A 72,089-nucleotide genomic window follows, 5' to 3' on the forward strand; every position below is an offset into this window, starting at 1 on the left:
GATTGGTTATAATGCAGCTGCTTCAGAGGAATAAAGAAACTGTTTTTATTTCATGTATAACACCTTTCAATGATGTGTTGACTAAAGTCTATTGACCAGTATAAGTAAAGACATCACACACACACAAACACATGGAAACACTGAAACCTGTTTTTGGTGCAACAGCGGTCCCAGCAGCTCGCCTTTATCTAGACTGGGTCGGCTGCTGACCTCAATATAATCAATGTTTAAAGTTTTGTTCTCAGTGTTTCTGTGTTGCTTCGTATAGGATCTCCCAGCATCATCACTGTGCTGTCCAATCATTGTGTGCTAGGTTACCCTTATAGTGCAATGTGTGTTTGCACAAAGAGAAGCATGTGTGTCAAATATAAATAAGCACAGAGCAGAAAAAGCTGCTCGTTTCTTCTATTTAGAGTCAAGTTAGTGTTTTGTGTCTTTGTTTGAGGCCTAATGTCAAGCAGAGGTGTGTGTAACTGGACTAGTCTGTTATATGTGTGAAATGCTTCTCTTCAGCATCATCTTTGTCACTGCTGATTCCTTTGTGTCATCATTTGTCGAGAAGAGAGAACAGTTATAACGGAGGAGCAAAAGGAAGCCCTGAAATCTGCATCCAACAAGGAACTACAACGGAACGAGCGAGACAACAAACTAAATGGGGCCTAAGAGAATGCCGACCGCTGAGGAAATTGAGGACATCAAAAAGTCACTGGACTTTTTAACTGAAGAAACATCAGCTATCAAGCTACAGCAGAAATATATCCTGGACATTGTCGAGGAGATAAAGTCGCTTCGCAATCAGAATGCAGAGAAGGAGAAACGGATTGTCTATCTGGAGAGCAGGGTCGCGGACCTGGAGCAATACACCAGAATGAACGATGTGATCATCACAGGGCTACACATAAAACCCCGGTGATATGCTCGGGCTGTGACTGCTGACAGCAAAGAGGACCATAGAGAACTGGATGTTAGCTCTGCAGAGCAACAGGTAGCTGGTTTCTTGCAGTCAAAAGGGATCGACCTGGACTGTAATAACATCGAGGCATGCCACCCTTTGCCCAGGAGAAACGCTAGTGATAAACCAGCTGTCATCATAAGATTTGTAAACAGGAAACACAAGAATGCACTGCTGAAGCAGGGGAGAAAACTAAAGTTATCGAACGTCTACATGAATGACCATCTAACTAAATACAACGCTGACATGGCTAAGAAAGCACGACACCTAAAGAAACTGGGTAAAATTCAAAATACATGGACTGCAAACTGTAAAATATTTATTAAACTCAACAGCACCCCAGAGGAAGCCAAAGTGCTGGTCATCAAACGCATCCAGGATCTGGAAAAATATTAACATGACTACAAATGCAAGGAGCTGAACAAACAATCAACATTCATTAAAGCAGGTAACAGAAGATAACAACGGAAGCTAAAGCACAACATATTAAATCATGGAACAATCAACTAATTTAACATCTGGGAATTATACACTGCTATCACAGAGGATTGCTAATCATGAGAATCTGGAGTTAAATTCACCACAAAACACGGAATACAATACACACTTCACAGAGCAGGACATTGATCCAGAATTGAACTTTTTTAACATCAGAAACACCTGCTGCTATTATACTGAAGAACAATTCAATAAAACTGTCAAGGCTGACTGCAAAATGTCCATAATCCACTTTAATAGTAGAAGTTTATATGCCAATTTTCACAAAATAAGAGAATATTTAAGCAAATTTGCACATCCATTCAGTGTGATTGCAGTATCTGAGACGTGGATTAATATGGAGAAAGGAACGGACTTTGTTTGTGGAGTGATTTACTTAACCAAGAATGGGAGATGCTGTATAAGGAAAAAAATATTGATAAAGCTTATGAGATTTTTTTTAGGAAAATTTAAACTGTTATATGATAGCTGTTGCCCAGTAAAGAAATATAGTAAAAAACAAAAATATGCAGCGTGCCCATGGATCACAAAAGGATTACAAAATGCATGTAAAAAGAAAAATACCTTATATAGAGAATTTATGACAAACAGAACTACAGAAGCTGAAAATAAATACAAGAAATATAAAAATAAATTAACTAGTATTTTGAGGTCATGTAAAAAGGAATATTATGAGAAATTATTAAATATGAATAAAAATAATATTAAAGGGATTTGGAAAACATTAAATACCATCATTAAAAATGGTTCTAGGCAGTCAAATTATCCTTCGTATTCCGTTAATAATGATAGAAGTATTAGTAACATGAGTGATGTGGTTCAATAAATTCTTTGTAAGTGTTGGGCCAGATTTGGCTGATACAATTCCTGATATAACAGATTCTGCAGAGAAAGAAACTAAACTCATTGACTGTAATCCTCATTCAATGTTTTTAACAGTGGTAGAAGAAAAGGAAATCATTGATATTGTTGGGAAATCACAAACAAAAAATTCTACAGACTCTGATGACTTTTATTTTACTTTACTGTTCACTTATATTGCCATATTTAGAATACTGTGTGGAAATCTGGGGAAATACATACAAAACTTCACTTCAACCACTATGTAAAACTCAGAAAAAAGCAATCAGGATGATTACTAAAGGATTTAGAGACCGTACTAACATCATGTTCTTGAAATTAAAAATTCTGAAGTTTATGGATCTTATAAAATATAAAACTGCAAAAATTATGTACAAAGCCAGATACAATATGTTACCAGGAAATGTACAGAGGATGTTTTTTGACAGAGAAGGGGACTATGAATTGAGGGGAAAATTAAATCTGAAGACTCTTAAAGCACGGACAAAGGTTAAAACCTTTTGTGTTACTATTTATGGGGTAAAACTGTGGAACAGTTTTACTGTGGACCTACAGCAATGTTCAAGCATTAGTCAGTTTATAAAGATGTTTCGAAAAACTGATTTTGGAAGAATATGAAACTGATAAAGTTGATCACCCATTGTATATATAACTATGCTAAATTGTATCTAAATTATATCTATCACTGTAGCTATGTTTATACATGTTCTCCTTGTTTATTGTGTGGGGTAAGTGATGATGGGAATTAGGTGAATAGTGGGATTAAATAGAATGTTGAGCATGGGGTAGGGATTAATAAGTATGTTATACTTCTTCCTACTCCATTTCAGACCTAATAATTGTCATTTAATGTCATTTAGACTCTGTTTTATTTTATTTATTTTCTTTTTTTTGTTTTATCTGAGCACATACGTGTGTGTACTTACATATATATTCATATTTGTAAATGCAAGTATGTGTACTTGTGTATATATTGTTTTTTTTCTGTATATGTCTGAAATAAATAAAGATACAATACAAAAAAAGTGTTGGCTCACCAGTGATCCCAGCAGAGGCCACTGGTTTGGCTCCAGTTGTTATAGATTCAATGATGTTGTTCCTACAGAGACATGTTAGCATCTTTATTGTAGTCAAGTCTTGTAATCTGCAGATAGAAACAAGGCAGGAAACAGCTCCATGATCTGATCTTAATGATGTTGTTTTTATTTCTGTCTTTCAGAACTGGATTGGAAACTATCAAAGGTCTAAAAACAGCCTCAACCCTCCCAAAGAGCAAACTTTACACACGTCATCTTTCAGCTACAATCTTTGTTGCAGGGATCTTCTGCCAAACAAGGCTGAGAAAAGATTTCTTACAGCTGTCATGTTGATGCTGTTTCAATCTTTGGGCAAACACACTCATATATTAGGGCTGATATCAGGGCTGCACAAGTTCTTTGTGTTTGTGATCATGAATAATAGAAATGTGCCTGTTGAAGATCATGTTTTCTACATTATTATATGTCCTGTTATTGTTCTGTATTATATTCAGCTTTCAGCATCCTTTCCCAGCCCCCTGTTACACCATCCATACAAAGCCAATCTGACTGTGAGCCAATGTGTTTGATAGTTTGTGTTGGATCAATAGATTTGACAGACTTGGTTCTCATCCAGAGGGAAACAGTCCAAATTCAGATCTAATGAAATGATGGAGGCTGTTTCCTACCACGGTGCTAATGTGTGACTAACAAGGCTCATGGTCTCCAGCAGACAAGCGCCTGGAATGAGGTGAGCTGAGTGTTGCTTTGGTGGGTCTCTGCCCACGTCATGCCATCAGGCTTCATATTGGCAATAGTTCATATCTCTGGTCTTTAGCCTTCATCACAAAGCTGTGAAGGAAAAACAATCCAAACATCTAACAGGATTTGATGGATGCAAAGTCCACTGAGCTCTTTGTCATTTAGAAACTTGTCCAACCAACAAGAGCCCAGATGAAAAACACAGTGACAGTTAAAGGATTTTGCCATATATGAGCATACATTACTTTCATATAGATTTTCAATGCAGGCTTTTGGTGAGCCGCTGGGTTCTGTCTAATAATCATCTCAGCATTTTACAATAGAATAGCTCTTTATTAGCTCTTCATTTATTGTTATTGGACATGAAACAAGGAAGCTGTGTTTCTCATTGGATGTTAGTTTCATGTTCATCAGGATAATTTTCTAAAGAGCTGATATTTAGACCATTTACTGCACTGGCTGCACATTCTGTCTACATTTCTCTGTATGTGCTGTGTTTGTCTTTTCATATTTCTCCATATTGACAAAAACAGTGAACAGCAGTAGATCTACTCTTCATCTGTTTGTAGGCCCAGTGAAAGATATGAAGCAGAAATGGTGTCATTAGGAGAAGAAGAGAAGAACAAGGACGGCGAGGAGGCAGCAGCTCTTAAAGATGAAACACAGCAACTTAGCCCTGAGCTCAGAGAGCTTCACATGAAAAAGCTCCTCAAGCAGATCATGTCAGAGGTTTGTCATCAACAGGAGGAACTGTTAATATCATAGAATGAAGGATGCTTGTCAGCTGGATGAAGAAGTTCATTTAATGGCAAACGTTCACATTGAAGTCAAATTGTTGTCGTGTTGAACAGATTCATGTACTCATCGTCTCCAGAATGTTAGAAGAGCTTCAATGAATCATTAGAAACAACTTACAGCGGCACAGTTGTGTCAAACCAATCTTTGTGTCATTGTGGGATTTTTGTGTTTCTACATGTGACACACGTCTAAAACATGCACACAATCTAAACACAAAACAGGGACTCATTTGTTACCACAGCCAGATGCTGAGAGCCATTTACTTGTAGTGCTGTGTCTATATATATGTACCATTAGATGTTATTGGAATGATTGTCAGCTTTGATAGTTTCATATGTGTTTAGCTGGACGGCTGTTTGATGCTCGACATGTAGGTGTCCAGTCCTGAGACACTGGGGGTGGAAACAGCTGTGATGTCATTGGACTGTCACAAAGACAGAAGTGCATGAAGTGAGCAGCCAAGGAGCCGCTGATGTTTTGGATTCAACAGCATTTGAAAGATTGACACAGACACATTTGCACATAGAAAGCTGAATTTGTCATATGCCACAGTGAACTCACTGTTCAGTGTTTTTCAGGAAGCTTCTTAACTGCCTCTGCTGCCAAACAAGCAGCTGATGTCCTTGAGAAGAAGCTGAAGAAGTCTTCAACAACAAATACAGGAAGTGGACTTTCAAATACTAGATTCACTTTAGACTCACACAAGAAATGACTCAACTAGCTGTGTTTGATTGACTCCTTTGACTATATGAAAGGTCAGTGTGTGTCTGTACACAGACTGTTGTGTTGGACTATTATTCAGTTGTCTGCTGACTGTTTTCAAATGTCTGCATCTCAGTGTAAATGAGGCTGGGGGTCATGGGAGGCCACCATAGCAGTCTCTTCAAAATCATGACATCATCATAAATGCTGCTCGACTGTCTGATGGGCTGACGGTAAAAAAGCCGTCGGGAAGGAAACAGAAGACATTTCAGAGGCTGCAGGCAGATTTCTTTGATTTGGGGCCTTGTTCAGCTTTATTGGACAGAGCAGTGAAGATAAGTGACAGCAAAGCAGAGGGAGAGAGAAAGGGGACGTAGCCCGGGTCAGAATCAAACCCAGGCCAGCTGCTCTCCACCTCGTGGCACATGGTCACCTGCTCATCCTAGTGAGCTCCACCAGCAGCCCTTTCACACAGTTTACACTGTCAAACACTGTGTGTGGACCTCAGCTAACAATAGGCTACATTTAAGTCTGGACTACATGCTTTTATATTGAGGCAGATTTTTCACCGTTTTTATTCCATCAGAAGCTCAACATCATGAGCAGCTTTGACATAAAGAAATCAAACTCAAGCTGACTTTAAACTGGATCCACTTTTAATACAGGGGCTCAAAAACAACTAACATCTTTATTATATATCAGGACAGAAAGTCATTTCATCTCAAATGGAAAACAGCTTTATTTGGAACAATCAGCACTATCAACTGGTTTGGGATCTCCACCAGTTTCATGTCTTTACAGCTTCTCCAACAAAGTTACTGTAAAATCAGCATTTTTGTCTTTATTGGTTTGATAGTGATTGATTATTCAGTCCCAATCTGCTGTCATCTAAAGAACAAAATTATGTTTCTATGAGTCAAAAAGCTCCAGATGTTGTCGGCTTCACAAAGAAAACAAAGATTAGGAACTTAAACACAAAGTGTTTGGAGTCAAAATGTTAGCAAGCTGCTCTTTTTGAAATGGCAGAGGTACAGTGGTGTCTAACAGCACACTGTGGAAGGCAAGCATGTTATTGTTGGATGAAACTTCATGAATCCTTTGTAGATTTGAGCTTTTGGAGCCTTTCTTTTCTCTTCAGGTGTACAGATGCTGAGGAGGCAGGTGAAACAGGTGGAGCTGTTGTAATGCTGGCAGAGGGTGTGTCTTAGTAACTCTGTGAGGTAGAACTGGATCCAACATTGTGGATGTGTTAATGAATAATAATAATAATGGATTGGATTTATATAGCGCTTTTCAAGGCACCCAAAGCGCTTTACAATGCCATCATTCATTCACTCTCACATTCACACACTGGTGGAGGCAGCTACAGTTGTAGCTACAGCTGCCCTGGGGCAGGCTGACAGAAGCGAGGCTGCCATATCGCGCCATCGGCCCCTCTGGCCAACACCAGTAGGCGGTAGGGTAAAGTGTCTTGCCCAAGGACACAACGACCAGGGCAGAGCGTTCAGACAGAAACCATGGAAGAGATTTCAGAGGCCGTGTGTGGCAACAGGAAGTTTCTGTATGTTTGCTGATCTTACATTGGGGCAAAAAAGTATTTAGTCAGCCACCAATTGTGCAAGTTCCCCCACTTAAAATGATGACAGAGGTCAGTAATTTGCACCAGAGGTACACTTCAACTGTGAGAGACAGAATGTGAAAAAAAAATCCATGAATTCACATGGTAGGATTTGTAAAGAATTTATTCGTAAATCAGGGTGGAAAATAAGTATTTGGTCACCTCAAACAAGGAAAATCCCTGGCTCTCACAGACCTGTAACATCTTCTGTAAGAAGCTTTTCTGTCCCCCAATCGTTACCTGTATGAATGGCACCTGTTTGACCTCATCATCTGTATAAAAGACACCTGTCCACAGCCTCAACCAGTCAGACTCCAAACTCCGCCATGGCCAAGACCAAAGAGCTTTCGAAGGACACCAGGAAAAGAATTGTAGACCTGCACCAGACTGGGAAGAGTGAATCTACAATAGGCAAGCAGCTTGGTGTGAAAAAATCAACTGTGGGAGCAATCATCAGAAAATGGAAGACATACAAGACCACTGATAATCTCCCTCGATCTGGGGCTCCACGCAAGATCTCATCCCGTGGAGTCAAAATGATCATGAGAACGGTGAGCAAAGATCCCAGAACCACACGGGGGGACCTGGTGAATGACCTGCAGAGAGCTGGGACCAAAGTAACAAAGGTCACCATCAGTAACACACTACAACGGCAGGGAATCAAATCCCGCAGTGCCAGACGTGTTCCGCTGCTGAAGCCAGTGCATGTCCAGGCCCGTCTGAAGTTTGCCAGAGAGCACATGGATGATACAGCAGAGGATTGGGAGAATGTCATGTGGTCAGATGAAACCAAAGTAGAACTTTTTGGTATAAACTCAACTCGTCGTGTTTGGAGGAAGAAGAATACTGAGTTGTATCCCAAGAACACCATACCTACTGTGAAGCATGGGGGTGGAAACATCATGCTATGGGGCTGTTTTTCTGCCAAGGGGACAGGACGACTGATCCGTGTTAAGGACAGAATGAATGGGGCCAAGTATCGTGAGATTTTGAGCCAAAACCTCCTTCCATCAGTGAGAACTTTGAAGATGAAACGAGGCTGGGTCTTCCAACATGACAATGATCCAAAACACACCGCCCAGGCAACAAAGGAGTGGCTCCGTAAGAAGCATTTGAAAGTCCTGGAGTGGCCTAGCCAGTCTCCAGACCTCAACCCCATAGAAAATCTGTGGCGGGAGTTGAAAGTCCGTGTTGCTCGGCGACAGCCCCAAAACATCACTGCTCTTGAGAAGATCTGCATGGAGGAATGGGCCAAAATACCAGCTACTGTGTGTGCAAACCTGGTAAAGACCTATAGTAAACATTTGACCTCTGTTATTGCCAACAAAGGTTATGTTACAAAGTATTGAGTTGTATTTTTGTTATTGACCAAATACTTATTTTCCACCCTGATTTACGAATAAATTCTTTACAAATCCTACCATGTGAATTCATGGATTTTTTTTTCACATTCTGTCTCTCACAGTTGAAGTGTACCTCTGGTGCAAATTACTGACCTCTGTCATCATTTTAAGTGGGGGAACTTGCACAATCGGTGGCTGACTAAATACTTTTTTGCCCCACTGTATTGTGCTCCTGAGTTAATGTTGCTGATCAGTTTGAATTAATTTTTATTATTTGTTGAGTTTATTTAATTTTATTTTTCAGTATCAAACGGTTCAAATGTTTATAGTTTTAGTAAGGATTTAATTTCTTTTTGATTTAAGGCAAATTGTTGCACTTTACTTTGTTTGTTTCCATCTAAAAGTGTTACATTGTTTCTTATCCAAACTAAAAAGTGTTTCTGCTGCAGCTTCCATTCACTCTTTGTCATTTTCCAGTCAGTGAAAGTCTTTTTGTGTTCTCCTAAAATCCACTGTGCTCACAGTGAACACTCGTATGCTGTTGTGCTGTCACAGACTGTGTTATCAGCCGTGTAGCTCGCTCATACCTCAGTTGATTTATTCTTCTTGTTCTACCGTCAGACCCAGGCGGACAGCTTTGGTTGAAGTTCTTATGCTTGATTTCATAATAGCGCTTCAGATTTCCACTCTTTATAACTTTATAAGTACTTTTGACAAAGCCGTCTTCTTTTACTCACTCATCTACTCAGCAAGCTCCCAAGATAGTAACCTATCAACCCGCACACCCACATAGCTTGTTCTTCTTTGTCGTTTTATTGGCAGTTGGTGGTGCATTACCGCCAACAGCTGGCTGGGAGAGTGGACCAGCATGATGCTAACCTGCATAGCTGCATGTCACGCCAGTTCAAAGGTCAGCCACAGCACATCTTTTATGTCTTCTTTCTCTCAGCCAAACTGGTCACATGGCTGCCCCTCCCTGAGCCTTGGACGGCACATCCTGTGGCTTCAGAATAAGCAGCAGCTCAGGAAACAACACCTACAAAGTGTTTTCAGTTTGACCCACAGAGCTGCAGAGCATGATAGGACCCGGTGATAAACTGGAGCAAAGCTCATGCTAATATCACACACAGCAAAGAGCACATGTTTAACAGGGAGGACGGTAACAGAGGGAATGATCAGGACAGTGAGCTGCGGTCATCACAGAAACACTGTTTACACAGACTCCCCAACATTGTGTCAGTGTTGTGTAATCTGTGCATAACACAGAACAGAGACGTGATAAGAAAACCTCTGATCAAACATGATGAATCCTCAAGTGTCAGTGAGAATAAAAGAAAGGGAAAAGTGAGTCATTTGTCATGAGAAGTGGGGCTCAGGAGGTGGAGCAGGTCACCTGACAACAGAAAGGTCGGTGGTTTGATCCCTGGTGCTCCAGTCTGCATGCCAAACCATCTTTGGTGGTCATGTTACTATGGTAACCCAGAGGAGTTTAATATGATAAGTATTAATTTATTCATTTAATGAGACAATCAGTCAAAAGTCAATCAGTCATTTTAAATAAGCAGTGTTTTTGGAATCATCACATAAATTTAAAACCAAAAACGCTGAACAAGTTTGTAAAGTTTCTACAGCCGTGTTTCCACTTTTCTTCTCTCACTTCTTCTTCTTTTTGGTCTCCTCTCTGGGCAGACATGCTTTCACTTCAAGCAGCTGAAACATGAACGAGGCCACGAGCTACACTTTGCATGTTCACAGTGATGCACGCATTAGGGTTAGGGTTGGTAGATGTTCCAATTCCAATGAGTAGTCTTTTAGAGGTAGCCAGGAGCCAGTGGAAAGCCAAGAAAACCAGTCACTTGTATCACTTACGTAGTCCTGATTTCAGGCCTGCTGGATCTGTTTCAAGGCGTTCAGGGCATCAGTCATGTTTGATGAGTGTACATTGTCTGGTATGTAAGTGCAGCAGGTGTTGTTGAAGAGGACGCAAAGTCCCCCTTTCTCTGCTAGTATCAAGTCCAGAGCTACTCGATGTTGCATCACTGCGATCCGTAATGCCTCAATTTCCTAGTTCTGCTGTTCGTTGATTTTGCACGAAGCGCTCAAAAAGAGTCCGAAACGGTAATCCAGACTTTCAATCCTCAGCATGTTTTTTCCGGTTCCCACCCAGGGAAACAATGAATGGAGTACTTTCTGTCCGGTAGTCCATAATTTGAATTCCTTGGGTAGGTCGCTTCCCCATATTGGGTCATGTGGTTGAAGTCTAGGGAACGTTGATCTTCTTTTCTGGCGTGCTGTAGAAGTGGTGTTCACTGCGGTCATCCTGAAAGTGTGGTCTGACAGGAATATAGGAGCACATGTTCCTGTCCAGCCTGGGGGCAGTATGAAATATGCCCGTTGTCCACATAGCCAGGCCATTCCTTGCACCCAGTATGTGCCTTTAGATGGTCCAGTCGTTTACACAGGGGCACCCTCTCCTCCTCCAGCGGTCCGGTTGCAGTTGGTGGTGTTTCCAAGCGGCCTGTTACCTTTGTTTTGTTTATAGCACATGGAGTAGTTCTTCCCCTGGAGTCCAAGAACACTGGGAAATGGATGGATGTTTTCCGGTTTGTTACATTGAAGTTGGTCCAGAAAAGTTGATCACATTCAACAGTGATTTTCTTTTGTTGTAACCCTCCTAGAAGGTTGACGTGAAGGGTGTAAATAATAGATAAATAACTAAGGTCTCTAATCAGAAGTACCTGACCCCGTGGTATAATTCTCAAACACGTACCCTAAAGCAGATGACTCGTAATCTGGAGAGGAAATGGCGTGTCACAAATTTAGAGGATCATCATTTAGCCTGGAGAAATAGTTTGTTGCTTTATAAGAAAGCCCTCCGCAAAGCCAGAACAGCTTACTACTCATCACTGATTGAAGAAAATAAGAACAACCCCAGGTTTCTCTTCAGCACTGTAGCCAGGCTGACAAAAAGTCAGAGCTCTGTTGAGCCAACCATCCCTTTAACGTTAACTAGTGATGACTTCATGAACTTCTTCACAAATAAAATTTTTATCATTAGAGAAAAAATTACCAATAATCATCCCACAGATGTAATATTATCTACAGCTACTCTTAGTACCATTAATGTTAAGTTAGACTCTTTTTCTCCAATCGAACTTTCTGAGTTATCTTCAATAATTACTTCCTCCAAACCATCAACGTGTCTTTTAGACCCCATTCCTACAAAACTGCTCAAAGAAGTCCTGCCATTGATTAATTCTTCGATCTTATATATGATCAACCTATCTCTAATAATCGGCTATGTACCACAGGCCTTCAAGGTGGCTGCAGTTAAACCTTTACTCAAAAAGCCATCTCTAGACCCAGCAGTCTTAGCTAATTATAGGCCAATCTCCAACCTTCCTTTCATATCAAAAATCCTTGAAAGAGTAGTTGTCAAACAGCTAACAGATCATCTGCAGAGGAATGGTTTATTTGAAGAGTTTCAGTCAGGTTTCAGAGTTCATCACAGCACAGAAACAGCTTTATTGAAGGTTACAAATGATCTTCTTATGGCCTCTGACAGTGGACTCATCTCTGTGCTTGTCCTTCTTGACCTTAGTGCAGCATTCGATACTGTTGACCATAATATTCTATTAGAGCGATTAGAACATGCTGTAGGTATTACAGGTATTGCACTGCAGTGGTTTGTATCATATCTATCTAATAGACTCCAATTTGTGCATGTAAATGGAGAGTCCTCTTCACACACTGAGGTTAATTATGGAGTTCCACAGGGTTCGGTGCTAGGACCAATTCTGTTTACATTATACATGCTTCCCCTAGGCAGCATCATTAGAAGACATAGCATACATTTTCACTGCTATGCAGATGACACCCAGCTCTATCTGTCCATGAAGCCAGATAACACACACCAATTAGTTAAACTGCAGGAATGTCTTAAAGACATAAAGACTTGGATGGCCACTAACTTTCTGCTTCTTAACTCAGATAAAATTGAGGTCATTGTACTCGGCGCTGAAAAGCTTAGAAATATGGTATCTAACCAGATTCTTACTCTGGATGGCATTACCTTGGCCTCCAGTAACACTGTGAGGAACCTTGGAGTCATTTTTGACCAGGATATGTCCTTCAACGCACATATTAAACAAATATGTAAGACTGCGTTCTTCCATTTGCGCAACATCTCTAAAATTAGAAATATCCTGTCTCAGAGTGACGCTGAAAAACTAGTTATGCATTTATTACTTCCAGGCTAGACTACTGCAATTCATTATTATCAGGATGTCCAAAAAACTCACTGAAAAGCCTTCAGTTAATCCAAAATGCTGCAGCAAGAGTACTGACAGGGACTAGAAAGAGAGAGCATATTTCTCCTGTTTTGGCTTCCCTTCATTGGCTTCCTGTTAAATCCAGAATTGAATTCAAAATCCTGCTCCTCACATACAAGGTCTTAAATAATCAGGCCCCATCTTATCTTAATGACCTTGTAGTACCATATCACCCTATTAGAGCACTTCGCTCTCGCTCTGCAGGCCTACTTGTTGTTCCTAGAGTATTTAAAAGTAGAATGGGAGGGAGAGCCTTCAGTTTTCAGGCCCCTCTTCTGTGGAACCAGCTTCCAGTTTGGATTCAGGAGACAGACACTATCTCTACTTTTAAGATTAGGCTTAAAACCTTCCTTTTTGCTAAAGCATATAGTTAGGGCTGGACCAGGTGACCCTGAATCCTCCCTTAGTTATGCTGCAATAGATGTAGGCTGCCGGGGGATTCCCATGATGCATTGAGTTTTTCCTTTCCAGTCACCTTTCTCACTCACTATGTATTAACAGACCTCTCTGTATTGAATTGTATCTGTTATTAATCTCTGTCTCTCTTCCACAGCATGTCTTTATCCTGTCTTCCTTCTCTCACCCCAACCGGTCGCAGCAGATGGCCGCCCCTCCCTGAGCCTGGTTCTGCCGGAGGTTTCTTCCTGTTAAAAGGGAGTTTTTCCTTCCCACTGTCGCCAAAGTGCTTGCTCATAGGGGGTCATATGATTGTTGGGCTTTTCTCTGTATCTATGAAGCGCCTTGAGGCGACATTTGTTGTGATTTGGCGCTATATAAATAAAATTGAATTGAATTGAATTGAATAGATGGGTTTGTCTCGTCGATCTTTTCTGTCTGCGTCATGGTTCAGCTGTTGTTGGCATCAGCTGGGGTCCTGTAAGGGTGAGCATCGTAGTCAAGGTAACCAAGAGGGTCCACCTTCCCATGGCTGCGTACAGGTCCATCACACCCTATTGCTTGGTTGCCCTAGAGTTGGCCAATGGCTGGAGGTGGAAGTGCGAGCAATGCTCAATCAGCACTTCCCCCTCACCACTGAAGCAACCAAGTGAGGCTGAAACTTTCCTTTACTCGTTGACTTTCTGTAGAGGAAGTGGAATCCTCTGGGACCTCAACCTTTTTGCAGTGGCTCTGATGTATCCAGGAGGGTCTCTCCACTATTTTGCAGGCAGTTGGAGTGGTCAGAAGCACTTGGTCTGGACCCTCCCACCGTGGCGAGCTCCAATTTTTCTTTGGAGTACTCGGACACGGATCCAATCACCTGGCTTCAACCTGCAGGAAATAGAAAAAGAGTCTTGCGACAGTTTATTGTTCAAAACAACTTCTCTGTTTGTCAACAATTGAGTCATCCAATTTGCCAGAGTGGTTTCACAGATTGATTTATCTAGTGGCTCGCAAGTAACTGGCAAATGGGGACAGTTTGTTATTTCCTTGTGTTATTCTCATCCACATTTTGACTAGGCCTACACATTCTGGCCATGGTCTGCCAGTTTCTTCCACTGTTTTCCTGAGCCTTTGTTTTATAATGCCATTTGTTCTCTCCACTAATCCTGCACTCTGTGGATGGTAGGCACAATGATGTTTTAAACTGAAACCTAGTGTTTCAGATACTTTGCTGATCACGTCATTTACAAAATGGGTTCCATTATCTGATCTTATCAGAGTAGGAATTCCATATGTTGGAATGAAATGTGTTTTTGGCAGTTCATACATGTTCTCAAATATTCTTTTGCTGAAGTTTCAAAATTTAAAGTGTAGAATTGTTGGTTTATTATAAAGACCATCCCTCAGATCATCCCTCCCGATGAGCCATGGCTCAAAACCATGGCTCACTAGAGCGGCTGTTTTGTGTAATGATTTGGGAAGAATGGGCTTTCCTGCTATTTTCATTATGTCATCTGCTCTGTGTTTTAGCCATTGCTTTTGTTCTTTTGGCGGTGCTGCTTTTTTTTCATCTTGAAGTACAGATAGTGGAATGGTGTGGTTTTCATGAGTTGTTAATAAGATTGTGGTTGCTATGGCTGCTGCTTTTGCAGCTTTGTCAGCAAAATTGTTTCCCTTTGTAACTTCGGAGTCATCCTTCTGATGTGCTGGACATTTGCAAATTGCTAAATGTTGCATCAGATAAGGAGTTTCCTCCCATGTAAACATAAGTGTGCCATGATAAAACTTTCCTCCACACACTAGAAATAAGAAACTAATTTCATCCCTCTGTTACATCTTATTCACTTATTTTATAATCCAGTCATTTTTTCAAATCTAGTATCAACCTGCTAATTTGCATATCAGCTTATAATGGGCTAAGTTGACAGGTCAACAGAAATGCACGTTCAAAATATTATCACAAAAGAGAATTTCCTTCATACAGTAAATTACTTGTGCTGCATCAATCAAACAGAAACCATCTCACAATTTATTGTATTACCAACTAAATTTATTGTCTGATTACTGCTTGTTCATACCAGATTCTCTCTGTCTTTATTTTATCCTTCTCTTTTACTACAAACGTTTCACCTATTGTCAAGCTGAAGAGTTAAATGTCAACAGTGGATAAATTCAGCATTTGATAACAAAACTCTGTTAAGTTTTCCCTGCTTTAACACCAATGGGAGATATAGGCGCATGTATAGTGTGTGCTATAGTGTAAGCTGTTCTTCATTGCATGTATGTGTGTTGGTACGCTTGCATGCAGGGCCTGTGGGCCTGTCTCACCCAGAAGGGCATTTTCTTAACACCTGCCTGTCTTTCACGTGTATTAAGAAAGGCAAATGTGCTTGTAGCAGTTGTGAGATTATTATGCTGTTATATATTACATTATACCTGTAATCAAAATGAGTACTGATACTGCTGTAGGCCACATCATCCTTCTTGTGTAATCAGTATGTAGTTTTAGTTTGCGTCATACTTCTGAGTTAAAAGAATGTGAAAATCATTAGATTCATTAGATAAGTTTGTATTATCCTATACTGCTGGCTTACTGTGAGTGAGTTATACTGTTTCATGACATTTCATACTGCTAAGTCATGAAGAGAATATTGTGTTCAGAGAGTCAGGGCCTTTTTTTTCTGATAGTAGAGACAACAGAGCACATTCCACGGGAGCTTCACCCCCACCTTTTGTTGGATGCAGAAAAACAGGGAGCCAAGGTCATAACTCAGGCTCACTGAGAGTTAGAAAGAATGTGAATGCTTAGTTTGTGGCTGTGGCGCATTTTGTATGGCTTCTTTTCTTTTTTTTAGTAGCTTCCTGCCTTCAGGTGAAGGCTTTGTCCCTCAAAAGTGAAGCCAAACAGGTGTTGTGAGTCGGGGTGTAAAGGCACTGAGAAAAGAGCGTTTGATAAGTCTATCACTAAGAACCATTGTTCTTTTGGAGTGACTTGATTCAGTATAGAGTGGGGATTTGCTACTACTGGTGGCATCATTTCAGTGATTTCATTTATTGCTCGCAGATCATGCACTAGACGGTATTTTGCAGTATTAGCTTTCTTCACTACTTAAACAAAACATCACTCTTTGTTTATTTTATTATTATTATTATTTAAATTTTCCTTTCTCAAAAACAGAAAATTAAATTGTAATTGTTCTTGGCTGAGAAACACAAAACCTCCTTTTGTTTTTTTGTTTTTTTACTCAAGGTAAGAAACTAGGTTTTAACTTTTCTGATTTATCACCTAAAGCAAAGCAGACAACCCAGCTCTCAGCTGGCTCTGAACTTATCATCATCAAGGTTGCATGGTGAGAGCCACTTTAGAAGTCACAGTACTCCTCACTCAAGCAACACGTCAAAAAAAACAAAAAAACAAAAAAACAAAAACTCAGCACACTACACAGAGAACAACAGTCAAGACACAACTGAAGATGCTGTTCTTCTTTGTTCTCCTTGAACTTTAGAATAAACTTCATCTGCAATAGTAAATCATATGCCTAATCATTATGTGTCACTGTGATCCACGAGTGTGATCACAAATTTACTTATTTTTCAAACCAACAAAACAAAACAAACAAAAAAAAAAAAGCAAGTTTCTGACGGCATGAACGCTTTACACACGAGTCAGGATGAAAAAAAAGGCTGCTTTCAAAACCAAATCCGAAGTATGAGGGGAAAACCTGAGCTCACAGACAGCTGCATGTTTGAGCTCTCATGCAGCTCCTGCTCTAAAAAACGTGTTACTTGCTCATCAGCTTAGCAGTGACCACATATTTAATTCAGCTTCTCAATTATGTAGCTTTAGCTGTTGTATACAGGGTGTAGCTTATTAGTTGTTAGTATAGGTTTGCTCTATATCTCAGCAATGTCTCATCTAGGATGACAGGTTTTCAAGCAGGTCAAGTGCCTCTATGCACTTAATAAGTTGATGTATTTTCTTTATTTTCTTCATCTCTACGTCATTGTACTGAACTTGAGCAAACCTTAAGCTTAATGCAGACTACTTGTAACAGTTATCCACCTCACATCATAACTGACTAAGGTGCCTCTTCATATTAATATTATTTCATTATTAATGCTATTATCTTTTTATATAACAGCAATAGTATATTACAATATTTTATTTATATTTTATTTTGTATCCACCAAGGGCTGCGGGTGATCTGCAGTTTCACCCAAGCTGGAGACATTTTCCTTTTCACACACTTTCCTTGGCTGAACAATGACACAACCTTAATATACCTTATGCATCTCTCTATTTTATTTAATATGTGTTTGTGTGAATTATCTGCTTTCATTCATTCTATTCATTCTGGGCATGCTTCATTGTTAATACCAGTTTACAGGTTGTTATCCTTCCTATTATCAGTTTGAATACATTACAGTTAGGCTCTAATTTAATTTAGCCTTTTATTTTACCTTTTTTTCCCTTTTGTATTTATATGTATTCAGTCGGGTCTGTTTCCAACCCTTTTTAAACTCCTTTAAACTACTTTGATCTCTAATTTTCACTTGGTGAGGGATTATTATGTTCTTCCTAGTCTGAACTGCTCTCTTCACCTGAGCTGCTATCCTATTCTGAGTTACTGTCTTCTTTGTTTCTTACAGTCACATACAAAATGTCCCTCTTTTCCACACTTCCAGCATGTAGTGCTAAAGTCACTGTTTGGTGACTGTTTGGTTTCCTCTCCCTCTCTTTTGGCCTCTCAAACCTCCCCTGTAGCCTCCACTGAAAGCTGTGAGAACAGTGTCAGCATCGAGGGCAAAAACTGAGACCTTCTCTTTTTTTTGTCACCACTGTCTGTGCATGAGTTAGCATATTGAAACGCTTCATCTGCTGTGCCCGTATCTTGCGTTACCCGATGCTTTTCTACATGAGACCTAATGGGTGGTAGTAATCGTTCAATGAAAGTGCATTTAAATTGGTTTTTATTTTCCTCTTTCTTTTTCTTATTTTCAGTTCTCCTTTCAGCCTCGGTTTCCCATGCTTGGAAAAGTTTATATTCTTCTTCACGTTTAAATTTTTTCTTTGGGTCTTTTGTTAATGTAATTTCTTGTTTCAGTGCAGCTCTCAGCTGGGTAACAGCTGAGGGATTGCATTTCCCTTCCCAGCTGTGGTTTTTAGCTTTTCGTGGATTTCTCCACCTATTTGCACTTATTCTACCTGCTCCGGTTTGTGGTTTTTCTAACCATTCCTCATCAGGTGTTAATTTTGCTTGTTTAGTCCCCATTGTCAAAGATTTTGCTGGGCCGTCGCTGGCACGCTTGACTTCACAGTGGTTTACTGATACGGCCTTCGACTTCACCCTACAGGTGAAGCGGTATCAGTTTTATGAGATGAAACTCAACCATTCTCCTTTGTCAAAAGCAGAGATGGGCAGTAACACATTACTTGTAAGGAACGCTGCGTTACTGCGTTATTAAAACCGTGATTTTTTTTTGCGATAATGTCTCATGACAGTGACGTAAGCGAGTGCAACGTTCATGACCACTGCGGCACACCTGCACCAGGGTAAACCTCCGCCTACCCTATTCCTGCTTTACAGGTAAAAATAGAGCAAAAGGACCGCTAGTCTTTGACTTTATTTATTTTCTGCTGTGTTTTACTTGCATCTATTTGAAAGAGTGAGTGTAAACACCAAAAAAAAAAAAATTATGTGCTGGAATGTGCAGAAAATAGGTTTAAATGTTAAACAAATTTCTTCCAGTCAGAGAATGTTGCATATAATTACATTTTTGCTTGATGCATAAAGTTAAAAGATTAAAACTAATAAAACAAGTTTTAAAAAGAGACTTTTCCATTTGATTACATTTTGTATGATGGATTATGCAGAAAAAGTAGAATTGGGCTGAAAGATCTATCGCTTTATCACCTATTCAGGTTGTGAATCGTGTTTTTAAAAGTAACTAAGTAACTAAGCAATTAATTACATTTGAAAATGAGTAATCAGTAAAGTAACGGGATTACTTTTGGGGGGAAGTAATCGGTAATTAGTTACTGATTACTTTTTTCAAGTAACTTGACCAACACTGGTCACCAGTACGTGAGCCTCAGCAAAGGAAAAAAATAGAAAACATAAAATGGAAGTAGTTCAGCAGCGTATTGCGCTGTAAAATCAACTTATTTCCAGACACATACACACATAGACATTTACGTGCTAATTTGTCACAAAGTATTTTACGGCTACCTCTAAAACCAGTCTAAACACAGTTCCTTTTGGCAAACTTAAAACAATTTTATCTCAGTTCCTTTTGGCCTTTTGGCGAACTTAAACCTATTTTACTTTGTCAAAATATTTTAATTTGTTGAAACGTATTTTAATTTGTCACAAAGTAATTTTGGCTACTTCTAAAACCGGTCTAAACATATTTTACGTTTCTTTAAACAAAATAGTGTTTCTCACCCTCAGACGTCTCACTGGTGGTTCGGATTGCCAGACTGAATCCCACCGCCGTGGACCAGACTAAGGACACTGGCCTTATTTTTTATAGATGAAATAATTATTGTGGGTGATTTTAACATCCATGTAGATGCTAAAAATGACAGCCTCAACATGGCATTTAATCTGTTACTAGACTCAACTGGCTTCTGTCAAAATGTAAAAGAACCCACCCACCACTTTAATCACACTCTAGATCTTGTTTTAACATATGGCATAGATACTGAACATTTAACAGTGTTTCCTGAAAACCCTCTCCTATCTGATCATTTCCTGATAACATTTACATTTACAATAATTGATTACACAGCAGTGGAGAGTAGACTTCATAACAGTAGATGTCTTTCTGAAAGCACTGTAACTAAGTTTAAGAATATAATCCACCCACTGTTATCATCTTCAATGACCTGTACCAACATAGAGCAGAGCAGCTATCTTAACACTACCCCAACAGAGGTCGATTATCTTGTTAATAATTTTACCTCCTCACTACGTACGACTCTGGATACTGTAGCTCCTGTGAAAACTAAGGTCTCTAATCAGAAATACCTGACTCCGTGGTATGATTCTCAAACACATAGCCTAAAGCAGATGACTCGTAAGCTGGAGAGGAAATAGCGTGTCACAGAAGATCTAGAAGATCTTCTGTGACATTTAGAAGATCATTGTTTAGCCTGGAGAAATAGTTTGTTGCTTTATAAGAAAGCCCTCCGCAAAGCCAGAACATCTTACTATTCGACACTGATTGAAGAAAATAAGAACAACCCCAGGTTTCTCTTCAGCACTGTAGCCAGGCTGAAAAAAAAGTCAGAGCTCCGTTGAGCCAACCATCCCTTTAACGTAACTAGTAATGACTTCATGAACTTCTTCACAAATAACATTTTTTATCATTAGAGAAAAATTACCAATAATCATCCCACAGATGTAATATTATCTACAGCTACTCTTAGTAACATTGATGTTAAGTTAGACTCTTTTTCTCCAATTGATCTTTCTGAGTTAACTTCAATAATTACTTCCTCCAAACCATCAACGTGTCTTTTAGACCCCATTCCTACAAAACTGCTCAAAGAAGTCCTGCCATTGATTAATTCTTCGATCTTATATATGATCAACCTATCTCTAATAATCGGCTATGTACCACAGGCCTTCAAGCTAGCTGTAGTTAAACCTTTACTCAGAAAGCATCTCTAGACCCAGTAGTCTTAGCTAATTATAGGCCAATCTCCAACCTTCCCTTATATCAAACATCCTTGAAAGAGTAGTTGTCAAACAGCTAAATGATCATCTGCAGAGGAATGGCTTATTTGAAGAGTTTCAGTAAGGTTTCAGAGCTCATCACAGCACAGAAACAGCTTTAGTGAAGGTTACAAATGATCTTCTTATGGCCTCTGACAGTGGACTCATTTCTGTGCTTGTCCTGCTAGACCTTAGTGCAGCATTCGATACTGTCGACCATAATATCCTATTAGAGCGATTAGAACATGCTGTAGGTATTACAGGTACTGTGCTGCAGTGGTTTGTATCATATCTATCTAATAGACTCAAATTTGTACATGTAAATGGAGAGTCCTCTTCACACACAGAGGTTAATTATGGAGCTCCACAGGGTTCAGTGCTAGGACCAATTCTGTTTACATTATACATGCTTCCCTTAGGCAGCATCATTAGAAGACATATAATAAATTTTCACTGCTATGCAGATGACACCCAGAGATAAACTCGCCTAAAGAACACAAAATCCACCAAATCCAAACATGGAAATGTTTGCACACACATGTGATTATGCGCAGAGGTCCACCCTACCAGCCAACCTCAGATCTCCATGCAGGCACACATGAATGCACATATATTTGGACACATCCAGAGATAAACTCCCCTAAAGAACACCAAATTCCAAGAAATCCAAACATGGAAATATTTGCACGCACATGTGATTATGCGCAGAGGTCCACCCTACCAGCCAACCTCAGATCTCCACGCAGGCACACATGAATGCACGTACATTTGCACACATTCAGAGATAAACTCCCCTAAAGAACACCAAATTCCAAGAAATCTAAACATGGAAATGTTTGCACACACATGTGATTATGCGCAGAGGTCCACCATACCAGCCAACCTCAGATCTCCATGCAGGCACACATGAATGCACATACATTTGCACACATCCATCGATAAACTCCTACAAATCAGCCGAATTCCAAGATATCCAAACATGGAAATGTTTGCACACACATGTGATTATGCGCAGAGGTCCACCCTACCAGCCAACCTCAGATCTCCACGCAGGCACACATGAATAAACATACATTTGCACACATCCACAGATAAACTCCCCTAAAGAACACCAATTTCCAAGATATCCAAACATGGAAATGTTTGCACACACATGTGATTATGCGCAGAGGACCACCGTACCAGCCAACCTCAGATCTCCATGCAAGGACACATGAATGCACATACATTTGCACACATCCAGAGATAAACTCCTACAAATCAACCAAATTCCAGGATTTCCAGACATGGAAAACTTTGCACACACATGTGATTATGCTTAGAGGTCCACCCTACCAGACAAACTCAGATCTCCACGCAAGCACACATGAATAAACAGACATTTGCACACATCCACAGATAAACTCCTACAAATAAACCAAATTCCAAGATATCCAAACATGGAAATGTTTGCACACACATGTGATTATGCGCAGAGGTCCACCCTACCAGCCAACCTCACATCTCTACGCAGGGACACATGAATGCACATACATTTACACACATCCATGGATAAACTCCCCTAAAGAACACCAAATTTGAAAATATCCAAACATGGAAATATTTACACGCACATGTGATTATGCGCAGAGGTCCACCCTACCAGCCAACCTCAGATCTCTACCCTGGGACACATGAATGCACATACATTTGCACACATCCACAGATAAACTCCTACAAATCAACCAAATTCCAAGATATCCAGACATGGAAATGTTTGCACACACATGTGATTATGCGCAGAGGTCCACCCTACCAGCCAACCTCAGATCTCCATGCAGGCACACATGAATGCACATACATTTGCACACATCCACAGATAAACTCCCCTAAAGAAAACCAAATTCCAAGAAATCTAAACATGGAAATGTTTGCACACACATGTGATTATGCGCAGAGGTCCACCCTACCAGCCAACCTCAGATCTCCATGCAAGCACACATGAATGCACATACATTTGCACACATCCACAGATAAACTCCTAAAAACAGACCAAATTCCAAGATATCCAGACATGGAAATGTTTGCACACACCTGTGATTATGCGCAGAGGTCCACCCTACCAGACAACCTCAGATCTCCATGCAGGCACACATGAATGAACATATATTTGCACACATCCACAGATAAACTCCCCTAAAGAACACCAAATTCCAAGAAATCCAAACATGGAAATATTTACACGCACATGTGATTATGCGCAAAGGTTCACCCTACCAGCCAACCTCAGATCTCCACGCAGGCACACATGAATGCACATACATTTGCACACATCCAGAGATAAACTCCTACAAATCAACCAAATTCCAAGATATCCAAACATGGAAATGTTTGCACACACCTGTGATTATGCGCAGAGGTCCACCCTACCAGCCAACCTCAGATCTCCATGCAGGCACACATGAATGAACATATATTTGCACACATCCACAGATAAACTCCCCTAAAGAACACCAAATTCCAAGAAATCTAAACATGGAAATGTTTGCACACACATGTGATTATGCGCAGAGGTCCACCCTACCAGCCAACCTCAGATCTCCATGTAGGCACACATGAATGAACATACATTTGCACACATCCAGAGATAAACTCCCCTACAGAACACCAAATTCCACAGAATCCAAACATGGAAATGTTTGCACACACGTGTGATTATGCGCAGAGGTCCACCCTACCAGCCAACCTCAGATCTCCACGCAAGCACACATGAATGCACATACATTTGCACACATCCACAGATAAACTCCTACAAATCAACCAAATTCCAAGAAATCCAAACATGGAAATGTTTGCACACACATGTGATTATGCGCAGAGGTCCACCCTACCAGCCAAGCTCAGATCTCCACGCAGGCACACATGAATGCACATACATTTGCACACATCCAGAGATAAACACCTACAAATCAACCAAATTCCAAGAAATCCAAACATGGAAATGTTTGCACACACATGTGATTATGCGCAGAGGTCCACCCTACCAGCCAACCTCAGATCTCCTACGCAGGGCACACATGAATGCACATACATTTGCACACATCCAGAGATAAACTCCCCTAAAGAACACCAAATTCCAAGATATCCAAACATGGAAATGTTTGCACACACATGTGATTATGCGCAGAGGTCCACCCTACCAGCCAACCTCAGATCTCCACGCAGGCACACATGAATGCACATACATTTGCACACATCCAAAGATAAACTCCTACAAATCAACCTCAATTCCAAGATATCCAAACATGGAAATGTTTGCACACACATGTGATTATGCGCAGAGGTCCACCCTACCAGCCAACCTCAGATCTCCATGCAGGCACACATGAATGCACATACATTTGCACACATCCACAGATAAACTCCTACAAATCAACCAAATTCCAAGAAATCCAAACATGGAAATGTTTGCACACACATGTGATTATGCGCAGAGGTCCACTCTACCAGCCAACCTCAGATCTCCATGCAGGCACACATGAATGCACATACATTTGCACACATCCACAGATAAACTCCTACAAACCAACCAAATTCCAAGATATCCAAACATGCAAATGTTTGCACACACATGTGATTATGCGCAGAGGTCCACCCTACCAGCCAACCTCAGATCTCCACGCAAGGCACACATGAATGCACATACATTTGCACACATCCACAGATAAACTCCTCTAAAGAAACCAAATTCCAAGAAATCCAAACATGGAAATGTTTGCACACACATGTGATTATGCGCAGAGGTCCACCCTACCAGCCAACCTCAGATCTCCATGCAGGCACACATGAATGCACATACATTTGGCACACATCCACAGATAAACTCCCCTAAAGAATCACCAATTCCAAGAAATCCAAACATGGAAATGTTTGCACACACATGTGATTATGCGCAGAGGTCCACCCTACCAGCCAACCTCAGATCTCCATGCAGGCACACATGAATGCACATACATTTGCACACATCCACAGATAAACTCACTAAAGAAAACCAAATTCCAAGAAACTCAACATGGAAATGTTTGCACACACATGTGATTATGCGCAGAGGTCCACCCTACCAGCCAACCTCAGATCTCCACGCAAGGAACACATGAATGCACATACATTTGCACACATCCACAGATAAACTCCCCTAAAGAACACCAAATTCCAAGATATCCAAACATGGAAATGTTTGCACACACATGTGATTATGCGCAGAGGTCCACCCTACCAGCCAACCTCAGATCTCCATGCAGGACACACATGAATGCACATACATTTGCACACATCCACAGATAAACTCCTACAAACCAACCAAATTCCAAGATATCCAGACATGGAAATGTTTGCACACACATGTGATTATGCGCAGAGGTCCACCCTACCAGCCAACCTCAGATCTCCACGCAGGCACACATGAATGCACATACATTTGCACACATCCAGAGATAAACTCCCCTAAAGAACACCAATTTCCTAGATATCCAAACATGGAAATGTTTGCACACACATGTGATTATGCGCAGAGGTCCACCCTACCAGCCAACCTCAGATCTCCACGCAGGCACACATGAATGCACATACATTTGCACACATCCAGAGATAAACTCCCTAAAGAACACCAATTCCAAGATATCCAGACATGGAAATGTTTGCACACACATGTGATTATGCGCAGAGGTCCACCCTACCAGCCAACCTCAGATCTCCATGCAGGAACACATGAATGCACATACATTTGCACACATCCACACATCCACAGATAAACTCCCCTAAAGAATACCAAATTCCAAGATATCCAAACATGGAAATGTTTGCACACACATGTGATTATGCGCAGAGGTCCACCCTACCAGCCAACCTCAGATCTCCATGTAGGCACACATGAATGCACATACATTTGCACACATCCACAGATAAACTCCCCTAAAGAACACCAAATTCCAAGAAATCCTAAACATGGAAATGTTTGCACACACATGTGATTATGCGCAGAGGTCCACCCTACCAGCCAACCTCAGATCTCCACGCAAGGCACACATGAATGCACATACATTTGCACACATCCAGAGATAAACTCCTACAAACAACCAAATTCCAAGATATCCAGACATGGAAATGTTTGCACACACATGTGATTATGCGCAGAGGTCCACCCTACCAGCCAACCTCAGATCTCCACGCAAGGCACACATGAATGCACATACATTTGCACACATCCACAGATAAACTCCTACAAATCAACCAAATTCCAAGATATCCAGACATGGAAATGTTTGCACACACATGTGATTATGCGCAGAGGTCCACCCTACCAGCCAACCTCAGATCTCCATGCAGGCACACATGAATGCACATACATTTGCACACATCCACAGATAAACTCCCCTAAAGAACACCAAATTCCAAGATATCCAAACATGGAAATGTTTGCACACACATGTGATTATGCGCAGAGGTCCACCCTACCAGCCAACCTCAGATCTCCACGCAGGCACACATGAATGCACATACATTTGCACACATCCACAGATAAACTCCTACAAAACAACCAAATTCCAAGAAATCTCAACATGGAAATGTTTGCACACACATGTGATTATGCGCAGAGGTCCACCCTACCAGCCAACCTCAGATCTCCACGCAGGCACACATGAATGCACATACATTTGCACACATCCACAGATAAACTCCTACAAATCAAGCAAATTCCAAGATATCCAAACATGGAAATGTTTGCACACACATGTGATTATGCGCAGAGGTCCACCCTACCAGCCAACCTCAGATCTCCACGCAGGCACACATGAATGCACATACATTTGCACACATCCACAGATAAACTCCCCTAAAGAACACCAAATTCCAAGATATCCAAACATGGAAATGTTTGCACACACATGTGATTATGCGCAGAGGTCCACCCTACCAGCCAACCTCAGATCTCCACGCAGGCACACATGAATGCACATACATTTGCACACATCCACAGATAAACTCCCTAAAGAACACCAAATTCCAAGAAATCTCAAACATGGAAATGTTTGCACACACATGTGATTATGCGCAGAGGTCCACCCTACCAGCCAACCTCAGATCTCCACGCAGGCACACATGAATGCACATACATTTGCACACATCCACAGATAAACTCCCCTAAAGAACACCAAATTCCAAGATATCCAAACATGGAAATGTTTGCACACACATGTGATTATGCGCAGAGGTCCACCCTACCAGCCAACCTCAGATCTCCACGCAAGGCACACATGAATGCACATACATTTGCACACATCCACAGATAAACTCCTACAAATCAACCAAATTCCAAGATATCCAGACATGGAAATGTTTGCACACACATGTGATTATGCGCAGAGGTCCACCCTACCAGCCAACCTCAGATCTCCACGCAGGCACACATGAATGCACATACATTTGCACACATCCACAGATAAACTCCCCTAAAGAACACCAAATTCCAAGATATCCAAACATGGAAATGTTTGCACACACATGTGATTATGCGCAGAGGTCCACCCTACCAGCCAACCTCAGATCTCCACGCAGGCACACATGAATGCACATACATTTGCACACATCCATAGATAAACTCCCTAAAGAACACCAAATTCCAAGATATCCAAACATGGAAATGTTTGCACACACATGTGATTATGCGCAGAGGTCCACCCTACCAGCCAACCTCAGATCTCCACGCAGGCACACATGAATGCACATACATTTGCACACATCCACAGATAAACTCCCCTAAAGAACACCAAATTCCAAGAAATCTCAAACATGGAAATGTTTGCACACACATGTGATTATGCGCAGAGGTCCACCCTACCAGCCAACCTCAGATCTCCACGCAAGCACACATGAATGCACATACATTTGCACACATCCACAGATAAACTCCTACAAACCAACCAAATTCCAAGATATCCAGACATGGAAATGTTTGCACACAAATGTGATTATGCGCAGAGGTCCACCCTACCAGCCAACCTCAGCTCTCCACGCAGGCACACATGAATGCACATACATTTGCACACATCCACAGATAAACTCCTACAAATTAACCAAGTTCCAAGAAATCCAAACATGGAAATGTTTGCACACACATGTGATTATTTGGGTGGCTGTAGCTCAGGTGGCAGAGCGGATCAGCCACTAACCGGAAGGTCGGTGGTTCAATCCCAGGTTGCTCCAGTCTGCATGCCAAATATCCTTGGGCAAGATACTAACCCCATGTTGCTCTCCGATGCATCCATCGGAGTGTGAATGTGTATGAATGTTAGATACTGCGCACTTAAGCTTAGAAGTGCTTGTGTGAATGGGTGTGATTGGGTGAATGAATTAGCTGTATAAAGCGCTTTGAGTGCTCGGACAGAGTAGAAAAGCGCTATATAAGAACCAGTCCATTTACCATTTACCATTTACCATTATTCGCAGAGGTCCACCCTACCAGCCAACCTCAGATCTCCACACAGGCACACATGAATGCACATACATTTGCACACATCCAGAGATAATCTCCCCTAAAGAACACCAAATTCCAAGATATCCAAACATGGAAATGTTTGCACACACATGTGATTATGCGCAGAGGTCCACCCTACCAGCCAACCTCAGATCTCCACGCAGGCACACATGAATGCACATACATTTGCACACATCCACAGATAAACTCCCCTAAAGAACACCAAATTCCAAGATATCCAAACATGGAAATGTTTGCACACACATGTGATTATGCGCAGAGGTCCACCCTACCAGCCAACCTCAGATCTCCACGCAAGCACACATGAATGCACATACATTTGCACACATCCAGAGATAAACTCCTACAAACCAACCAAATTCCAAGATATCCAAACATGGAAATGTTTGCACACACATGTGATTATGCGCAGAGGTCCACCCTACCAGCCAACCTCAGATCTCCACGCAGGCACACATGAATGCACATACATTTGCACACATCCAGAGATAAACTCCCCTAAAGAACACCAAATTCCAAGATATCCAAACATGGAAATGTTTGCACACACATGTGATTATGCGCAGAGGTCCACCCTACCAGCCAACCTCAGATCTCCACGCAAGGACACATGAATGCACATACATTTGCACACATCCACAGATAAACTCCTACAAATCAACCAAATTCCAAGATATCCAGACATGGAAATGTTTGCACACACATGTGATTATGCGCAGAGGTCCACCCTACCAGCCAACCTCAGATCTCCATGCAGGCACACATGAATGCACATACATTTGCACACATCCACAGATAAACTCCCCTAAAGAACACCAAATTCCAAGATATCCAAACATGGAAATGTTTGCACACACATGTGATTATGCGCAGAGGTCCACCCTACCAGCCAACCTCAGATCTCCACGCAGGCACACATGAATGCACATACATTTGCACACATCCACAGATAAACTCCTACAAATCAACCAAATTCCAAGATATCCAGAACATGGAAATGTTTGCACACACATGTGATTATGCGCAGAGGTCCACCCTACCAGCCAACCTCAGATCTCCATGCAGGCACACATGAATGCACATACATTTGCACACATCCACAGATAAACTCCCCTAAAGAAACCAAATTCCAAGAATATCCAAACATGGAAATGTTTGCACACACATGTGATTATGCGCAGAGGTCCACCCTACCAGCCAACCTCAGATCTCCACGCAGGCACACATGAATGCACATACATTTGCACACATCCACAGATAAACTCCCCTAAAGAACACCAAATTCCAAGATATCCAAACATGGAAATGTTTGCACACACATGTGATTATGCGCAGAGGTCCACCCTACCAGCCAACCTCAGATCTCCACGCAAGGCACACATGAATGCACATACATTTGCACACATCCACAGATAAACTCCTACTAAATCAACCAAATTCCAAGATATCCAGACATGGAAATGTTTGCACACACATGTGATTATGCGCAGAGGTCCACCCTACCAGCCAACCTCAGATCTCCATGCAGGCACACATGAATGCACATACATTTGCACACATCCACAGATAAACTTCCCTAAAGAACACCAAATTCCAAGATATCCAAACATGGAAATGTTTGCACACACATGTGATTATGCGCAGAGGTCCACCCTACCAGCCAACCTCAGATCTCCACGCAGGCACACATGAATGCACATACATTTGCACACATCCACAGATAAACTCCTACAAATCAACCAAATTCCAAGATATCCAAACATGGAAATGTTTGCACACACATGTGATTATGCGCAGAGGTCCACCCTACCAGCCAACCTCAGATCTCCACTGCAGGCACACATGAATGCACATACATTTGCACACATCCACAGATAAACTCCCTAAAGAATCACCAAATTCCAAGATATCCAAACATGGAAATGTTTGCACACACATGTGATTATGCGCAGAGGTCCACCCTACCAGCCAACCTCAGATCTCCACGCAGGCACACATGAATGCACATACATTTGCACACATCCACAGATAAACTCCCTAAAAAAAAACCAAATTCCAAGATATCCAAACATGGAAATGTTTGCACACACATGTGATTATGCGCAGAGGTCCACCCTACCAGCCAACCTCAGATCTCCACGCAGGCACACATGAATGCACATACATTTGCACACATCCACAGATAAACTCCTACAAATCAACCAAATTCCAAGATATCCAGAACATGGAAATGTTTGCACACACATGTGATTATGCGCAGAGGTCCACCCTACCAGCCAACCTCAGATCTCCACGCAGGCACACATGAATGCACATACATTTGCACACATCCACAGATAAACTTCCCTAAAGAACACCAAATTCCAAGATATCCAAACATGGAAATGTTTGCACACACATGTGATTATGCGCAGAGGTCCACCCTACCAGCCAACCTCAGATCTCCACGCAGGCACACATGAATGCACATACATTTGCACACATCCACAGATAAACTCCTACAAACCAACCAAATTCCAAGATATCCAGACATGGAAATGTTTGCACACACATGTGATTATGCGCAGAGGTCCACCCTACCAGCCAACCTCAGATCTCCATGCAGGCACACATGAATGCACATACATTTGCACACATCCACAGATAAACTCCCCTAAAGAACACCAAATTCCAAGATATCCAAACATGGAAATGTTTGCACACACATGTGATTATGCGCAGAGGTCCACCCTACCAGCCAACCTCAGATCTCCACGCAGGCACACATGAATGCACATACATTTGCACACATCCATAGATAAACTCCTACAAATCAACCAAATTCCAAGATATCCAAACATGGAAATGTTTGCACACACATGTGATTATGCGCAGAGGTCCACCCTACCAGCCAACCTCAGATCTCCATGCAGGCACACATGAATGCACATACATTTGCACACATCCACAGATAAACTCCCTAAAGAAACCGAAATTCCAAGAAATCTAAACATGGAAATGTTTGCACACACATGTGATTATGCGCAGAGGTCCACCCTACCAGCCAACCTCAGATCTCCACGCAAGGCACACATGAATGCACATACATTTGCACACATCCACAGATAAACTCCCCTAAAGAACACCAAATTCCAAGATATCCAAACATGGAAATGTTTGCACACACATGTGATTATGCGCAGAGGTCCACCCTACCAGCCAACCTCAGATCTCCACGCAAGGACACATGAATGCACATACATTTGCACACATCCACAGATAAACTCCTACAAACCAACCAAATTCCAAGATATCCAGACATGGAAATGTTTGCACACACATGTGATTATGCGCAGAGGTCCACCCTACCAGCCAACCTCAGATCTCCATGCAGGCACACATGAATGCACATACATTTGCACACATCCACAGATAAACTCCTACAAATCAACCAAATTCCAAGAAATCCAAACATGGAAATGTTTGCACACACATGTGATTATGCGCAGAGGTCCACCCTACCAGCCAACCTCAGATCTCCACGCAGGCACACATGAATGCACATACATTTGCACACATCCACAGATAAACTCCCCTAAAGAATCACCAATTCCAAGAAATCCAAACATGGAAATGTTTGCACACACATGTGATTATGCGCAGAGGTCCACCCTACCAGCCAACCTCAGATCTCCACGCAGGCACACATGAATGCACATACATTTGCACACATCCACAGATAAACTCCCCTAAAGAACACCAAATTCCAAGATATCCAAACATGGAAATGTTTGCACACACATGTGATTATGCGCAGAGGTCCACCCTACCAGCCAACCTCAGATCTCCATGCAAGGCACACATGAATGCACATACATTTGCACACATCCACAGATAAACTCCTACAAATCAACCAAATTCCAAGATATCCACAACATGGAAATGTTTGCACACACATGTGATTATGCGCAGAGGTCCACCCTACCAGCCAACCTCAGATCTCCATGCAGGCACACATGAATGCACATACATTTGCACACATCCACAGATAAACTCCCCTAAAGAAAACCGAAATTCCAAGAAATCCAAACATGGAAATGTTTGCACACACATGTGATTATGCGCAGAGGTCCACCCTACCAGCCAACCTCAGATCTCCACGCAAGGCACACATGAATGCACATACATTTGCACACATCCACAGATAAACTCCCCTAAAGAACACCAATTTCCAAGATATCCAAACATGGAAATGTTTGCACACACATGTGATTATGCGCAGAGGTCCACCCTACCAGCCAACCTCAGATCTCCACGCAGGCACACATGAATGCACATACATTTGCACACATCCACAGATAAACTCCTACAAACCAACCAAATTCCAAGATATCCAGACATGGAAATGTTTGCACACACATGTGATTATGCGCAGAGGTCCACCCTACCAGCCAACCTCAGATCTCCATGCAGGCACACATGAATGCACATACATTTGCACACATCCACAGATAAACTCCTACAAATCAACCAAATTCCAAGAAATCCAAACATGGAAATGTTTGCACACACATGTGATTATGCGCAGAGGTCCACCCTACCAGCCAACCTCAGATCTCCACGCAGGCACACATGAATGCACATACATTTGCACACATCCACAGATAAACTCCCCTAAAGAATCCACATTCCAAGAAATCCAAACATGGAAATGTTTGCACACACATGTGATTATGCGCAGAGGTCCACCCTACCAGCCAACCTCAGATCTCCACGCAGGCACACATGAATGCACATACATTTGCACACATCCACAGATAAACTCCCCTAAAGAACACCAAATTCCAAGATATCCAAACATGGAAATGTTTGCACACACATGTGATTATGCGCAGAGGACCACCGTACCAGCCAACCTCAGATCTCCATGCAAGGACACATGAATGCACATACATTTGCACACATCCACAGATAAACTCCTACAAATCAACCAAATTCCAAGATATCCAGAAATGGAAATGTTTGCACACACATGTGATTATGCGCAGAGGTCCACCCTACCAGCCAACCTCAGATCTCCATGCAGGCACACATGAATGCACATACATTTGCACACATCCACAGATAAACTCCCTAAAGAAAACCAAATTCCAAGAAATCTAAACATGGAAATGTTTGCACACACATGTGATTATGCGCAGAGGTCCACCCTACCAGCCAACCTCAGATCTCCACGCAAGGCACACATGAATGCACATACATTTGCACACATCCACAGATAAACTCCCCTAAAGAACACCAAATTCCAAGATATCCAAACATGGAAATGTTTGCACACACATGTGATTATGCGCAGAGGTCCACCCTACCAGCCAACCTCAGATCTCCACGCAAGCACACATGAATGCACATACATTTGCACACATCCACAGATAAACTCCTACAAATCAACCAAATTCCAAGATATCCAGACATGGAAATGTTTGCACACACATGTGATTATGCGCAGAGGTCCACCCTACCAGCCAACCTCAGATCTCCATGCAGGCACACATGAATGCACATACATTTGCACACATCCACAGATAAACTCCTACAAATCAACCAAATTCCAAGAAATCCAAACATGGAAATGTTTGCACACACATGTGATTATGCGCAGAGGTCCACCCTACCAGCCAACCTCAGATCTCCACGCAGGCACACATGAATGCACATACATTTGCACACATCCACAGATAAACTCCCCTAAAGAATCCAAATTCCAAGATATCCAAACATGGAAATGTTTGCACACACATGTGATTATGCGCAGAGGTCCACCCTACCAGCCAACCTCAGATCTCCACGCAGGCACACATGAATGCACATACATTTGCACACATCCACAGATAAACTCCCCTAAAGAACACCAAATTCCAAGATATCCAAACATGGAAATGTTTGCACACACATGTGATTATGCGCAGAGGTCCACCCTACCAGCCAACCTCAGATCTCCATGCAGGCACACATGAATGCACATACATTTGCACACATCCACAGATAAACTCCTACAAATCAACCAAATTCCAAGATATCCAGACATGGAAATGTTTGCACACACATGTGATTATGCGCAGAGGTCCACCCTACCAGCCAACCTCAGATCTCCACGCAAGGCACACATGAATGCACATACATTTGCACACATCCACAGATAAACTCCTACAAATAAACCAAATTCCAAGATATCCAGACATGGAAATGTTTGCACACACATGTGATTATGCGCAGAGGTCCACCCTACCAGCCAACCTCAGATCTCTACGCAGGCACACATGAATGCACATACATTTGCACACATCCATGGATAAACTCCCCTAAAGAACACCAAATTCCAAGATATCCAAACATGGAAATGTTTGCACACACATGTGATTATGCGCAGAGGTCCACCCTACCAGCCAACCTCAGATCTCCACGCAGGCACACATGAATGCACATACATTTGCACACATCCACAGATAAACTCCTACAAATCAACCAAATTCCAAGATATCCAGACATGGAAATGTTTGCACACACATGTGATTATGCGCAGAGGTCCACCCTACCAGCCAACCTCAGATCTCCACGCAGGCACACATGAATGCACATACATTTGCACACATCCACAGATAAACTCCTACAAATCAACCAAATTCCAAGAAATCCAAACATGGAAATGTTTGCACACACATGTGATTATGCGCAGAGGTCCACCCTACCAGCCAACCTCAGATCTCTACGCAGGCACACATGAATGCACATACATTTGCACACATCCAGAGATAAACTCCCCTAAAGAACACCAAATTCCAAGATATCCAAACATGGAAATGTTTGCACACACATGTGATTATGCGCAGAGGTCCACCCTACCAGCCAACCTCAGATCTCCACGCAAGGCACACATGAATGCACATACATTTGCACACATCCACAGATAAACTCCCCTAAAGAACACCAATTCCAAGATATCCAAACATGGAAATGTTTGCACACACATGTGATTATGCGCAGAGGTCCACCCTACCAGCCAACCTCAGATCTCCACGCAGGCACACATGAATGCACATACATTTGCACACATCCACAGATAAACTCCCCTAAAGAACACCAAATTCCAAGTTATCAAACATGGAAATGTTTGCACACACATGTGATTATGCGCAGAGGTCCACCCTACCAGCCAACCTCAGATCTCCACGCAGGCACACATGAATGCACATACATTTGCACACATCCACAGATAAACTCCGCTAAAGAACACCAAATTCCAAGAAATCCAAACATGGAAATGTTTGCACACACATGTGATTATGCGCAGAGGTCCACCCTACCAGCCAACCTCAGATCTCCACGCAGGCACACATGAATGCACATACATTTGCACACATCCACAGATAAACTCCCCTAAAGAACACCAAATTCCAAGATATCCAAACATGGAAATGTTTGCACACACATGTGATTATGCGCAGAGGTCCACCCTACCAGCCAACCTCAGATCTCCACGCAAGGACACATGAATGCACATACATTTGCACACATCCACAGATAAACTCCTACAAATCAACCAAATTCCAAGATATCCAAACATGGAAATGTTTGCACACACATGTGATTATGCGCAGAGGTCCACCCTACCAGCCAACCTCAGATCTCCACGCAGGCACACATGAATGCACATACATTTGCACACATCCACAGATAAACTCCCCTAAAGAACACCAAATTCCAAGATATCCAAACATGGAAATGTTTGCACACACATGTGATTATGCGCAGAGGTCCACCCTACCAGCCAACCTCAGATCTCCACGCAGGCACACATGAATGCACATACATTTGCACACATCCATAGATAAACTCCCTAAAGAACACCAAATTCCAAGATATCCAAACATGGAAATGTTTGCACACACATGTGATTATGCGCAGAGGTCCACCCTACCAGCCAACCTCAGATCTCAACGCAGGCACACATGAATGCACATACATTTGCACACATCCACAGATAAACTCCCCTAAAGAACACCAAATTCCAAGAAATCTCAAACATGGAAATGTTTGCACACACATGTGATTATGCGCAGAGGTCCACCCTACCAGCCAACCTCAGATCTCCACGCAAGCACACATGAATGCACATACATTTGCACACATCCACAGATAAACTCCTTCAAACCAACCAAATTCCAAGATATCCAGACATGGAAATGTTTGCACACAAATGTGATTATGCGCAGAGGTCCACCCTACCAGCCAACCTCAGCTCTCCACGCAGGCACACATGAATGCACATACATTTGCACACATCCACAGATAAACTCCTACAAATTAACCAAGTTCCAAGAAATCCAAACATGGAAATGTTTGCACACACATGTGATTATTTGGGTGGCTGTAACTCAGGTGGCAGAGCGGATCAGCCACTAACCGGAAGGTCGGTGGTTCAATCCCAGGTTGCTCCAGTCTGCATGCCAAATATCCTTGGGCAAGATACTAACCCCATGTTGCTCTCCGATGCATCCATCGGAGTGTGAATGTGTATGAATGTTAGATACTGCGCACTTAAGCTTAGAAGTGCTTGTGTGAATGGGTGTGATTGGGTGAATGAATTAGCTGTATAAAGCGCTTTGAGTGCTCGGACAGAGTAGAAAAGCGCTATATAAGAACCAGTCCATTTACCATTTACCATTTACCATTATTCGCAGAGGTCCACCCTACCAGCCAACCTCAGATCTCCACACAAGCACACATGAATGCACATACATTTGCACACATCCAGAGATAATCTCCCCTAAAGAACACCAAATTCCAAGATATCCAAACATGGAAATGTTTGCACACACATTTGATTATACGCAGAGATCCACCCTACCAGCCAACCTCAGATCTCCACGCAGGCACACATGAATGCACATACAGTTGCACACATCCACAGATAAACTCCCCTAAAGAAAACCAAATTCCAAGATATCCAAACATGGAAATGTTTGCACACACATGTGATTATGCGCAGAAGTCCACCCTACCAGCCAACCTCAGATCTCCACGCAAGCACACATGAATGCACATACATTTGCACACATCGAGAGATAAACTCCTACAAACCAACCAAATTCCAAGATATCCAGACATGGAAATGTTTGCACACACATGTGATTATGCGCAGAGGTCCACCCTACCAGCCAACCTCAGATCTCCATGCAGGCACACATGAATGCACATACATTTGCACACATCCACAGATAAACTCACCCAAAAGAATCCACATTCCAAGAAATCTAAACATGGAAATGTTTGCACACACATGTGATTATGCGCAGAGGTCCACCCTACCAGCCAACCTCAGATCTCCACGCAGGCACACATGAATGCACATACATTTGCACACATCCACAGATAAACTCCACTAAAGAACACCAAATTCCAAGATATCCAAACATGGAAATGTTTGCACACACATGTGATTATGCGCAGAGGTCCACCCTACCAGCCAACCTCAGATCTCCACGCAAGCACACATGAATGCACATACATTTGCACACATCCAGAGATAAACTCCTACAAACAACCAAATTCCAAGATATCCAGACATGGAAATGTTTGCACACACATGTGATTATGCGCAGAGGTCCACCCTACCAGCCAACCTCAGATCTCCATGCAGGCACACATGAATGCACATACATTTGGACACATCCACAGATAAACTCACCCAAAGAATCCAAATTCCAAGAAATCCAAACATGGAAATGTTTGCACACACATGTGATTATGCGCAGAGGTCCACCCTACCAGCCAACCTCAGATCTCCACGCAGGCACACATGAATGCACATACATTTGCACACATCCACAGATAAACTCCCCTAAAGAACACCAAATTCCAAGATATCCAAACATGGAAATGTTTGCACACACATGTGATTATGCGCAGAGGTCCACCCTACCAGCCAACCTCAGATCTCCATGCAGGCACACATGAATGCACATACATTTGCACACATCCACAGATAAACTCCCTAAAGAATCACCAATTCCAAGATATCCAAACATGGAAATGTTTGCACACACATGTGATTATGCGCAGAGGTCCACCCTACCAGCCAACCTCAGATCTCCACGCAGGCACACATGAATGCACATACATTTGCACACATCCACAGATAAACTCCCCTAAAGAACACCAAATTCCAAGATATCCAAACATGGAAATGTTTGCACACACATGTGATTATGCGCAGAGGTCCACCCTACCAGCCAACCTCAGATCTCCACGCAGGCACACATGAATGCACATACATTTGCACACATCCACAGATAAACTCCCCTAAAGAACACCAAATTCCAAGATATCCAAACATGGAAATGTTTGCACACACATGTGATTATGCGCAGAGGTCCACCCTACCAGCCAACCTCAGATCTCCACGCAGGCACACATGAATGCACATACATTTGCACACATCCACAGATAAACTCCCTAAAAAACAACCAAATTCCAAGATATCCAAACATGGAAATGTTTGCACACACATGTGATTATGCGCAGAGGTCCACCCTACCAGCCAACCTCAGATCTCCACGCAGGCACACATGAATGCACATACATTTGCACACATCCACAGATAAACTCCCTACAAATCAACCAAATTCCAAGAAATCCAAACATGGAAATGTTTGCACACACATGTGATTATGCGCAGAGGTCCACCCTACCAGCCAACCTCAGATCTCCACGCAGGCACACATGAATGCACATACATTTGCACACATCCACAGATAAACTCCCTAAAAAACAACCAAATTCCAAGATATCCAAACATGGAAATGTTTGCACACACATGTGATTATGCGCAGAGGTCCACCCTACCAGCCAACCTCAGATCTCCATGCAGGCACACATGAATGCACATACATTTGCACACATCCACAGATAAACTCCCTACAGAATCACCAAATTCCAAGATATCCAAACATGGAAATGTTTGCACACACATGTGATTATGCGCAGAGGTCCACCCTACCAGCCAACCTCAGATCTCCACGCAGGCACACATGAATGCACATACATTTGCACACATCCACAGATAAACTCCCCTAAAGAACACCAAATTCCAAAATATCCAAACATGGAAATGTTTGCACACACATGTGATTATGCGCAGAGGTCCACCCTACCAGCCAACCTCAGATCTCCACGCAGGCACACATGAATGCACATACATTTGCACACATCCACAGATAAACTCCCTAAAGAACACCAAATTCCAAGATATCCAAACATGGAAATGTTTGCACACACATGTGATTATGCGCAGAGGTCCACCCTACCAGCCAACCTCAGATCTCCACGCAGGCACACATGAATGCACATACATTTGCACACATCCACAGATAAACTCCTACAAATCAACCAAATTCCAAGATATCCAAACATGGAAATGTTTGCACACACATGTGATTATGCGCAGAGGTCCACCCTACCAGCCAACCTCAGATCTCCACGCAGGCACACATGAATGCACATACATTTGCACACATCCACAGATAAACTCCCCTAAAGAACACCAAATTCCAAGATATCCAAACATGGAAATGTTTGCACACACATGTGATTATGCGCAGAGGTCCACCCTACCAGCCAACCTCAGATCTCCACGCAGGCACACATGAATGCACATACATTTGCACACATCCACAGATAAACTCCTACAAATCAACCAAATTCCAAGAATATCCAAACATGGAAATGTTTGCACACACATGTGATTATGCGCAGAGGTCCACCCTACCAGCCAACCTCAGATCTCCACGCAGGCACACATGAATGCACATACATTTGCACACATCCACAGATAAACTCCCCTAAAGAACACCAAATTCCAAGATATCCAAACATGGAAATGTTTGCACACACATGTGATTATGCGCAGAGGTCCACCCTACCAGCCAACCTCAGATCTCCACGCAGGCACACATGAATGCACATACATTTGCACACATCCACAGATAAACTCCTACAAATCAACCAAATTCCAAGATATCCAAACATGGAAATGTTTGCACACACATGTGATTATGCGCAGAGGTCCACCCTACCAGCCAACCTCAGATCTCCACGCAGGCACACATGAATGCACATACATTTGCACACATCCACAGATAAACTCCTACAAATCAACCAAATTCCAAGATATCCAAACATGGAAATGTTTGCACACACATGTGATTATGCGCAGAGGTCCACCCTACCAGCCAACCTCAGATCTCCACGCAGGCACACATGAATGCACATACATTTGCACACATCCACAGATAAACTCCCTAAAGAACACCAAATTCCAAGATATCCAAACATGGAAATGTTTGCACACACATGTGATTATGCGCAGAGGTCCACCCTACCAGCCAACCTCAGATCTCCACGCAGGCACACATGAATGCACATACATTTGCACACATCCACAGATAAACTCCTACAAATCAACCAAATTCCAAGATATCCAAACATGGAAATGTTTGCACACACATGTGATTATGCGCAGAGGTCCACCCTACCAGCCAACCTCAGATCTCCACGCAGGCACACATGAATGCACATACATTTGCACACATCCACAGATAAACTCCCTAAAGAACACCAAATTCCAAGATATCCAAACATGGAAATGTTTGCACACACATGTGATTATGCGCAGAGGTCCACCCTACCAGCCAACCTCAGATCTCCACGCAGGCACACATGAATGCACATACATTTGCACACATCCACAGATAAACTCCCCTAAAGAACACCAAATTCCAAGATATCCAAACATGGAAATGTTTGCACACACATGTGATTATGCGCAGAGGTCCACCCTACCAGCCAACCTCAGATCTCCACGCAAGGACACATGAATGCACATACATTTGCACACATCCACAGATAAACTCCTACAAATCAACCAAATTCCAAGATATCCAAACATGGAAATGTTTGCACACACATGTGATTATGCGCAGAGGTCCACCCTACCAGCCAACCTCAGATCTCCACGCAGGCACACATGAATGCACATACATTTGCACACATCCACAGATAAACTCCCCACAAATCAACCAAATTCCAAGATATCCAAACATGGAAATGTTTGCACACACATGTGATTATGCGCAGAGGTCCACCCTACCAGCCAACCTCAGATCTCCACGCAGGCACACATGAATGCACATACATTTGCACACATCCACAGATAAACTCCCTAAAAACCACCAAATTCCAAGATATCCAAACATGGAAATGTTTGCACACACATGTGATTATGCGCAGAGGTCCACCCTACCAGCCAACCTCAGATCTCCACGCAGGCACACATGAATGCACATACATTTGCACACATCCACAGATAAACTCCCTAAAGAACACCAAATTCCAAGATATCCAAACATGGAAATGTTTGCACACACATGTGATTATGCGCAGAGGTCCACCCTACCAGCCAACCTCAGATCTCCACGCAGGCACACATGAATGCACATACATTTGCACACATCCACAGATAAACTCCCTAAAGAACACCAAATTCCAAGATATCCAAACATGGAAATGTTTGCACACACATGTGATTATGCGCAGAGGTCCACCCTACCAGCCAACCTCAGATCTCCACGCAGGCACACATGAATGCACATACATTTGCACACATCCACAGATAAACTCCCCTAAAGAACACCAAATTCCAAGATATCCAAACATGGAAATGTTTGCACACACATGTGATTATGCGCAGAGGTCCACCCTACCAGCCAACCTCAGATCTCCACGCAGGCACACATGAATGCACATACATTTGCACACATCCACAGATAAACTCCCTACAAATCAACCAAATTCCAAGATATCCAAACATGGAAATGTTTGCACACACATGTGATTATGCGCAGAGGTCCACCCTACCAGCCAACCTCAGATCTCCACGCAGGCACACATGAATGCACATACATTTGCACACATCCACAGATAAACTCCTACAAATCAACCAAATTCCAAGAATATCAAAACATGGAAATGTTTGCACACACATGTGATTATGCGCAGAGGTCCACCCTACCAGCCAACCTCAGATCTCCACGCAGGCACACATGAATGCACATACATTTGCACACATCCACAGATAAACTCCCCTAAAGAACACCAAATTCCAAGATATCCAAACATGGAAATGTTTGCACACACATGTGATTATGCGCAGAGGTCCACCCTACCAGCCAACCTCAGATCTCCACGCAGGCACACATGAATGCACATACATTTGCACACATCCACAGATAAACTCCCTACAAATCAACCAAATTCCAAGATATCCAAACATGGAAATGTTTGCACACACATGTGATTATGCGCAGAGGTCCACCCTACCAGCCAACCTCAGATCTCCACGCAGGCACACATGAATGCACATACATTTGCACACATCCACAGATAAACTCCCCTAAAGAACACCAAATTCCAAGATATCCAAACATGGAAATGTTTGCACACACATGTGATTATGCGCAGAGGTCCACCCTACCAGCCAACCTCAGATCTCCACGCAGGCACACATGAATGCACATACATTTGCACACATCCACAGATAAACTCCTACAAATCAACCAAATTCCAAGATATCCAAACATGGAAATGTTTGCACACACATGTGATTATGCGCAGAGGTCCACCCTACCAGCCAACCTCAGATCTCCACGCAGGCACACATGAATGCACATACATTTGCACACATCCACAGATAAACTCCCCTAAAGAACACCAAATTCCAAGATATCCAAACATGGAAATGTTTGCACACACATGTGATTATGCGCAGAGGTCCACCCTACCAGCCAACCTCAGATCTCCACGCAGGCACACATGAATGCACATACATTTGCACACATCCACAGATAAACTCCTACAAATCAACCAAATTCCAAGATATCCAAACATGGAAATGTTTGCACACACATGTGATTATGCGCAGAGGTCCACCCTACCAGCCAACCTCAGATCTCCACGCAGGCACACATGAATGCACATACATTTGCACACATCCACAGATAAACTCCCCTAAAGAACACCAAATTCCAAGATATCCAAACATGGAAATGTTTGCACACACATGTGATTATGCGCAGAGGTCCACCCTACCAGCCAACCTCAGATCTCCACGCAGGCACACATGAATGCACATACATTTGCACACATCCACAGATAAACTCCTACAAATCAACCAAATTCCAAGATATCCAAACATGGAAATGTTTGCACACACATGTGATTATGCGCAGAGGTCCACCCTACCAGCCAACCTCAGATCTCCACGCAGGCACACATGAATGCACATACATTTGCACACATCCACAGATAAACTCCCTAAAGAACACCAAATTCCAAGATATCCAAACATGGAAATGTTTGCACACACATGTGATTATGCGCAGAGGTCCACCCTACCAGCCAACCTCAGATCTCCACGCAGGCACACATGAATGCACATACATTTGCACACATCCACAGATAAACTCCTACAAATCAACCAAATTCCAAAAAAATCCAAACATGGAAATGTTTGCACACACATGTGATTATGCGCAGAGGTCCACCCTACCAGCCAACCTCAGATCTCCACGCAGGCACACATGAATGCACATACATTTGCACACATCCACAGATAAACTCCCTAAAGAACACCAATTTCAAAGATATCCAAACATGGAAATGTTTGCACACACATGTGATTATGCGCAGAGGTCCACCCTACCAGCCAACCTCAGATCTCCACGCAGGCACACATGAATGCACATACATTTGCACACATCCACAGATAAACTCCTACAAATCAACCAAATTCCAAGATATCCAAACATGGAAATGTTTGCACACACATGTGATTATGCGCAGAGGTCCACCCTACCAGCCAACCTCAGATCTCCATGCAGGCACACATGAATGCACATACATTTGCACACATCCACAGATAAACTCCCCTAAAGAATCCACATTCCAAGATATCCAAACATGGAAATGTTTGCACACACATGTGATTATGCGCAGAGGTCCACCCTACCAGCCAACCTCAGATCTCCACGCAGGCACACATGAATGCACATACATTTGCACACATCCACAGATAAACTCCCCTAAAGAACACCAAATTCCAAGATATCCAAACATGGAAATGTTTGCACACACATGTGATTATGCGCAGAGGTCCACCCTACCAGCCAACCTCAGATCTCCACGCAGGCACACATGAATGCACATACATTTGCACACATCCACAGATAAACTCCCCTAAAGAACACCAAATTCCAAGATATCCAAACATGGAAATGTTTGCACACACATGTGATTATGCGCAGAGGTCCACCCTACCAGCCAACCTCAGATCTCCACGCAAGGCACACATGAATGCACATACATTTGCACACATCCACAGATAAACTCCTAAAAACCAACCAAATTCCAAGAAATCTCAACATGGAAATGTTTGCACACACATGTGATTATGCGCAGAGGTCCACCCTACCAGCCAACCTCAGATCTCCACGCAAGGCACACATGAATGCACATACATTTGCACACATCCACAGATAAACTCCTACAAATCAACCAAATTCCAAGATATCCAAACATGGAAATGTTTGCACACACATGTGATTATGCGCAGAGGTCCACCCTACCAGCCAACCTCAGATCTCCATGCAGGCACACATGAATGCACATACATTTGCACACATCCATAGATAAACTCCCCTAAAGAACACCAAATTCCAAGATATCCAAACATGGAAATGTTTGCACACACATGTGATTATGCGCAGAGGTCCACCCTACCAGCCAACCTCAGATCTCCATGCAGGCACACATGAATGCACATACATTTGCACACATCCACAGATAAACTCCCCTAAAGAATCCACATTCCAAGATATCCAAACATGGAAATGTTTGCACACACATGTGATTATGCGCAGAGGTCCACCCTACCAGCCAACCTCAGATCTCCACGCAGGCACACATGAATGCACATACATTTGCACACATCCACAGATAAACTCCCCTAAAGAACACCAAATTCCAAGATATCCAAACATGGAAATGTTTGCACACACATGTGATTATGCGCAGAGGTCCACCCTACCAGCCAACCTCAGATCTCCACGCAGGCACACATGAATGCACATACATTTGCACACATCCACAGATAAACTCCCCTAAAGAACACCAAATTCCAAGATATCCAAACATGGAAATGTTTGCACACACATGTGATTATGCGCAGAGGTCCACCCTACCAGCCAACCTCAGATCTCCACGCAGGCACACATGAATGCACATACATTTGCACACATCCACAGATAAACTCCTACAAATCAACCAAATTCCAAGATATCCAAACATGGAAATGTTTGCACACACATGTGATTATGCGCAGAGGTCCACCCTACCAGCCAACCTCAGATCTCCACGCAGGCACACATGAATGCACATACATTTGCACACATCCACAGATAAACTCCCCTAAAGAACACCAAATTCCAAGATATCCAAACATGGAAATGTTTGCACACACATGTGATTATGCGCAGAGGTCCACCCTACCAGCCAACCTCAGATCTCCTACGCAGGCACACATGAATGCACATACATTTGCACACATCCACAGATAAACTCCTACAAATCAACCAAATTCCAAGATAATCCAAACATGGAAATGTTTGCACACACATGTGATTATGCGCAGAGGTCCACCCTACCAGCCAACCTCAGATCTCCACGCAGGCACACATGAATGCACATACATTTGCACACATCCACAGATAAACTCCCCTAAAGAACACCAAATTCCAAGATATCCAAACATGGAAATGTTTGCACACACATGTGATTATGCGCAGAGGTCCACCCTACCAGCCAACCTCAGATCTCCACGCAGGCACACATGAATGCACATACATTTGCACACATCCACAGATAAACTCCTACAAATCAACCAAATTCCAAAAATATCCAAACATGGAAATGTTTGCACACACATGTGATTATGCGCAGAGGTCCACCCTACCAGCCAACCTCAGATCTCCACGCAGGCACACATGAATGCACATACATTTGCACACATCCACAGATAAACTCCTACAAATCAACCAAATTCCAAGAAATCCAAACATGGAAATGTTTGCACACACATGTGATTATGCGCAGAGGTCCACCCTACCAGCCAACCTCAGATCTCCACGCAGGCACACATGAATGCACATACATTTGCACACATCCACAGATAAACTCCCTAAAGAACACCAAATTCCAAGATATCCAAACATGGAAATGTTTGCACACACATGTGATTATGCGCAGAGGTCCACCCTACCAGCCAACCTCAGATCTCTACGCAGGCACACATGAATGCACATACATTTGCACACATCCACAGATAAACTCCTCAAATCAACCAAATTCCAAGAAATCCAAACATGGAAATGTTTGCACATACATGTGATTATGCGCAGAGGTCCACCCTACCAGCCAACCTCAGATCTCCACGCAGGCACACATGAATGCACATACATTTGCACACATCCATGGATAAACTCCCCTAAAGAACACCAATTTCCAAGACATCCAAACATGGAAATGTTTGCACACACATGTGATTATGCGCAGAGGTCCACCCTACCAGCCAACCTCAGATCTCCACGCAGACACACATGAATGCACATACATTTGCACACATCCAGAGATAAACTCCCCTAAAGAACACCAATTTCCTAGATATCCAAACATGGAAATGTTTGCACACACATGTGATTATGCGCAGAGGTCCACCCTACCAGCCAACCTCAGATCTCAACGCAAGCACACATGAATGCACATACATTTGCACACATCCACAGATAAACTCCTAAAAACCAACCAAATTCCAAGATATCCAGACATGGAAATGTTTGCACACACATGTGATTATGCGCAGAGGTCCACCCTACCAGCCAACCTCAGATCTCCACGCAGGCACACATGAATGCACATACATTTGCACACATCCACAGATAAACTCCTACAAATCAACCAAATTCCAAGAATATCCAAACATGGAAATGTTTGCACACACATGTGATTATGCGCAGAGGTCCACCCTACCAGCCAACCTCAGATCTCCACGCAGGCACACATGAATGCACATACATTTGCACACATCCACAGATAAACTCCTACAAATCAACCAAATTCCAAGAATCCAAACATGGAAATGTTTGCACACACATGTGATTATGCGCAGAGGTCCACCCTACCAGCCAACCTCAGATCTCCACGCAAGGCACACATGAATGCACATACATTTGCACACATCCACAGATAAACTCCCCTAAAGAAAACCAAATTCCAAGATATCCAAACATGGAAATGTTTGCACACACATGTGATTATGCGCAGAGGTCCACCCTACCAGCCAACCTCAGATCTCCACGCAGGCACACATGAATGCACATACATTTGCACACATCCACAGATAAACTCCCTAAAGAACACCAAATTCCAAGATATCCAAACATGGAAATGTTTGCACACACATGTGATTATGCGCAGAGGTCCACCCTACCAGCCAACCTCAGATCTCCACGCAGGCACACATGAATGCACATACATTTGCACACATCCACAGATAAACTCCCCTAAAGAACACCAAATTCCAAGATATCCAAACATGGAAATGTTTGCACACACATGTGATTATGCGCAGAGGTCCACCCTACCAGCCAACCTCAGATCTCCACGCAGGCACACATGAATGCACATACATTTGCACACATCCACAGATAAACTCCTACAAATCAACCAAATTCCAAGAAATCCAAACATGGAAATGTTTGCACACACATGTGATTATGCGCAGAGGTCCACCCTACCAGCCAACCTCAGATCTCCACGCAGGCACACATGAATGCACATACATTTGCACACATCCACAGATAAACTCCTACAAATCAACCAAATTCCAAGAAATCCAAACATGGAAATGTTTGCACACACATGTGATTATGCGCAGAGGTCCACCCTACCAGCCAACCTCAGATCTCCACGCAGGCACACATGAATGCACATACATTTGCACACATCCACAGATAAACTCCCCTAAAGAACACCAAATTCCAAGATATCCAAACATGGAAATGTTTGCACACACATGTGATTATGCGCAGAGGTCCACCCTACCAGCCAACCTCAGATCTCCACGCAGGCACACATGAATGCACATACATTTGCACACATCCACAGATAAACTCCTACAAATCAACCAAATTCCAAGAAATCCAAACATGGAAATGTTTGCACACACATGTGATTATGCGCAGAGGTCCACCCTACCAGCCAACCTCAGATCTCTACGCAGGCACACATGAATGCACATACATTTGCACACATCCACAGATAAACTCCCTAAAGAACACCAAATTCCAAGATATCCAAACATGGAAATGTTTGCACACACATGTGATTATGCGCAGAGGTCCACCCTACCAGCCAACCTCAGATCTCCACGCAGGCACACATGAATGCACATACATTTGCACACATCCACAGATAAACTCCTACAAATCAACCAAATTCCAAGAAATCCAAACATGGAAATGTTTGCACACACATGTGATTATGCGCAGAGGTCCACCCTACCAGCCAACCTCAGATCTCCTACGCAGGCACACATGAATGCACATACATTTGCACACATCCACAGATAAACTCCCCTAAAGAACACCAAATTCCAAGATATCCAAACATGGAAATGTTTGCACACACATGTGATTATGCGCAGAGGTCCACCCTACCAGCCAACCTCAGATCTCCACGCAGGCACACATGAATGCACATACATTTGCACACATCCACAGATAAACTCCTACAAATCAACCAAATTCCAAGAAATCCAAACATGGAAATGTTTGCACACACATGTGATTATGCGCAGAGGTCCACCCTACCAGCCAACCTCAGATCTCCACGCAGGCACACATGAATGCACATACATTTGCACACATCCACAGATAAACTCCCCTAAAGAACACCAAATTCCAAGATATCCAAACATGGAAATGTTTGCACACTACATGTGATTATGCGCAGAGGTCCACCCTACCAGCCAACCTCAGATCTCCACGCAGGCACACATGAATGCACATACATTTGCACACATCCACAGATAAACTCCTACAAATCAACCAAATTCCAAGAAATCCAAACATGGAAATGTTTGCACACACATGTGATTATGCGCAGAGGTCCACCCTACCAGCCAACCTCAGATCTCCACGCAGGCACACATGAATGCACATACATTTGCACACATCCATGGATAAACTCCCCTAAAGAACACCAATTTCCAAGACATCCAAACATGGAAATGTTTGCAAACACATGTGATTATGCGCAGAGGTCCACCCTACCAGCCAACCTCATATCTCCACGCAGGCACACATGAATGCACATACATTTGCACACTTCCAGAGATAAACTCCCCTAAAGAACACCAATTCCTAAGATATCCAAACATGGAAATGTTTGCACACACATGTGATTATGCGCAGAGGTCCACCCTACCAGCCAACCTCAGATCTCCACGCAAGGCACACATGAATGCACATACATTTGCACACATCCACAGATAAACTCCTAAAAACCAACCAAATTCCAAGATATCCAAACATGGAAATGTTTGCACACACATGTGATTATGCGCAGAGGTCCACCCTACCAGCCAACCTCAGATCTCAACGCAGGCACACATGAATGCACATACATTTGCACACATCCACAGATAAACTCTTACAAATCAACCAAATTCCAAGAAATCCAAACATGGAAATGTTTGCACACACATGATGATTATGCGCAGAGGTCCACCCTACCAGCCAACCTCAGATCTCCACGCAAGCACACATGAATGCACATACATTTGCACACATCCACAGATAAACTCCCCTAAAGAAAACCAAATTCCAAGATATCCAAACATGGAAATGTTTGCACACACATGTGATTATGCGCAGAGGTCCACCCTACCAGCCAACCTCAGATCTCCACGCAGGCACACATGAATGCACATACATTTGCACACATCCACAGATAAACTCCCCTAAAGAACACCAAATTCCAAGATATCCAAACATGGAAATGTTTGCACACACATGTGATTATGCGCAGAGGTCCACCCTACCAGCCAACCTCAGATCTCTACGCAGGGACACATGAATGCACATACATTTGCACACATCCACAGATAAACTCCCCTAAAGAACACCAAATTCCAAGATATCCAAACATGGAAATGTTTGCACACACATGTGATTATGCGCAGAGGTCCACCCTACCAGCCAACCTCAGATCTCCACGCAGGCACACATGAATGCACATACATTTGCACACATCCACAGATAAACTCCCCTAAAGAACACCAAATTCCAAGATATCCAAAGATGGAAATGTTTGCACACACATGTGATTATGCGCAGAGGTCCACCCTACCAGCCAACCTCAGATCTCCACGCAGGCACACATGAATGCACATACATTTGCACACATCCACAGATAAACTCCTACAAATCAACCAAATTCCAAGAAATCCAAACATGGAAATGTTTGCACACACATGTGATTATGCGCAGAGGTCCACCCTACCAGCCAACCTCAGATCTCCACGCAGGCACACATGAATGCACATACATTTGCACACATCCACAGATAAACTCCCCTAAAGAACACCAAATTCCAAGATATCCAAACATGGAAATGTTTGCACACACATGTGATTATGCGCAGAGGTCCACCCTACCAGCCAACCTCAGATCTCCACGCAGGCACACATGAATGCACATACATTTGCACACATCCACAGATAAACTCCTACAAATCAACCAAATTCCAAGAAATCCAAAGATGGAAATGTTTGCACACACATGTGATTATGCGCAGAGGTCCACCCTACCAGCCAACCTCAGATCTCAACGCAGGCACACATGAATGCACATACATTTGCACACATCCACAGATAAACTCTTACAAATCAACCAAATTCCAAGAAATCCAAACATGGAAATGTTTGCACACACATGTGATTATGCGCAGAGGTCCACCCTACCAGCCAACCTCAGATCTCCACGCAGGCACACATGAATGCACATACATTTGCACACATCCACAGATAAACTCCTACAAATCAACCAAATTCCAAGAAATCCAAACATGGAAATGTTTGCACACACATGTGATTATGCGCAGAGGTCCACCCTACCAGCCAACCTCAGATCTCTACGCAGGGACACATGAATGCACATACATTTGCACACATCCACAGATAAACTCCCCTAAAGAACACCAAATTCCAAGATATCCAAACATGGAAATGTTTGCACACACATGTGATTATGCGCAGAGGTCCACCCTACCAGCCAACCTCAGATCTCCACGCAGGCACACATGAATGCACATACATTTGCACACATCCACAGATAAACTCCTACAAATCAACCAAATTCCAAGAAATCCAAAGATGGAAATGTTTGCACACACATGTGATTATGTGCAGAGGTCCACCCTACCAGCCAACCTCAGATCTCAACGCAGGTGCACATGAATGCACATACATTTGCACACATCCACAGATAAACTCTTACAAATCAACCAAATTCCAAGAAATCCAAACATGGAAGTGTTTGCACACACATGTGATTATGCGCAGAGGTCCACCATACCAGCCAACCTCAGATCTCCACACAGGCACACATGAATGCACATACATTTGCACACATCCACAGATAAAGTCCCCTAAAGAACACCAAATTCCAAGAAATCCAAACATGGAAATGTTTGCACACACATGTGATTATGCGCAGAGGTCCACCCTACCAGCCAACCTCAGATCTCCACGCAGGCACACATGAATGCACATACATTTGCACACATCCACAGATAAACTCCTACAAATCAACCAAATTCCAAGAAATCCAAAGTTGGAAATGTTTGCACACACATGTGATTATGCGCAGAGGTCCACCCTACCAGCCAACCTCAGATCTCCATGCAGGTACACATGAATGCACATACATTTGGACACATCCACAGAAAAACTCACCCAAAACAATCCAAATTCCAAGAAATCCAAACTTGAAATGTTTGCACACACATGTGATTATGCGCAGAGGTCCACCCTACCAGCCAACCTCAGATCTCTACGCAGGGACACATGAATGCACATACATTTGCACACATCCACAGATAAACTCCCCTAAAGAACACCAAATTCCAAGATATCCAAACATGGAAATGTTTGCACACACATGTGATTATGCGCAGAGGTCCACCCTACCAGCCAACCTCAGATCTCCACGCAGGCACACATGAATGCACATACATTTGCACACATCCACAGATAAAATCCTACAAATCAACCAAATTCCAAGAAATCCAAAGATGGAAATGTTTGCACACACATGTGATTATGCGCAGAGGTCCACCCTACCAGCCAACCTCAGATCTCTACGCAGGGACACATGAATGCACATACATTTGCACACATCCACAGATAAACTCCCCTAAAGAACACCAAATTCCAAGATATCCAAACATGGAAATGTTTGCACACACATGTGATTATGCGCAGAGGTCCACCCTACCAGCCAACCTCAGATCTCCACGCAGGCACACATGAATGCACATACATTTGCACACATCCACAGATAAACTCCTACAAATCAACCAAATTCCAAGAAATCCAAAGATGGAAATGTTTGCACACACATGTGATTATGCGCAGAGGTCCACCCTACCAGCCAACCTCAGATCTCAACGCAGGCGCACATGAATGCACATACATTTGCACACATCCACAGATAAACTCTTACATATCAACCAAATTCCAAGAAATCCAAACATGGAAGTGTTTGCACACACATGTGATTATGCGCAGAGGTCCACCCTACCAGCCAACCTCAGATCTCCACGCAGGCACACATGAATGCACATACATTTGCACACATCCACAGATAAACTCCCCTAAAGAACACCAAATTCCAAGATATCCAAACATGGAAATGTTTGCACACACATGTGATTATGCGCAGAGGTCGACCCTACCAGCCAACCTCAGATCTCCACGCAGGCACACATGAATGCACATACATTTGCACACATCCACAGATAAACTCCTACAAATCAACCAAATTCCAAGAAATCCAAAGATGGAAATGTTTGCACACACATGTGATTATGCGCAGAGGTCCACCCTACCAGCCAACCTCAGATCTCTACGCAGGGACACATGAATGCACATACATTTGCACACATCCACAGATAAACTCCTACAAATCAACCAAATTCCAAGAAATCCAAAGATGGAAATATTTGCACACACATGTGATTATGCACAGAGGTCCACCCTGCCAGCCAACCTCAGATCTCCACGCAAGAACACATGAATGCACATACACACATACACATACACACACACTTTGAAGAGTTTCAGTCAGGTTTCAGAGCTCATCACAGCACAGAAACAGCTTTAGTGAAGGTTACAAATGATCTTCTTATGGCCTCTGACAGTGGACTCATCTCTGTGCTTGTCCTTCTTGACCTTAGTGCAGCATTCGATACTGTTGACCATAATATTCTATTAGAGCGATTAGAACATGCTGTAGGTATTACAGGTATTGCACTGCAGTGGTTTGTATCATATCTATCTAATAGACTCCAATTTGTGCATGTAAATGGAGAGTCCTCTTCACACACTGAGGTTAATTATGGAGTTCCACAGGGTTCAGTGCTAGGACCAATTCTGTTTACATTATACATGCTTCCCCTAGGCAGCATCATTAGAAGACATAGCATACATTTTCACTGCTATGCAGATGACACCCAGCTCTATCTGTCCATGAAGCCAGATAACACACACCAATTAGTTAAACTGCAGGAATGTCTTAAAGACATAAAGACTTGGATGGCCGCTAACTTTCTGCTTCTTAACTCAGATAAAACTGAGGTCATTGTACTCGGCGCTGAAAAGCTTAGAAATATGGTATCTAACCAGATTCTTCCTCTGGATGGCATTACCTTGGCCTCCAGTAACACTGTGAGGAACCTTGGAGTCATTTTTGACCAGGATATGTCCTTCAACGCACATATTAAACAAATATGTAAGACTGCGTTCTTCCATTTGCGCAACATCTCTAAAATTAGAAATATCCTGTCTCAGAGTGACGCTGAAAAACTAGTTCATGCATTTATTACTTCCAGGCTGGACTACTGCAATTCATTATTATCAGGATGTCCAAAAAACTCACTGAAAAGCCTTCAGTTAATCCAAAATGCTGCAGCAAGAGTACTGACAGGGACTAGAAAGAGAGAGCATATTTCTCCTGTTTTGGCTTCCCTTCATTGGCTTCCTGTTAAATCCAGAATTGAATTCAAAATCCTGCTCCTCACATACAAGGTCTTAAATAATCAGGCCCCATCTTATCTTAATCACCTTGTAGTACCATATCACCCTATTAGAGCACTTCGCCCTCGCTCTGCAGGCCTACTTGTTGTTCCTAGAGTATTTAAAAGTAGAATGGGAGGGAGAGCCTTCAGTTTTCAGGCCCCTCTTCTGTGGAACCAGCTTCCAGTTTGGATTCGAGAGACAGACACTATCTCTACTTTTAAGATTAGGCTTAAAACTTTCCTTTTTGCTAAAGCATATAGTTAGGGCTGGACCAGGTGACCCTGAATCCTCCCTTAGTTATGCTGCAATAGATGTAGGCTGCCGGGGGATTCCCATGATGCATTGAGTTTTTCCTTTCCAGTCACCTTTCTCACTCACTATGTATTAACAGACCTCTCTGTATTGAATCGTATCTGTTATTAATCTCTGTCTCTCTTCCACAGCATGTCTTTATCCTGTCTTCCTTCTCTCACCCCAACCGGTCGCAGCAGATGGCCGCCCCTCCCTGAGCCTGGTTCTGCCGGAGGTTTCTTCCTGTTAAAAGGGAGTTTTTCCTTCCCACTGTCGCCAAAGTGCTTGCTCATAGGGGGTCATATGATTGTTGGGCTTTTCTCTGTATCTATGAAGCGCCTTGAGGCGACATTTGTTGTGATTTGGCGCTATATAAATAAAATTGAATTGAATTGAATTGAATTGAACACTTGCACACATCCACAGATAAACTCCACTAAAGAACACCAAATTCCAAGATATCCAAACATGGAAATGTTTGCACACACATGTGATTATGCGCAGAGGTCCACCCTACCAGCCAACCTCAGATCTCCACGCAGGCACACATGAATGCACATACATTTGCACACATCCACAGATAAACTCCTACAAATCAACCAAATTCCAAGAAATCCAAAGATGGAAATGTTTGCACACACATGTGATTATGCGCAGAGGTCCACCCTACCAGCCAACCTCAGATCTCTACGCAGGGACACATGAATGCACATACATTTGCACACATCCACAGATAAACTCCCACAAATCAACAAAATGCAAAAAATCCAAACATGGAAATGCTTGCACACTGTTGTGGAAGTTTTCCATTTAAATAAACCCTGCAGACGAGTGGTGAGCGGGGCAGACAGTCAGCAGAGTCTCACCAGCCTAACATGGCTCTCAGTTAAATACCTTCTTCAGAAACAAAAGGCACTACACAGCTGTTTCACACCTTAATCTACCATTGAAACTGTCAATAAAAAACATCTTTTGTTTGTGGTTGTAAGGTGACAAAATGTGCAAAAGTTCAAGGACTATGACTACTTTTTCAAGGGTCTGTAATGTCAGATCACCCCCCATGCACACATCAGTACACATATGCAGAGTTACATTATCAAAGAAGCTAAAAAAAAAAACAAGCTCTGCTTTAACTTTTAAGTAAAAAAAAAAGACTGCAAACTTTAGGAACAATATGGAATGAGTAATAATGTCATCATTCCATGACTTGAAAAAATCTGTTTCACCTTAAATCTTTTTTTTCTTTTCTTAATTGCAAAAACTGTAAATTTGGCTCAGGGGGACCTGAAAGCCAGGAGACAATTTATTGACTTTGCCCACAAACAATCTCATGGAGGAAAAGATTTCCAATAAATATTAATAAAGATTTCTATCAGAGCAAAATCTCTCTCTCTTAAGTATTTGCGCCTAACCACGTCCTAACCTAGCAGTCATATACAGATATTAATTAATCCTGCATTTTTTTTGTCAAAGACATTTCTCTCGATGAAATTACCCGATTCAAAACAGGAACAGATTCACCGAGTAATCAGAAAAGTTTAGCATGAATCTGGACATTAGATTTAAGCTTGAAGTTTTAACCTTATCAGATATCACTTGGTTGAAGCTCCTTACCGTTTGAAGAAATCTCTTCTCAATCTGCTGTCCTCTTCTGCTTGCATCTTTTTTTCCCATCTCTCACTGACGTTATTCCATGTTTATTAGTTTTTCTCCGTGAAAAACACAGCAACTCATCTTATCCCGGGGTGCCAGGGCCTCGAGCTCCGGATCTCAGCAGAAAAGTGCCAATAAAAGTTGGTACTTTTCAAACTGATTCCAGGTTGATCCAGGTGTCCGTTTGAAACAGGTTCTCCTCTGTGACGCGCCAGTCGGAACGCATCTGCGTAACCATGGTTACAGGGGGACGCTTTGGAGCTCTGCTGCTCAGCAGCAAAATATTTCAGATCAATATATAAATACTCCAACTCTAAAACCAAGTAAAATAAATATACTGCATATGTGTATAGTGCGTTCAATTTCTGGAAGAGGTTGTAAAACGGAGTAAAAAGGTGACCGATGGCAGCCATACTGAGGTGAGTTGTTGAGGATATGTCGAGCTGTCGATAAGCACGGCTGTTTTTGTGCTCTTATATACTGTTAGCCTGTTTTGCTGGCGTTAGTGAAGCTGTTTTCAACTGGATGTAACATTGTTGAACTCTGATGATTAATGAATAAACTCTCGATGTGACGATGTGAGCATGTAATTGTAACCCTGTGTTTATTTAGTCGTTTGATACCGTTTAATATCCAGTACATCTATTGGGTGTTTTCTTATAACATGCCCTGGAGTCATTTTAAGTTTTACAATGCCGGTGATTTACGACTCTTTCGCGACAGTCAGCTGGGGAGTAAACTGTGGCGGGTCTCAGAGCTAGCTTATGTGAGCCAGCAGTGACATCTGTACATGCAGTAGCCTTAAAATACTCATTATTTATTCTCCTGCTAGGTAAGAATTTGTGTTTTATACGTTTGTTGTCACATTGTGGGCGACCGTGGCTCAGCGGGTTGGGAAGCGGATCGATCCCCGGGCTCTCTGTCCTGGTCGTTGTGTCCTTTGGCAAGACACTTCACCCTCCCGCCTACTGGTGTTGGCCAGAGGGGCTGATGGCGCGATATGGCAGCCTCGCTTCTGTCAGTCTGCCCCAGGGCAGCTGTACAGCTGCTTCAACTGTATGAATGAACTGTGTGAATGTGAGAGTGAATGAATAGTGGCATTGTAAAGCGCTTTGGATGCCTTGAAAAGCGCTATATAAATGCAATCCATTATTATTATTATTATTATTGTGCGCTATGTTACTGTTAATTTGACTCTCTGCAGTGTTTAAATGCTCACATATACACACACAGTTACTGTCCCTCCACACGTAGGGCTCAGTTCTGCTTCTATGCCCCATCTTTGTTTACTCTTTCCCACCTAACAAGTGCATAAATAAGATGTTAAAAACGTCATCATCATATCAAACATGATAGATTTGGGGGAGTTTGTTTGGCACATGCTGACTGCATTCTAATTATAACCAGAACAGGAGGTGAGAGCAGAGAACAAGAGTGCAGCAGTTTGGTGAAAGGAACAGGAAAGGTGAAGAAGAGGTGAGCATCCAAAAGACGAGCAAGAGGACAGTTTCAAAGCAGACATCACAGCACAATAAAAGCTGTAAGAGCAGAGATTCATTCACATCTTTACTATTTTTTCTTTAACTTTTACTCCCGCTGCTTACAATAAATCCAATATAAAGAACAAACAAGAACAACTCACATTGCATTGATTGTTTAGTTCAGTGTCACTCTGTGATTGTTTGACATTTCATATAAATGTGACTCTAAAATATAGTCAATAATATTAAAAAGCTGCTGTTACTGAGTGAAACTTGAAGGATTATGATAAACTTCAGTTCTTACTGAATCTGTAACATTGGTTTTTTTTTAAATTGTTAAATGACTTTTGTGTCACTGTGCACAGTGAAAAGCTCACCTGATGTAGTGGTGAGGCCATGTTCACCACTAGATGGAGACAACCTGGCACAGGTGTTTTCTATACACTAAATTTCACACTGAAAAGCCTCGGTGGGATTTTTTGTTTCATAGAAAGTAAAGGAAAACATGTCTTGAGGTCTTTTCCCAGTGTTTTCAAAATTGTGTTTTTCAGATACACATCAAAACTTCACACAGACAAACACACACGCAAAACAACAAAACATGTCAAATTACACGTCTCATTCATTTTCTGAGAATTTCACCACTTTTAGTTTTCATGGAAAATAACTTTGTCAGGTCAGTAAATAGCTGCCACATAAGTACAAATCTAAATCATACATGTGTATTATAGAAAAAAGCACAAACCGTTGTGCTGTTTGTTCATAATAAATGGGTAGGGGTGCATAGTCAGGAAAAGCCACCAAGGCTCTGCAGAGCTCCAAACCTCCTCTGCCACAGACAGAAGCATCAAAAATGTGCGCTGGGAGCTTCATGGCATGATTTCTACAGCCAAGCAAATTTATATGTGTGTGGCCAAGAACCTTAGTCCATGTAGGGCATCGTAGCACAGTTTACTTGTGTCAGCTAGTGGGAGGGCAGAGAGGGCAGCCTTTACATTGTTTTATTGTAGAGTGACAGGAACTGCCTATGAGCTTCTAATCAGGCAGAAGTATTGACAGAAAATCTATCAAAGGAAATATATTGATGAAAATCAAAGAAGAGAAATATTTATGTGATGTTCCATTTTCCTGAGAGCTGATTGGCTGTGATGACTCCTACAAGTACTACATGCTACTTTGTCCTGTTAAGCCTGCTGTCTGTTCTCAGGCCTCCTCCTGTTTCACTGCCATATATCCATCACCAGAGGGCTCCACTGACCTGCCTGCTGACATCAGACCACACCCCTGTGTCATGTGACCTGGCTGGAGTAGCAAAGCTGGACTCAGACCTGGCCCAGGCAAGTTCAAAGGCAGCTGTGGTAGAGATAGTATATGGGCTCAAATTGTGGTCATAAATATTTTGTACTTGTAAATCAGGATTTGTGTGTGCGTAAAAAAGATTTGTGTGTGTATGGGATCAGAACGATGCCACCTTGAAATGAAACCGAAAAAAATATTGTAGCTGAAATAAATGTACAACGCGGCTGCGGTCACGGACAAGCTTGCACCTGTCTGTTCAGGAATGGCAGATGCTGAGAGGTCCAGCGTTTACATTACCGGCTATTTCAAAGTGACAGCCTGAGGTGTTCTTCAGTAAATTGGACTACCAAGGAGGACCTGAGGCCCCACCGTAATATTTTCGGTAAGTTAAATGTGTTTGTAAGCTAATCCATAACTTGAGCTCTCGGCTGTCGGGGAAACTTGTTTTGTAAAGGTCGTTTAGCTAACCCGTGCAGGTGAATGAATTTACCCTGACTAAAGAAATCAAGAGAAACGCACCAGGCTGCTCAGTGACTAACCACGGTTACTGTACTTTTATATGAGTATTATACTGTAAGAGCAACAGGCTGGACTCTGCTTCTGTGCAGAGCTGATTATTAAATATGTGCAAACAGCAGCGTGTTTTAATGGATTGCATTTATATAGCGCTTTTCAAGGCACCCAAAGCGCTTTACAATGCCACTATTCATTCACTCTCACATTCACACACTGGTGGAGGCAGCTACAGTTGTAGCCACAGCTGCCCTGGGGCAGACTGACAGAAGCGAGGCTGCTGTATCACGCCATCGGCCCCTCTGGCCATCACCAGTAGGCGGTAGGTGAAGTGTCTCTGCCCAAGGACACAACGACCAGGACAGAGAGCCCAGGGATCGAACCGGCGACCTTCCGGTTACAGATGCGCTTCCCCCTGAGCCACGGTCGCCCCGTTTTCTGTCGCTTTCCACACGTGGAACGACATTAACGCCAACTTTAAAAACCTGGCACTTCAGTAACCCCTCATTAGTCAATAGCTACGGATTAAATAGCAAAGCCCGATACTTATGTACTGAAACCAACTACTTCTGCTTGTCAGCTTAAGTTAAAATGTTTAATTTTTCCTCTGATTATTTTTTAGCACTGACTCTGTATATTTTTTGTTTGTTGCAAATATTCAGGTTAAAAAACTGTCCGAATTATTATTAATGAATTATGTTCACAAAGTCACATGTGCAGTACTCTGTACAGCTTGCATCCTTTAGGACAAATAATTTGAAGCATTAATATTTCTTGTTCAATACTGAGCTGATAACACCTCCGTATGTTGTGACCAGGATGCAGCAGCAGACTGAACCTCGACTGAAACCTGCTCCATCATCTCATCTTTGCAGATGTCCATTTATAAAGCATCAACAACTCAAAGGTAAACATGATATTAGAAAATGTGTTAGTATATAAGGCCTTTAAAACAAATAAAAAATAAACAGCTGTAGGGAGAACTGTAGGACTGAACAACTTCAGATCCCGAGTGTGTGAGGACAGAGAGGATCAGCTCTATTTCAGATTTGAGATAAACTTTATATTTCAGTTTGTGATTACAGGAGCCTCAGATTCAGACCTCAGCACCACCCAGTGACAGCAGACAGATCATCTTATATCTTCAATCTTTGTAGTAACTCCAAAATTAACTGAAGAAAACAGTACAAAGGTTAAAGCACCACATGTGCTGTCAGTGAAAGCTGCAGCTGTTTTATTGATTAATTTAAAGACAAAAGGATTAATCACCCCTGTAACTGTGTCACTATACATCAGCATTAACAGGACCTCAGTTTGGTGTTTCAGGAAACTGCTGATCTCAGACCTGCACAGCTTCTGTTTTAAACACTGAATGTACTCAGCTACATGAAGAGCACGTGATGTTTTCTCTGACACAATTAAATAAAACCTGATGAAGGTCAAAGGTCATCACTTGTATTTGAACTAAAAACTTGTGATCTGGAATTTTTTCACTGTTTTTTGACAATAGTGTGTTATTTATCATAAAGTAGTTCAGAGTCATTCATACCAGAGTAACCAGAGAGCACAACATATATTTCTTTCTACAGGACTTAAAGCTATGATATTATGTAAAAGTCCAGACCCTCTGAGGATTATCTGAGTACTTCTAACATTACACAAAGCAAAGGTCTCCATCAGTGTTCATGAAATGCTGGGTTTATCCTTCTTGTGAGGGAGCTGCTGGTGAAGATCACGAGCCCTGCTTGATCCCAGCGATGAGTTTCAGTCTTCCTGGTGTTTCTGAAATGATGCCTCCCACTGTGGGTCAACAGAACATCTGGCACAGCACAGCTGTGATAAAATAAATTGAAGAAGTTTTGAAAAAAAATCTTGGAAATGCCCTATATGTGAGAAGCAGATTTTGTAGATAACTAACAAGATAACTAAAGTATAATTTTCACCATACAATTACTAACCTTGTCATCTCCTGCACTGTCTGTTTTGGGCTCTGGGCTTGTCCTTCCCAGCGCTCATGAGACTGCTTTGCTGCACTGTGGTATGAGGTGCTAACCTGTTGTCAGTGTTGGGAAGGTTAATTTTAAAATGTATTCCACCAAAGATTATAGAAGTAACGTATTCTGAATACTTTACAACTACATGAATGTCCTATTGCTGTGATTTATCACTATTACTGAAGGTTACTCTCCATACCAATACCAACTAGATGTTTAAATCTTAATATAAATGAATAACAGTAGGTGGACATTAGGTAAGGCTGCACTTTTTGCAGCGATCTCGTATAGAAAACTATTCGTATATAAAACAGGTCCGCGGTTCTGAACCGTAGTAAAGGGACCTCTGGCTAATACGTCGGATTCTTTTTTTTTTTTTTTTTTTTCCCTGGATCACCTGTTGAGAAAGAAAAAAGAAAACAAGCAGAAGAAGACTAGAGCAATAAAATAAATAACATCATGACGATCTACGGGAATATAACAGTAAATACTAAATGTTAAACATTATTGTGCAGCATGTAAGTGTCACGGTCTGCCGGGGCAAGCCGTGTGGTAACTATTTAGGACCCGGAAGCGGCAGCTCTGGTGCAGGTGAGTATTTATTTACAAAACAAAACAGGCGCACAAGAGGGACAAAAAAAAAACAAAAAAAAAACAAAAAACACGAGCCAGCACCAAAAAAAGAATACACCGGAGCCCAAGAAAACAGAGTCCAAAACAAAAGAGTTCAGGGGGCCGGCCAGGGGGCTGACAGCACAGGAGTCCAAACAGTTCAGGGGGCCGACCGTGCGGACGGCAACGGTGGCGACGTGGAAACAGTTCGGGAGGCCGACCATGCGGAAGGCAACGGCGGCGACTCAGACGAAGGGGGTCCGGGGGCCGGCGGCGAGGAAGGCCACGGCGGCGACGTGAAAGCAGTTCAGGGGGCCAACCATGCGGACGGCAACGGCGGCGACCCAGGTGACGGGGGTCCGGAGGCCGACCGTGCGGAAGGCAACGGCGGCAACTCAGACGAAGGGGGTCTGGGGGCCGGCCGCGAGGAAGGCCACGGCGGCGACGTGGAAGCAGTTCAGGGGGCCGACCGTGCAGACGGCAACGGCGGCGACCCAGGTGACGGGGGTCCGGAGGCCGACCGTGCGGAAGGCAACGGCGGCGACTCAGACAAAGGGGGTCCGGGGGCCGGCCGCGAGGAAGGCCACGGCGGCGACGTGGAAGCAGTTCAGGGGGCCGACCGTGCAGACGGCAACAGCGGCGACTCAGGAAAAGGGAGTCTGGGGGCCGCTTAAGACGGCGAAGGGGCCCGGCCAGTGGCCAGGAAAGTGGCCGGTTAGCTGCAGCCCCAGCTGAGGCTGGACCAGACGAGGGCGAAGACTCGGAGGCAGGACCAGACGGGGGCGAAGACTCGGAGGCAGGACCAGACGGGGGCGAAGACTCGGAGGCTGGACCAGACGGGGGCGAAGAGGCTGCAGCTGGACCAGACGGGGGCGAAGACTCGGAGGCTGGACCAGACGGGGGCGAAGACTCGGAGGCTGGACCAGACGGGGGCGAAGACTCGGAGGCTGGACCAGACGGGGGCAAAGAGGCTGCAGCTGGACCAGACGGGGGCGAAGAGGCTGCAGCTGGACCAGACGAGGGCGAAGAGGCTGCAGCTGGACCAGACGGGGGCGAAGAGGCTGCAGCTGGACCAGACGGGGGCGAAGAGGCTGCAGCTGGACCAGACGGGGGCGAAGAGGCTGCAGCTGGACCAGACGGGGGCGAAGAGGCTGCAGCTGGACCAGACGAGGGCGAAGAGGCTGCAGCTGGACCAGACGAGGGCGAAGAGGCTGCAGCTGGACCAGACGAGGGCGAAGAGGCTGCTGCAGGCGGCGTGGATGATGAGGCTGCAGGCAGCGTGGATGATGAGGCTGCAGGCGACGTGGATGATGAAGCTGCAGGCGGCGTGGATGATGAGGCTGCAGGCGGCGTGGATGATGAGGCTGCAGGCGGCGTGGATGATGAGGCTGCAGGCGGCGTGGGAGCCGGAGGCGGCGTGGGAGCCGGAGGCGGAAGCGCTGCAGGCGGCGGCATGGGAGCCGGAGGCGGCGTGGAAGCCGGAGGCGGAAGCGCTGCAGGCGGCGGCGTGGAAGCCGGAGGCGGAAGCGCTGCAGGCGGAAGCGCTGCAGGCGGAAGCGCTGCAGGCGGCGGCGTGGAAGCCGGAGGCGGAAGCGCTGCAGGCTGGACGGGTCCCTCGAACCCTCCAGCGGAGACAGGCGACAAAGGCCGGAGCGGTCCCTCGGACCCTCCAGCGGAGACAGGCGACAAAGGCCGGAGCGGTCCCTCGGACCCTCCAGCGGAGACAGGCGACAAAGGCCGGAGCGGTCCCTCGGACCCTCCAGCTGAAGCCATCACTAAGCCAGCAGTCATAGAGGCTACTAGCTGACACAAAGGCGACTGGCAATGCACTGAGCACTGGCTCTGCCCAGGCAACGCTGACATGGTGCAGTTCTCAGGTGGCTGCTTAAACTTCAGGGGTCCAGAATCAGCTGGGGACTGAGACCTAGCCTCTGGGGAAGCCCTGGAGCGGCAAACTGTGCCAATGGCAGCTAAACCATGAAAAGCACCCTGAGTCGAAATAAGACTTTCTCCCTGCATGGAGTGAATGAGTGAAACTGGTACTACTGGGGCCTGAACCACAGGTGACACTGGAGGCGCAGGGGCCTGAACCACAGGTGACACTGGAGGCGCAGGGGCCTGAACTACAGGTGACACTGGAGGCGCAGGGGCCTGAACTACAGGTGACCCTGGAGGCGCAGGAGCGTGAACTACAGGTGACACCGGAGGCACCGGAGACTGAGCTGACAGTGGCTGCTGGGCGGCTAACTGAGCTGACAGTGGCTGCTGGGCGGCTAACTGAGCTGACAGTGGCTGCTGGGCGGCTAACTGAGCTGACAGTGGCTGCTGGGCGGCTAACTGATCTGACAGTGGCTGCTGGGCGGCTAACCGAGCTGAGAGTGGCTGCTGGGCAGGCGACAAGCTGTTCACACATCATCTGCCGCACAGAACACAGCCCCTGAATGAACAGTCACACAGTCCAAAAACGGAAAAGAGTCCCCACTCACCACAGCCGGCGAATTAGAAGTCCGAACGTCCGGCTGTGGGGTGGCGCGCCGGCGGCGCGATCGGCGTTTCCTCCCCGCAGACGGCTCCGACGGGCCGGGCAGGATCACATCCGACGAGTCGGGCAGCGAGGCAGGAGTGGCTGAGAGAAGGTGAGGTGTGTGCTGGAGAAAGGATGGAGGAAGGAAGTGATTTCAAAAGCCATGGGAGGCCGGAAAAGAGCCGTTGTAGCCGCTTTTCAACGGTGCGGCGAAGCTCGTACGGAGGGTTCTCCAGCCACAGCCCGAGGAGAATTTCCACGTTGTAGCTGATGTCGTCTTGGAGCTCCTCGGACGGATCGAGTGCCGCAGGGTCCATGTTGGCTGGTTCGTACTGTCACGGTCTGTCAAGATGCAGGGAGGTCCGGGGAAAATATACACAGAGAGATGGATGGAGAAACGCAGGGAGACCGAGGGGAAACAACACAGGCGAACCAGCAACGACTAAGACAGAAGACACGACTTAAAAACACTCAGAGAACACAGGGAGATTACACACAGGTCGGGGACACAGCTGGGAGTGATTAACGTGACGAGACTAGGGAGGCAAACTTAAAAAACACTCACATAAGACGCAGACCTTCACAATAAAACAGGAAACACAAACACACAAAGACACAGACTAGGAAACGCAGACTTAACACAGGAACAGATGGGAAGAACAGAATACACTAAACAGGAGGAACAACAGAACCAAAATCACTAATAGAAAACACAAAACGCTGGGTCAAAAGGACCAGGATCATGACAGTAAGATCGACAGTGCACAGTGTGCTTTAAGGTAGGAGCCAAAAAGGAGCAGAGCAGCGGCGTTAAGGACGTCCTCGCCGTACCTGGGTCCATCAGGTCCTCCAGAGCGTGAGCAGTTTGGTGAGTTTCACCACTTGCTCCAGGAGCTGCGCCTGGATGACGTTCGATTTCAGCAATATCGCCGTCTTCCCCTCGCCCAGTTTGAGGACCTGCTGTCCCACGTCGGTCCCAGCATCGCCCGCCTAGAAACAGGCGAGACAGAAAACTACAGGCGCTCAATCCCACCTGCAGAGCGCCTGTCCATCTGCCTGAGGTTAGTAAAAGTGTTTAATACAGTAGTCCTTTATTGATACCTGTGCTAATATATGCTAAACTATCCATTTATACACTGCTAACATGGATGTGCTATGCTAACAGTGAATGCTGTCGGTGTTTACTGATAGCAAACTGTGGTACGGAGACGACTGTTTATAATATTTCTAGTGATACTCAGAAGGTCTCATCAAGTCCCGATTTAATTCGATTTATGCTGTTATCAGTGTTTGAATGATAGCATGGCTGTGGTGTCATATCAGTGTATGCTCTCGGTGTTTGCTGATATCAAACTGTGGTACGAGGACCACTGTTGGTAATCTTTGTAATGATACTCACTCCTTTTTATTTAGACCTGGTTTAATTCTGGGATAGTTTAATATTTGTATATAATCCCCGCAGACTGTTTAATATTATATCTAATATATATCATGTGATTATCCTTATAATTACAAAATGTTTTATGTAAGATTTATGTTTTGTGATTTAAATCTGACATCACAATAGTGTTTTGTAATTTCAATAATGTATTTTGTAACTGCAGTACACATAATACAAATTTTGAACAATTTTGTCCAGGTTCCTTGCCACCGGGGACTCCTTCAGGACCATCGCGTTCAGTTACAGAGTCGGTGTGTCCACGGTGAGCCAGATCATCCCCCAGGTAGCGATGGCCATCTGGGACTGTCTAGTGGATGATTTCATGGCTGTGCCTTCAACTGCAGACTGGCGGTCCATTGCAGAGGGATTCCAGGAGTGCTGGAACTTCCCTCTCTCCCTCACAGTGGAGGTTGTATCGGTGCTCCATGGAGCTCCGTCCTGAAATTGCGGAGAAGTGCGTGAAGGCAACGTGTGTTCTCCACAATTTTCTGCGCTGTTTGGACGAGAGAGGAGCACCTGCTGTGAGGGGTGTGGCACCTGCTGTGAGGGGTGTGGCACCTGCTGTGGTGGAGCCGTTGCAAGGCCTGGGTCGTGTAGCAGCAAACAACTCCTCCAGAGAGGCTGTCCTGGTGAGGGAGAAGTTCATGGCCCACTTCCTGGCGGAGGGAGCTGTGTCTTGGCAACCAAAGGAGTAGCCTGTTTGAAGTCTGGGTGACTTCCCCACAACGGCTCTTTTAAGAGCCACCCACAAACCTCCAAAGAGTGTTCCTGTCTTTTTAAATTTTTCTTAATAAATGGAGCTCTACTCCAAAATAAACTAACCTCTCTTTATTCTCTTAAGTAACTTGTCTTCACTATGTTCCTATATACAGTGTGGTGCAAAAGTTTGGGCAACCTTATTAATAGTCATTATTTTCCTGTATGAATCACTGTTACAATGAAAAATGTCACTTACATATATCATATAGGACACACACATTGATATACACTAAATATTTATTTAATTTCTCTTTTTTTGTGGTGCCAATTTATGCACCTGCTTGATTTTGTTTAAACAGTTATTGCACACTTTCTGTAAATCCAGTGAACTTCATTTCACTTCTCAAATATCACTGTGTGTGTCTCCTGTATGATATATTTAACTGACAATTTTTATTGTAACAACAACGATTTGTACAGGAAAATGATGACTTTTCACAAGGTTGCCCAAACTTTTGCATCCCACTGTATTAGTATGTTTTGTCATTAGTATAATATGAAATAAATTCTACTTGTGTCAGTCGGGTGCCAACATTTGCTGTGTAGTAGAACAGAGACATTAGTCATTACAAATGTTTATTGGAAAAAATATATAAATCCACTAACAAAAACATTAAACATAAATATATAAAATGTAACTATTTACAGAGAGACAGGAATAAAAAGGACCCAGCTTGGAGTGGAAGAGCCTCAGGGAGAAGGAGGAGAAAAATAACAACATTGTTTCTGCCCTGGAGAGCTGCTGCCTCATCAGAAAACGACTGATTGCTAGGGTCCACGGCAGTGATCAGCTTTTCCTCCATACTGAATGAAGAAGGAAGGGCTTTGGCTGGATCTGCCCCTTTGACCTAGGTCACAGCCACGTCACCAGGCTCCTGATTGGTTGTCGCGGCGCGATTTGACGCTGGAGTTCATATTTTCCAACTCGAGCGGTAGACGCGAATGCCTATGCACAAAATGCAACACAAAAACTGACGCGCGTGGTTTTATTCGCGAGCCAAACGCGGCAGATGCGCTACACTGATGCGTGTTTCACGCGTTTTCGCGATGCAGATCTGCTTCCAAATTTTTGCGGGACATGCAATCGCGTGTCATCGCGCTTTTCCATTGACTTTACATGTAAACCTGACGCTCTGGCCGCCTCTATCACGTTCGGTGTGAACACACCGTTACAACTGGGCTCGTCAGGCTCTCTTCTTGGCTGCAGTGGTTATTATTGTATTTATATGCTTCCAGCTCCCGTTTCTGCTCGATGACAGCTCGTACTTTTCCTTTTTCTCCCTCCCTCGCTCACAGACACATCACGGGTACAGCAGTCCATTCTCCCTGCAGCACGGACTACACTGCCCATGATGCTACATGCTTTAGGGCGATGCCTGTAACATTCTGCTTATTGCCTTCATATTAAATCAGTTTTGTATAATAATTTTTTTAAATATTTCTTCACTCACGGCTTTAAGTAGGGGTGACATGGGCCGCCAGATAGAAAGACAGTCATTAGAGCCTCTTATTGCGTGTTTTGTTTGGGTTCCCACCGGTGTGGATTTACCAAAAATAGAGAGACATAGCCTAACATATGAAACAGGAAATTACCACCATGTAATCCATTTATTTCAACAAAGTAACTGTATTCTGAATATCACCTTTTAAACGGTAACTGTAACGGATACATTTACTCATATTTTGTATTTTAAAAACGTAACGCTGGTGCATGTATTACGTTACTCCCCAACACTGCCTGTTGATGAGATCTTGTGCCGCTCCTAAAACACCGGCCTCCAACTCCTAAAGAGACACGGGTGTCCCTAAATTTAGCAAATATTAGCTTCAGGCTAGCTTGCTACGACGAATAGGCTAATACCAGCATTTTACCACAACTTCACCAGATGTAGCTAAAAAACTAAACTCATGTCCAGTCCAGTGGGACAGCAAGGAAAGATGACAAAAAATGATTACTTACCTGCGGTTTAGAGGGTCAGCTGAAATTGAAGCAGCCATTGAAAGACGGGAAGACAGAAAGATGGCAGCTTGGTCAGCACTAGTAGCCTCTATAATGTATGCAAATACATGCGGGCCGGAATCCCCGCCCCCTCTAGCGCTGAGTCCAAAATGCACAAGTTTGGTGATCAGCTTGGAGGGAATGACTGTACTGAATGCTGAGCTGAAGTCAACAAACAGCATTCTTACATAAGTATTGCATAAATATCTGAGTACACGTTGCAAGAAGCTGCATTCCCAGATCACATCCAGTGTGTGCTGGAAAATTTGCAACGATTCTACAAAAATGTTCCACGTGGTTGTTTTTTTTCTTCCTACTGGTGATGATCCAGTGGGGCTCCAGGCTCCCTTGTGGTGCCACAAATCAAACAAACTCGTGCGTCCATGACTGATCCTGCTGCTTCACTTCTGTATGAATTGATCTTTTCATCACGGTTCACTTTGGACAAGCAGGAAACAGAGGTGACGCTGACTTGTGGCTTTGCAGGAGGATTCCCTTTAACAACAGGAGCATGCACACAGTTTGTTTAGGCCACCATGAACAGCTCACATTGTAAGTCACAAAGAGCCAGTATATGATACTGTAGCTTCCACTCACTGTGACAGGATGGCTCGTAGGAGGTGATCACACTCTGCTTCATTGGGTTCCAGTTCAGATTAAGGGACAACACATGGAAAGACAGAAACTGGAAACAAATGTTTGACAAATATTTACTGTTAGAAAACATTCAGTGAAAACATCGAATTTTCTGTTTGGCTTCAAATCTGAGTCTCCAAAAGCCAGTCAGACAGTAGAGTTGGTATAAACAGAGAGAGGAGATGAAGCTTCTTTTAGACAGAGGAAGGGAAAGATTTAGATTCACTTAAAAGGATAATTCTCTATTTTTAGCACTTTCCACTTTCACTTTCTTGCCATTAAGCTCTAATTAGCTTTAATTTCACTTCAAATACACGAACACAGAAAAGTAAGAGTGTGATTCTGCCAAAGGTAAAAACTAAAATGTAGCATTTTGAAAGGTCCCTGCTCACTCACCCCTCTGTCTCTTCACTGCTGTATATGTGCTGGATTATTTGGACTACATTGCATTGTACAGTTAGACTATGATTGTATATGTGGGGCTTAAAACAATGACATGTGTTCACACACAGTGGATTCATTTTCACTGCTTTAGGGCTGGTCTGAAGACATTAACTGGCTCTAGGTGACAGAAAGCGCTGCAAGGACTGAGAAAAAACAGGATTAATCCCTTTTTGGTGCACATTATGACAGCTGGGATTTGTGTATATTATGTGTTGAGGTTTTCTCTTTGTGACTGAGGTCCTTCCTGGCGGTGAGATTTGTATTGAGCGTGCAGTGCAGAGTGATCAGACACATATGTGCTGTTCCACAAACAGGATGTTTTTATTGTAGTCACTGCAGCAAGTGAGATCAGTGAGAAATAAACCAGAGAGGTGGAAGGAAAAGATCAAACAACAGATCTTAAGTCCATGATACAATCTGAATGAGGAGAAAAGGCTCACTGTGTGGAAGGCTGAGATACTCTTCTGCAGACGAGCAGCAGAGACAGTTCAACAGGCCACAGAGTATTTTCCCAAAAGTCTCGGGGATCATCGAGATGCTTTCTGGCTAAACTGAGAGCAGCCTTTGTTCCTTTTGCTCAGCAGGGTTTCCATCTTACAGTGTGATTTAGCAGGTGGGGGAACCTAAAATCAGCTGTAGTGGCTCTTTGTAGAAACTGAAATCAACAAGATGATAATCAGCAGGTATTTCATGAGCTGTCCTGGCTGATTTCCAGCCTCTACACTGACAGTTCACTGTTTACACCGTCTTTTTTCTACATTTAAGCTGAAATTCATATTCATCTCTGTTACTCTTGATGTAACAGACCACGAGCACCACAGCCATTGTGCGTCAGTCGCACACAGTTCTTTACTGTAAACTAACCTGATAATCCTGCACTAACCTGCAGAGGACTTTCATGTGCTCTTTAAGTAACACAGTTTGCTTTGCAGCGTGTTTCACAATATGAGAACATGAAGACTTCCATGTAAGCTTTCAGTTTATATCAAATGCCACTGAGCAGTCCTTACCTTTAAATATAAGCTCTCCTCTTCCTGTCCTGTATTTTTTCTCCATCTCTGAGTGAAGTTATCTCAAACTCGTTTCTGTCCCTGTGAAATACAACAGCTGGACCTTTAGCTGCAACACACTGTGAGACAAACTGCACAAAAACAGCTTGTGTGTTTGCTGTTGTTTGTTGGGCTGATAGAAATGTTGCAGTTGAAATTACCTGCACAACATGTTACTCCCTTTATGCTCGATCGTCTTCTGTAGGGCTCATTAGATGCTGAAGTACCGCGGCCACAACTTATGGACACCTGCAGTCGTTCCAGAGCTGTGCCAAAGAAACAAAACCACACAGCGGCCCACTTGGACCTGTTACTGTGGCACACGTCATCTCTTTGTATGTGACGTCCCCTGGTGATTATTTCAAAGAGGG

At 43.4% G+C, this 72,089-nt stretch overlaps 4 long non-coding RNA genes and 1 pseudogene across 13 annotated transcripts in view; 3 read left to right on the forward strand and 2 right to left on the reverse strand.

Moving 5' to 3' along the window:
• Window positions 1–667: 667 nt before the first annotated feature.
• On the forward strand, window positions 668–2,049 carry LOC146496745 (uncharacterized; annotated as a pseudogene).
• Window positions 2,050–3,426: 1,377 nt separating this feature from the next.
• On the forward strand, window positions 3,427–7,083 carry LOC146496746 (uncharacterized). Its single transcript, XR_014871325.1, has 3 exons — window positions 3,427–4,078; window positions 4,659–4,818; window positions 5,262–7,083. It is a non-coding gene; the product is annotated as an uncharacterized LOC146496746 (long non-coding RNA).
• A 2,997-nt stretch (window positions 7,084–10,080) lies between these two features.
• LOC146496747 (uncharacterized) lies at window positions 10,081–27,000 on the reverse strand. The gene is made up of 3 exons (XR_014871256.1): window positions 26,099–27,000; window positions 19,709–24,245; window positions 10,081–14,150 (listed from the first exon to the last, which is right to left on the reverse strand). It is a non-coding gene; the product is annotated as an uncharacterized LOC146496747 (long non-coding RNA).
• Window positions 27,001–57,209: 30,209 nt separating this feature from the next.
• The window catches only part of LOC146496748 (uncharacterized), a 166,048-nt gene continuing 151,168 nt past the window's right edge, over window positions 57,210–72,089 (forward strand). The window contains exons 1-5 of one of the 10 annotated variants that reach the window (XR_014871057.1): window positions 57,211–57,386; window positions 58,375–58,443; window positions 59,656–59,785; window positions 60,017–60,129; window positions 61,079–61,335. This is a non-coding gene — a long non-coding RNA (uncharacterized LOC146496748). The other 9 variants (XR_014871062.1, XR_014871056.1, XR_014871059.1 and 6 more) reach the window with 9 other exon arrangements.
• LOC146496749 (uncharacterized) overlaps window positions 71,227–72,089 on the reverse strand; it is a 2,675-nt gene continuing 1,812 nt past the window's right edge. Inside the window, exons 2-4 of the long non-coding RNA XR_014871064.1 lie at window positions 71,880–72,089; window positions 71,680–71,760; window positions 71,227–71,324 (exon numbers count right to left, since the gene is read on the reverse strand). The exon at window positions 71,880–72,089 is cut by the window's right edge and continues 481 nt beyond it. This is a non-coding gene — a long non-coding RNA (uncharacterized LOC146496749). The remainder of the gene's footprint in view (window positions 71,325–71,679; window positions 71,761–71,879) is intronic.

This window comes from Neolamprologus multifasciatus, chromosome 19, assembly GCF_963576455.1.
Source record: "Neolamprologus multifasciatus chromosome 19, fNeoMul1.2, whole genome shotgun sequence".
NCBI classification, from domain to species: Eukaryota; Metazoa; Chordata; class Actinopteri; order Cichliformes; family Cichlidae; genus Neolamprologus; species Neolamprologus multifasciatus.